Source organism: Gossypium raimondii, chromosome 9 (assembly GCF_025698545.1).
Source record: "Gossypium raimondii isolate GPD5lz chromosome 9, ASM2569854v1, whole genome shotgun sequence".
Lineage (NCBI taxonomy): Eukaryota > Viridiplantae > Streptophyta > Magnoliopsida > Malvales > Malvaceae > Gossypium > Gossypium raimondii.
In genome coordinates, this window is record NC_068573.1 from 28,588,261 (window position 1) to 28,660,349 (window position 72,089).

Below are 72,089 nucleotides of genomic sequence, written 5' to 3' on the forward strand. Positions count from 1 at the left end.
TAATAATCATAAAAGGATGATCATAATAATTTTCTCACCATTAGAAGTGGAAAATGAAGATAAATAAGAGAAGAATAAGAATTCCCAAGAGAACCATTTAAGGAGAGAAGATAACTTATGTTATCGATGTGGTATGAAAGGTCATTTGTTGCACTATGTTATAGTCGGTCTCAAATAAATTATTTTATTTTAAAAAGATATACGTTGTAACAAATATCATATTGAAACTGCAGATGAGGAGACGATTAATTAAATCTATTATATTGGGTAAGAATTTTGTATTGAAAAACTATCGTTTTTCCTCTAGTTGGTACTATATATATACTAATATGGTTAAATCATATGAGATGGTAAACCGAAGTTTACATTAGTATCGTTAAATCATATGCATAGTAAACCAAAAGTTTATTAGTCCAAATATACTAATTAGTTGGCATGTTACATTAGTATCATTGAATTATATGCATAGTAAACCAAATATACTAATTAATTGGCATGACCGATTAGACCATCCTGATCAATAATGATGTAACAAGATAAGAATTTATATGGATATTTATTAAAGAACCTAAAGATTCTTCATTTATCAAGTATTGCTTGTTCTCAAAGAAGATTTATTAAACCTCACTAGCAAATGTTGAGATTGAATCTCTTACATTTTTGAAAGAAATATGGGTCCATTTATCCAACAAGTGGATGTTTTGATATAATTTGGTAAATGCATCTACAAGTTAATCACATGTGAGTTATCAACTCGCAACCTATAGTTTGCAAGATCACTTGTTTAATGATTTGTTTAAGAATAAAACTTTCAGATCATGCAATTAAGACAATTCTTGCTAATGTGGGTAGGCTTATCTCAAGCTTTAAATAATTATTGCATGTTAGGTTGTCAATGTGAATAACTATCGCAAAGCCTGTTGTTTATACGTATAAAATGGTTTAGTAGAATTAATGATTACATGCCTTCGGCTAGTAGCCAAACCCTTACTTTTTAGAACAAAAATTTTTGTATATATGTATAAGGATATGATATTTTATAGATTCAACACTTGTATACATCATGCCATAAGTAATGATAAATACTCCTATTACAATTATAATATTATTTGTCGGTATTCAAAGAAAATTGAGAACATATATCAATCTCATTATATTAGTAAATGTCCTAAAGGAATTAGAGATTCAATTATAATATGATTTGGTGATTACAACTTTGATTTAATAAGTTTTCCCAACATCAGGGGGGAGAAATGATAATTATTGGATAAAATAAATTACTTGGTGAAAAAAAATTATCGGTAATGACAATTTATCGCAAAGAAAAAGAGAGAAAAAAATAAAGAACATAGATTTTTACGTGGAAACCCTTTTGGGACAAAACCACGGGCAAATGAGAAGAAAGTTCACTATGTCAAATTCAAATTATTACAAGAGGAGTAGACTATGTCTATTTATAGGCTTGTAAAACCATATTCTAATAGGAGCGTAGTAAGATTGAAACACCTTATCCTAATCAATATCAAATAGATGGAGTTTAATAAGGTTTAAAAAACATTATTGTAAAATAAAATAAAAGAAGCATAATTCTATAGGGATTTTACTTTTACTTTATTTTACCACTGTATATGATTTAAATAAGGATTAGGGTCACTTAATTCTAACAATCTCCACCTTGACACGAATTTTTAATGAACAAGTTCTTCATCGCGAACTTTCAACGAATAAGTTCTCCACCTCTTCCATAAAACCCCTTAAGGGTTTAACTTCAACAATGAACACCAACCAAGTCTAAGCAATGCTCAAACTTGGTTATAAGAAGTGACTTAGTCATCATATCTGTAGGATTTTCATGAGTACTAATTTTGCTCACAACAATATCACCACGAGCAATAATATCACGAACAAAATGATACCGAACATCAATGTGTTTTGTTCTCTCATGAAAAATTTGATCTTTTGTAAGGAAGATGGCACTCTGACTGTCACACAATATTGTATTGATTTGAAGGTCTTCAATGAGTTCACTAAAGAGTCCCTTCAACCAAATAGCTTCTTTACAAGCCTCAGTAATCGCCATGTACTCAGCTTCAGTGGTAAACAAAGCAATTGTAGTTTGCAAAGTGGCTTTCCAACTAATTACACAACCTCCGATTGTAAAGACATAACCTGTGAGAGATCTTCTTCTATCAAGGTCTCTAGCAAAATCAGCATCAACATACCCAATGACTCTATCTCTAGTTCTTCAAAACTGTAAGCAAACATAAGTAGTACCTCGTAAGTATCTTAAAATCCACTGAACTGCTTTCCAATGTTCTTTATTGTTATTCGCCATGTATCTGCTAACTGCACTGATTGTAGATGATAAATCTAGATGTGAACAAACCATAGCATACATGAGAGATCCCACTGCACTAGAGTATGGAACATGTGACATGTACTCAATCTCATCATCTGATTCTGATTGTGAAGATAAAGCCGATGAAAGTCTGAAATGGGCTGCTAAAGGAGTACTAACAGGCTTAGCATTCTGCATATTGAATATATAAAGAACTTTCTCAATGTACCCTTTCTGACTTAGGTACAATTTACTTGCTTTTCTATCTCTGAGAATCTCCATACCAAGTATCTTCTTTACAGATCCCAAATCTTTCATCTCAAATTCTTTACTTAGTTGGGCTTTAACCTTTCTTATCTCTCATTTATCTTTCGTTGCTATCAACATGTTATCAACATAAAGGAGTAAATACACAAAAGAACCATCGCTATTTTTCTTAAAGTAAACACAACTGTCAAAGCTAGTTCTTTTAAAATCATGAGAAGTCATAAAGGAATCAAACCTCTTGTACCACTGTCTTAGTGACTGTTTCAAACTGTAAAGGGACTTTTTCAGCAAGCAAACATAGTCCTCTTTTTTTGAGGCTATAAAACCCTCTGGTTGTTGCATGTAAATATCCTCCTCAAGTTCTCCATGCAAAAATGCAGTTTTTCAACACCTAGAAAAGCTCTAATCATGCATGGCCACAATACCAAGCAAAGTTCGAATCAAACTATGCTTCACAACTAGGGAGAACACATCTGTGAAGTCCACTCTTGGAATTTGGCTGTAACCCTTTGCAACAAGCCTTGCTTTATATCTGGGTTATTCAACACCTAGAGCCCTTCTTTTTTTTTTAACACCCACTTACAACGAACAACCTTTTTACCTTTAAGAAGTTTCACAAGATCTCATGTTTTGTTTTTGTGGAGTGATTCCATCTTCTCTTGCATAGCAAACATCCACTTTTCTGAGTCTCCACAGCTAACCGCATCAGAATAATTAGATGGCTCTTAGCTTGCATCTATATCTTCAGCCACATTTAAAGCATAACCAACTAGATCAGCCTCGGCATACTTCTTTGGAGGTTTAATTTCTTTTCTAGTTCTGTTTTTAGCGATAGAATATTGTGGTGAAGAAGCAACTCTGTTTTAAATTTTTGTACTGGCTTAAGGAGTCGAATCTGTTGTAGGTTCTGGATTAATCTAATGCTCCACCTACTTTTGATTTTCTTTATTGGAAGAGTCTTTAAGAGATAAGTTAGGTAGCATAGCAGTTTATCAAAAACAACATCTCTGCTAATCACAACTTTTCTATTTTCAGGACACCATAACTTATACCCTTTTACACTAGCTTTATAACCAAGAAAAACACATTTAATGGATCTCGGTCCCAATTTTCCATTATCAACATGAGCATACGCAGGACACCTAAAGATCTTTAAATTAGAATAGTCAGCAGGATTACCAGACCATACCTCTTGTGGAGTCTTTTTCTCAATGGTAACGGATGGAGATCGGTTGATCAAAAAACATGCAGTAGAGGCTGCTTCAACCCAAAATGACTTTGTAAGTTGGCATTTGACAACATACATCGAACCTTCTTCATGATCGTTCTGTTCATTCGTTCTGTAATGTCGTTTTACTGTGGAGTATGACAAACTGTCAAGTGTCTCACGATCCCTTCTGACTTACACAGTTTATTAAACTCATCATAACAGAACTCTAAGCCATTGTTTGTGTAGAGGTATTTTATTTATTTTTTCGTCTGTTTTTCAATCATAGTTTTCCAAGACTTAAATACGGAAAACACATCGCTTTTCTGCTTCAGGAAGAATGCCCAAACTTTTCTGAAAAAATCATCAATAAAAGTTAGCATATAATTAGCTCCACCTCTCAAAGGCACTCTGGATGGCCCCCACAGATCAGAGTGAATATACTTCAATGTTCCCTTCGTGTTATAGATTCCTCTGGTGAATCGAACTCTCTTTTGCTTCCCAAAAAATGTAGTGCTTACAGAACTTCAGTTTACAAATTCCTTACCCATCAAGAAGTCCTCTTTTGCTCAATTCTGCCATGCCATTCTCACTCATATGCCCTACATATGCCAAAGTTTAGTGATATCATCATCTGACAAGGAAGAGGAACAGCTGCATCACCAGTAATAGTAGAACCCTGCAAAACATATAACTTGGCAGTCTTTCTCTACCCTTTCATCACAACGAGTGAACCTTTGGAAATCTTCAAAACTCCACTTTCAGCTGTGTATTTATACCCTTTTAAATCAATAGTACTCAACAAAATTAAATTTCTCTTCAATTTTGGAACATGTCGTACGTCACTAAGTGTTCTGACAACTCCATCAAATATCTTAACTTTAATTGTTCTAACAACTGTAATTCTACATGAAGCATTATTTCCCATCAAAACAACACATTCAGACACTGTTTCGTAAGTTGTAAACCAATCTCGATTGGGACTCATGTGGAAGGTGCAACCCGAATCAAGGATCCACTCCTCGCTCACTTTAGAATTGTTGACAGAAGTAACTAGAAGTTCACTATCGCTGTAGTCTTCTACAACATCAGCTTTACCAGAATTTTTTGGTTGTTTTCTATTTTGATTCGCAGCCTCCTTTTTGATCTTGTTCTGTAGCTTATAGCATTCAGATTTAATATGTCATTTCTTCTTGCAGAAGTTACAATTTTTAGCTTTGTTTGATGACTTCGATCTACCCTTAGATTTACCGCGAGGATTTCATTCCTGTGTCCTTCCATGATCATCATCATCATTCCGATCTTGTCTCCTACAAACAATGAGACCCTCTCCCTGAAAGTCAATTTTAACCACAAGATGATTCATCTTATCATACGAGGTTAAAGAATCATAAACCTCATCAACTGTGAGAGACTCGCAGCTATATAAAATCGTATCTCTAAAAGTTGAATAAGACGAGGGCAACGAACAAAGTAGAATCAACCCTAGATCTTCCTTATCATACTAAACCTCCATGGCCTCCAAGTTTGAGAGAATTTCTTTGAATATTGTTAAGTGTTCGTGCACAGATACACCTTCCTCCAAACGATGAGCATAAAGACGCTGCTTCATATGCAGCTTACTAGTTAGAGTTTTTGACATACATATTTGTTCCAACCTCTTTCATAATCCAGCGACGGTCTTCTCCTTTATCACATCCTACAAAATTTCGTTAGACAAATACAGATGTAACTGTGTTAATGCCTTTCAATCTTTGCGCTTCTTCTCTTCCTCCGTTAATTTTGAAGGCATCTTATCTACCCCTAGTAGGGCTTCTTCTAAGTCCATTTGCGCAAGAACTACCTGCATCTTTATCTGCCACAATACGAATCTGATGTTGCGATCCAACAGCAAAATTTCATACTTCAAAGACGCTATTATTGTGATTGAGATGAAAACTCGAAAGCTCTGATACCAATTTGAAAAAAATAATTATCGATAATGATAATTTATCGCAAAGAAAAAGAGAGAGAACAATAAAAAAAACATAGGTTTTTATGTGAAAACCATTTCGAGAAAAAATCATGGGCAGGGGAGAAGAAAATTCACTATGTCGAATTCGAATTATTACAAGAGGAGTAGTCTATGTCTATTTATAGGCTTGTAAAATCATATTCTAATAGGAGTGTAGTAAAATTGAAACACCTTATTCTAATCAATATCAAATAGATGGATTTTAATAAGGTTTAAAAAACCTTATTCTAAATTAAAATAAAAGAAGTATAATTCTATAGGGATTTTACTTTTATTTTATTTTACCACCGTATTTGATTTAAATAAAGATTCGGGTCACTTAATTCTAACACTTGGAATAAATTAGCATTATTCAGATCCATGTAGAAAGTAATTTGAACCACAAGTTCAAAACGGATAATTCACTTTATTGCAAGTTAACTGCCATATGTATTTACTGGCTTGATGAGAATAATAAAGTGTTATATATCAACTGATGTTTTGAAGTCTTGGTATGACAACCAATTAAAATGAAAGTAATGAATGTGAAGCATGATAGATCGATTGGTTCCAAAAATAAAAATTATCATAAAAGAAAATAATCAATCTAGAGGTCATATAGTGGAGGTAGGTGCTCCTAAAGAGACCTAAGACATAACTAATTATTAAAACTCCAAAAGAGATTTCGAAAAGTTATGTCAATATGAGAAAATATGGAACCGTAAAAATAGAAAGTTGCCGACAACAGTTTTGCATACAATATTATATTTGAGATAATGAAAGAAAATAATGATATTGAATAAACTTGTTGAAAAATATAGGCATGAATAGATTGGCCAAAATAGAAAGACCCAATCCAAGTAAAACTAAATTGTAAAGTTTCTAAGCTAACATTCCAAGCATCTAAAGGTGTAAAGCTAGTGAGAGTACAAATGAAAACGAAATAAGAAAAATGGAACTTTTTGCTAAGTCCTAGTATTGATTATGAAATATAGTCTTTTGTAGTGGATGTAATAACCTTTAAATATCTTATTAGTTTGGTAGTTTATGAAAATTTTACATTCGCCTAATAGTTGTTATTACAGACTTTTATATAAATCACTAAATGACAAATTTTATATTAAAATCCTTGAAGGGTTTAGAATATGGAAGCATATAGAAATTCTCAAGAATTTGTTTGATACGCTTGAGTAAATATTTATGTGAATTGATTTGATTTGAAAATATCTATTTGCATGGATAAATCATTTTCAAAGTTTGTTATGATTATTATTGGAATTCCTGAAGAGATCAAAATATATTTCTCCCAAAGTCTTCGTCACTAATGACTTTCAAAAGAATGATGATATGAACTTTAGTAAATTTGCTCAAGTGATCATTTGAAAAGTTGGCATTCAAGATTGAATACGTAGAATTTGAGATATCATGTGATGTTATCATGAGGAAGAATAAATATATGATAATAATTAGTATTATTCAGCCCGACCCAAATATTTATTAATTAAAAGTCATTTTATATAAATATAAAAACATACAAATTTTAATTGCATAATGTGATTTATGCTTTTACTCAGCCCAAGCGGATAATTTCGCTCCAGCTAAAAGGTATAACTATTTAATAGTTAAAATGTTATTATTTGTTAAAATTTAATTATAAAATTGCATAAATATTTAAAAATAATTTTATTTTGTAATATTAAATGAGCCCTAACTCAAGCCCATGAATTAGGTAAAACCCGAACTTAGGAACTAACCCATGAACATGTCTCCAATAAAACTTGAAGCCTGACCATGAACAAATTTATACTGAACATTTTATATACAAGATATGAAAATCCCTAAACATGAAAAAACTGAGCAATTCATACACAAGATTTTAACAACAATGACAACATTTATGATGCAAAAAATGTGACAATCTTTCCAACATTTACTGTAATAATAAAAAGGTGAAGTCTAAATACATAGATTATAACATGTTTCATACACTAGTTTATGTTTGGCAATGGAGAATTTGCCTGTGAGAATACTCCCCGCAAAATCTGTCACTCTTTCATTCCTTCTTTTAACTGTGTTTTCTTCCTTCAACCACAAGGTTTGAAGCAACCGGGAACTACATGGATGATTATAGAAGTTGGACGGATTACTGATACATGGATGAACTCTGATTGCCGGGGTTTGAAACGGTGAAGGACGGTGTTCTTCAAAGCTACCTTTTGCGAGTGATTATCCTTAGAATGTTAAGACATGTCTTAGCTCGAAAGAGAGAAACGGCATGAATTAAAGATTTTGGAAGTATCAGCCATTTGTACTGTCAAAGCTACCAATGGCGTTTGCTCGTTTTTTCTCCCTCCAATTCTCACCCCATACTTTAGCCTCTGCGACAGCGCGTTCTCGATCAAAATCACGATTACGTGAAGTTTCTGTTGTTCTTGTAGTATTCAGAGGGCTGCCTCGATGAGATTCATGTCGTTCTGAATCCTCAAAGCCCCATTTCCTCCCTGATCCGCCACCGGTTTCATTCCTACCAAGCTCGGCTCCGGTGCTCAATTTCCTAGCATGGTTCCTCATCCGGTAATCAGGTGAATTTCTATGGGAGGAAGGGGAACCACGTTGTCCATGCTCATCTGGGCTGTCCAGCCCATCCAACATACCCCTTCGATCATTCTTCCGTCTCGGAGTTGATGGACCAACTCTGTTGCTTTGATTGCTGGCCGCATTAGGGTCGTAAGTTTGCGAAGCTAAATATGTAAGTGCCGTCACAACATCACCAATTAGAGGCCTTGTAGCAGCTTGTTCCTGCAAACACATTGCTGCCACGGCAAGAGCTTGGTATAATCCTCGCATCGGATAATGGCCTTGCAGTAGTGGATCCACCATTTGCGGAAACTTCCTACGATCTTTGAAAAGTGGTCGTGCCTACAAACCCTCATTTTCCCGAAGTTAGAAAAGAGGTACACTAAATCTCGATTTGAGTCAAAGTAGTAATAAATAAAATGTAACAATCATTTCACATGAGTATAAATTTTTGAAGAAATTTCTTGCATTTCTGAATCATGGCTGGGTAAAGAAAGACTACTCACCCATGCAACAAGATTATGTTCTCCATGAGACCGTGCATTATCGATGGCCTTGCGCCCCGTGATAAGCTCGAGAAAGACCACTCCAAAACTATAGACATCGGATTTTAGAGTGAGCTGGCCAGTCATTGCATATTCTGGAGCACAATAGCCGTAAGTGCCCATCACACGTGTGGACACGTGTGTTTTGTCACCCACAGGACCCAGTTTCGCAAGCCCAAAATCTGATAACTTAGGGTGATAGCCCTCACCGAGAAGGATGTTGGCCGATTTTAAGTCCCTGTAAATAACAGGAGGATTAGCTTTATCGTGCAAATATTCCAACCCCTTGGCCGCACCTGCAGCAATCTTCATTCGGGTATTCCAGTCCAGGGTTTCCTTGCCTGGCGGAAGATCTGAAAAACGAATTTAAAACACAGTTATCAATGTGGTCTGCTAAAGTGTGATTCCACATAATGAAACGAGTGCAGAATAAGCCAACAAACTAAATTCAGTTAATGTTACATGTGGCCATAAATATAAGAGTATCACTTAAATGCAATTTAAAAGTTAAACTTGTCATTAGATGTCAATTAAAAAACCGAAGCCAACGGAATAGTTTCAAGGACGAGATTATTGTCGGATACAGGCATCATCTGACAGGGTATGTTAGTTTTTATTCTACTAACCTTATTTGTTAGGTGAAATAAAGGCCATTCTCCCTATATTACAAGTCTACAAATCTAGATATCTTTTCTCAGAAATTAACTCTTCTTCGCCTGTTAAATGACCTATCTAGAAGGAAGCAATGTTATACTCAAGCCTGATGCGGCTTCATCAATAAATAACAGGGTAATTAAGGTAACAAATCTATCTATGTAATTAAGGTCAAAAGCTTGTAGTTCCTAAAGACAAGTAAAAGCTATGTTATTCAAACTCCAGTAATAGTAGCGATGGCAACAGGGCGGGGCAGAGTTTTGCTGACCCCGACCCAAACATTGATGAATCCGTCCCAACCCCAACCCAATCCCGACTCTTAAAGAAAAAATTCCATCCCAAACCCGAAATTTAATAGGAGACCCGACTTGACCCAAATTTAATTTAATTTTTTTATTTTTTATTTTGAAACAAATAAGATTAATTTTTGAGTTTAGACTTAAAACTTAATATATATATTATTTATTTATTTATTTATTGAAAGCAAAAACTTAACGTATATATGTGTGTGTGTGTGTGTGTGGCATTTTTGTACAAATCCCGGGCCCAGGCAGGGCGGATTTACCTCAAACTGATCCCGACCCAACCAACTATTTTTCTAAATTCACCTGATCCAACCGCCCTGAACCCGATTTTTCAAAAAAAAAAAATCTGACCCTAACAGATCGGGTCGAGTCGGAACCCGTTGAATTTGAGTTTTTTTTCCATCCCTAGGTACTAGTATGTACCCGACATGAATATGGTTAGATTTCCTAAGTTATTCCAAGCATTTGGAGGATCCTTGGAGATTATGTGTGATTTAAGGAAGAAAACAGTTAAGAGCAACATAGGGTAAAAGCAAATAGCCATGCATATTCACCAATATGGAAGTGTTACATTGCAGTCAAAACGAAAGTAGAGGACTCAATCTATGTTATTCTGACTCTTCATTTTTCCTGATATCTGATATTCGTACCGAGTACGAGTAACATAAATTGCATACACCATGAACACCAAAAGACTGGCTAACTTACCGTGTAAGTGATCCTCCAATGATCCTAAAGGCATAAACTCATACACAAGGAGGCGTTGGTCCCCATCGGCACAATAACCAATCAAGTTGACAAGGTTCGGGTGGTGTAAGAGGCTAAGCATGAGAACTTCAACAAGAAATTCTCGATTTCCCTGAAGACCATTTCGATCGAGCTGTTTTACAGCAACTACCTGTAAACATAAAACAATTACTAAAGCAAAAGATTTCACTTCTTCACACCCATAATTCAAATTAATCCATAAAAATTGAATTACATCATGTTTATAACACAGTCATCTACATCTAATTCAAGAGCCGTTACAGACCTGTCCCGTACTCTCCAAGCGGCCCTTGTAAACATGTCCGAACCCACCTTCTCCTAATAGACATTCTGGCCTAAAGTTCTTTGTGGCGGTGGCAAGCTCTCGGAAAGTAAATGTTTGTGCTGCAATATTTGCCATTGGTCCATCTTTAGGTACTGCAGGTTCCTTCTTAGAATCAGAACCACTCTGATATTTCGATTTGTCTGGTCAAAGAAGTGAATCAGATGCATTGAACAAGAGTAAAGAATGAAGATAGAGAACAACAGAATCACAATTAAAAGGCCAAAACAAGATAATGGGCCAGCTATGTTACTCAGACTTGGGTACGAGTGTCGGACAAGGGTATGTGTTTAACACAGGTATGTTCAATTTTTTAAAAAGTTTTTTCATATATTTAGAGGGCCCATGTAAAGTCACATCCCTATACCAATGTCTGAAATTATGTTGGACACAATTATTTTAAGAAAAGTGAAGAGTCGAAGCACTGCAACCTGTGAGCACAACTGTTAATTTGCAACACCAATAAAATTAAATTGTCACCTAGAAACGGAAATGGAGCCTTCTACAACTTTAGGATTCGGCAGCGTAATACACTTGCTCAATAAAAGACTTAAACCCGTCTCACTTGTGCACAAAATCAACTTATACTACTTGAACTCGGATGTGACTGTCAGTTTATTGGATATGGTATGTCTCCAAAGTCAGATTTCCTAAGTTTTTCCATATATTTGAAGGATTCTTGGAGGACATATCCTATATCTATGTGCTCGACACGAGTGATGGACACAATTACTTCAAGAAAAACAAAGAGTCAGAACAATATAAAAGTTATAATACATATTACATGTATATACATATATATACATACATTCTAGGAGGAAGAAGAAAACATCACAAGCAAAGCTTCTAACTGTAAATTTAACTCCATTCTTTATTATTTTTATGAACATCCAAATTCTCACTTGAAATGCATTTACTAGTATTTAGTCTATATCAGCTTAACAATTATGGATTAACAAGCTATTTAGGTCTGACTCTTCATTTTCTTGAAAACGGTTGGCCAATGCATACAGGCATGAGTATGAGAATATAACCTTCCAAGGATCCTTCAAATACACAGAAAAACATATCCCCGTCAAACACAAACCCATATCCAAAGTTTACACCCGAGTTTGAGTAACAATTACAGATAACAAGCTATGTTGCTTCAACTCTCCATTTTGCTTAGTGTACCCGAGTCCGACACATATTTAGACATTGGTAGGAGAATATGACCATCTAAAGGTCCTCCAAATACATGAAAAAAACTGATGAAAAACTTGAACATACCTGTATCTAACACATGCCTATAAATGAGACTGATACCCGAGTTCAAGTAACATCCTAAACAAGATTTTACTAGGAAAAGCAAAAATCATGCCTAAATCTAAGACCAGATAACCCAATCAACAAAAAGATCCACTAACAATTCATCAAAGAAAAACAAGCTATAGATGGATTAAAATTGTATGAACAATCTAAATCAATCAAACACCTCAAAGCAACCATTAATTATGTTACTACGACTCTTCATTTTTCTTAAAATACTCCGACATTCACATCGGACACATATATATAGGATTTTACTTCCGAGGATCCTTCGAATACGTGAAAGAACTTATAATAAAATTTATAACAATACCCAAATACATGGATATAGAGATACATCTCCAAGGATCATCTAAATACATGAAAACGCTTAGAAACAGCTGACCATGCCCGACATATACATGTACATATACATATACATATATATAACACTCGTACATAGACCATAAATGTATCAGGTCAAACTCGCAACATATTCTAACAGTTCATATATCATAAAAGAACTTTGGGGGGGGGGGGGGAAGAAAAGAAAATTGAACATGTTTCAGATGATCAGAAACCACCAATTTACAACAATTCAGAGGAAAAAAAATAGAGTAAAATTTTGGGTAGGAAATGAAGATTTTACCTGAATTAACTCTACTAGTAAAATTTTGGGTAGGAAATGAAGATTTTACCTGAATTAACTCTACTAACATGATGAAATTGTCCAACTGAGCCATCTTTAGTAGAATCTTTGTTTTGCAGTTCTTTCACAGTGGTTCCACCATTGTTGCTTTCCTTGTTTGATGATCCCAAACAAGGAAAACACCCACCCATAATCAAAATCCAAGCAAAGCAAACAAAACCAGAATTGAAAACCCTAATTTTCACATAATTCTTCTATAATTACTCCAATCTATCTCACTTTCACACCTTTAACCCCCACCCCCCAAAAAAAATCTTTTATCGCCTTGGAATCTTCTTTCTTTGAGCTCCTCTGGATAATCTTAAGCTCTCATTTAAGACAAAGCTCGAGTCCAAAGTGGCAGATCAACCAATTCGAAGAAAAAAAAGAAGAAGAAAAAAGCTTATGTTGTGTAAGAATAAGAGAAAATAAAGTAAAGAAAAAAAAGGGGGGAGGCTAAAATTATTTTACTTTAGTGGTAGGTAAATTCTATAATTATTTTTTAAAATAATTACTTTCTCATAATTACTCAGATTACTAGTATATGTAAGTGAAAGTAAGTTTATATAAGAGTTAGATTTCATTTAATTTTGTATATCGCATTATTCTTAAACTTTACCATTTTCTTGTAATTCATCAAAAAATACAAATTGACTATTTAATTTAATGTTCAAGGATTAATTTACTATAAGTAAAAAGAACAAATACAATCAAAGGTTGGCAGGGCTTCATAGGCCTTTTAAAATTTTTAAAATTTTAAATTAATAAAGATAAATTTTCATTTTGGCACCCTAAAATGATAAAATTTAATTTAATCCTTTAAAATTATAAACATATATATTATTAAAATGGTGAAATTATATTTTACTATTATAAAAAATACAATTTAATTTCGATCCCTAACAAGATTTTCTACTTCACCCTAAATACAATCTAACTCCTAATACATTGTATTTAGAGTACTTTTATTATATATAGAAATCTTACAATTACTTTTTTTTTTAATTTGTTAAAATGGTATTTACTAATGTTTAGTGTATTGTTCACTTCTCGTTTCGTTAAAAGCAAAATAAATAGTTTTAAGGTTAAATTACACCAACTGTCACTCAACTTTGGGGGAGCTAACAAGACAGTCACTTAGGTTTCAATTCAATTACTCAACTTTCAAAAAATAACAAAAACAGTCACTATTAACCATTTTCCCTTATAGACGTAACGGAGATATCATTTTTTTGTTACAGACTTAACTTGTCATTTTAAAAAAAATTCAATGTGATTCGGGAAAAGAAAGTTTGTGAATTCTCCAAATGTGTTTGGGTGTCGAGGTCAAAATTATTTTTTTTTAAAAACCCTCAAAAGTCAATTGTTTATTTATAGTTTTCATCTCTATTATGCAAAAAATTTTGCAATTTAACTTTCATATTTTACTTTAATATAATTTAATATTTTTAATTTTATAATATTTGTATAATATTATTAGTTACTTGATACCCTTAACTATTCTCGTTAAATTGTAAATATATATAGAATTTTTTTCTAAAATTAGATGCCAATGTGTTTTTGAAAAAATCCCATTCAAACAATTTAATATGATGTAGTTATGGTTTAGGGCTTTTTTTTAATAAAATTAGAGTATGAAAATTATGTATTGAGTTAAATTATTCAATTCTAAATGGATTTGTTGTTATAGTTAAGTGGGTTAAATTACTTTTTGAACTTGACATTTATTCTTATATTGAGGGTTCAACTTTTTTTTGTCTAAGTTAAACTCCTAAAATTGACAATCATTTTCACACTGAGGCTTGTATTTTTTTTGTCCAAGTTAGGCCCTAGACTTGACAATTGCTCCCACATTGGATCTTGGAATATTTTTTTTCCAAGTTAGTTCCTGATATTTCCTTGAAAGTAGGCATCAATATAGGAATAATTGTCAAGTTCAAGTCTCAATATGGGAACAAATGTCAAGTTCAGTGTCAAACTTGGATCAAGAAAAACTTCAAACCCCAATGTGAGAATAGTTACCAAGTTCAAGCCCCAAATAATAATTTAGCCCTAATTAATCAGTTGTAATTACAGTGTATATATAAAATTTGTGAAAGGAAATTATGAGAAATTAAAGTAAAAGATTTTATCATAAATTTATGCATCATAGAAGGACTAAAACTAAAATTAGACCATTCACCTTTCCACACAGGTATTTTGATTTCATCAAGCATGCGTGTCAAAGTCAAAAGAAAAACCCATTTAATTTGGGATTTTTCTATAAAGGGAGGAGGTAGGGGTCTTCAAACAACCCAGTTATTTTACTCAAATGACCCAAAAAAATAATCAATTGCAAAAATGATCAGGTTAAAAAAATAATTACCCAAATGATTTAAAATCAACAGTAAAAATGGATTAGGGAACTTAATGGCCAACACCACCATAAATTTTGACACAATCATTTGGCAATAATTGTGTCAGGGGTTAAAAAATTATTTCTTTGGGTGCTGGACATTAGATAGCCGGCACCCATGAATTTTTTTTAACCCATAGTATACGGATATACATTTATACCAGTATTTGAAAAAAATTTGGGTTGGGAGACTTAAGTGATCAAAACCACTTTTTGAAATAAATAATAATAATTTTTTTGGGTGACGACACATTGATGGCCGACATCCACTTTATCAGATAAAAAAATTTGGGTTGGGGAAAGTAGATGATCGATACTAGCTTTTTCAGGAATTGAAAAAAAAATTGGATGCTAGGTCACTGATGGCTGGCACCCTTGTACCAAATTTTAAAAAAAAAATTCTAAGGTGTTGAGACACTGATGGTTAGCACCCCTTTAGTTTATATATATGAAAGCTATTCGGTTGTAGTATTGTAATTAGATGGGAGAAAAATTGTTGAGATTATCATCAAATGAAAGTATTTGGGTGTGTACCATCAAATGGGGATACCATATTTGGGAGTGTATCATCAAATAGGTGTGATATAGTGGATTGGAGATGGAAGTGTTTGAGAGTGTACAACCGAATTCAGGGTTGAATTATATACTATCACGTGAACCGTAAAGATTATGCCATCAAAGGTTGGATGACTTCCTCCGTCATAAATGGCGAACTGTGTAGACCGATTACAGTTAAAGAATATGGCGGACGTACATGGTCAAAATTACTAAATGTAACGTAGACCTGATTCAAGCAGAAGACGACTAACTGTAGAGAAACTATTATTCAAAATGTTCATATTATTTTTGTATTTGTAAATCAATTTTAGTCAGTATTATTTTTTGGTCAAATTTTATATTTTCGTATATTAATTTTGTAAAATATTTGTATTATTTTTGGATATGTAAAAATATTTTTAGCCCGTATTATTTATCGGTCGAATTTTATATTTTCAGTATATCAATTTTCTAAAATGTTCGTATTATTTTTGTATCGTAAATAAAATTTAATTGGTATTATTTGTTGATTGAATTATATATTTTCATTTTGTAGAATGTTTGTATTTTCTTATATATGTAATTTTTATATCGTAAATAAAATCTAATGTCAATCAATAAGGTAAATAGGAACCAGTCCCGAGTGTCACGTTTAAGATTGCGACAAATAAACGCTCTATTTACTTGACACCTCATCAATTATAATTTAAAATCAATAACAACTTATTATAAATGAAATTATATCAAGTTTAAGCCAAATTTGAAAAAAAATGCTGATTTTAAAAAATCTTTTAGGTTTTAGATTCATTTTTAGAATATTTAGTAAAATAGGTCGATTTTGGAGAAAGAAACAGGAAACGTGTGACCGGTAGTGAAAAAAAGATGTGTTTTCTGACTTTGTAACACACCAGCTCTTTTGGTCATATGGTTAAATATTAATGATTTTTATTATATAATTGACAATAATTATTTGACTTTATAAATAAAAGAGTTAAAGTCACTATTAATTAACCATCTAACAAAAAGAAAAAGCTAATGTGTTAAGAATAATTAAAAATAAAAGTAAAGTTTGAAACAAATGAAAAAAAAACACAAATGTAAGTAAGAGAGGGAATTGAACCCGAGACTCAAAAACAAAATCACTAACATTTTACAATCTAATCAAAAGAGTTTATATATCAAAAAGTTAGAAAGCATGCTTTATAGGATGCGTTTTCACTACAGGTCCCGTAGGACACATTTTTTATTTCTCTCTTCAAAATCGATCTATTTTCCTAAATATCCCAAAAATCGACTCAAAACCCTAATATTGTTTAAAACTAGTTTTTTTTTTATAAAATTTAGTCATTCAATATATATGATAGTTTTGGAATGACTAATATTTTTTCACTTATTTTTGTAATGAATCATGTTTATGCTAGTCGGCATAATCATTTATTTAAAACGTTTAAAATTGAATAGTGTAAAAACATTTCCAACTTTTTTTTTTGCGACTTTTCAAAGTTATTTAAAATGAAATTAAAATCAATAAAATTGAAAAAAATTATTAATCAGTATAAATTTATTATAAAACAAATTTATGATTTTAAAATAAAAATATTTAATAATTGAGTTTATATAATAAAAATTAAAGTTTAACAAATTTGTGATCATATTTTTTATATATATATTTGTGTTTTTTAAACAAAATATATATATTCTTTTTATATATATTAGACCATATAAATCATGGTTCTCGATTCAATCGCTTCAACCAATGGTCAACAGTTTCTTCCATGGCTTCCTCTTCCACGTCAACAAATACCAACCCTTTACTCCTTCCTTTCTCTTTCATTTCTCTTTCCAACTCCTTCAACATTCTCAATACCTCGGTCCCTCTCTTGAACGAGATGTTTCCGGCGTAGAAAACGTAAGTCGAGTCCTTAATATCGATCCAACTGCAGCCGGGTTCCTTGCAGACTCCGGTTTGTTTCATTTTCTTCCGAAGATCGTTAGCATTCTCCCACTCACCGGCCAAAACATAAGCGTTCGACAATGTAACGTACGCGCCGTCTACTTGTTGATCGGATTCTATTAGCCTTTTGCTAGCTTCAACGGCAATATCTAGCCTCCCATGAAGTCTACTAGCCGATAGAAGCGTCCCCCACAACGAAGCGCCTTCATTAGGGTTCACCTTAATCGATTTTGCTAACCGATATGCCTCGTCAAAACGACCAATTCGACTGAGCATATCAACAACACAGGTATAATGCTTTGCTTCTGGGACTACCCCGTGTTTCCAGGACATCGAGTTGAAGTACTCGAGGCCTTGGTCTACTAGACCAGAATGGCTACAAGCATGCAAAACGGCAACAAAAGTAACATCATTAGGCTTTATTCTTTTATCAATCATTTCCTCAAAAAGTTCAATAGAAACTTTCCCGAGTCCATGTTTTCCAGCAGCTACAATCATGGAAGTATATGGGATCACACAAGGATTCCGAACTCTCCGAAAAACCCGAGCAGCATAAACGATACAACCACACTTGGCATACATATCTACCAATGTGCTAGCAACTACATCATTCGAATCGTGACCGTGTCGGATCACTGCACCGTGTGTAGTCTTCCCCGAAACCAACTTCCCCGAACTCGCGCAAGCATTTATAACACTAGCCAACATAAACTTATTTGGAATCTCCCAATCTAACAAATTGAATTCTCTAAAAACTTCAAGTGCTTCATTCCCTCTTCCATTTTGAGCATATGCAGTGATCATCGAAGTCCATGAAACAACATTCTTATCCGCCATCGAATCGAAAACCAGCTGAGCAAAATCGACTTCGTTGCATTTCCCATACATATCAACAAGCGAAGAGCAAACGACGAGGTTAAACCGAAACCCGAAAACCTCCACAAGACCATGAACTTGTTTCCCTTTTTGAAGGTCAGCAAGTATCGAACAAGCGTTTACCGCGGTGGCGAACGTAAAATCATTCGGCAAAACCGGACTATTATGCATTTCTCTAAACATCCAAAGACAAAGTTGAGGCGTACTCGCACTGATATAACCTGACATAAGAGAAGTGTAGGAGACAACATTTGGTTCGGGCATTTCATCAAACACCTGATGTGCTTGGGATATTTGTTGGGACTTAATGTAGCCATTAATGAGATGATTAGTGATGATGGTGTCATTAAGGAGACCGGATTTAAGGATTTTGGAGTGGGTTAAGGTTGGTAAAACGAGGTTGTTGCAAGTCTGAACGGTTTGGATGAATCGGGTTTTTTTATGGAAGCTTAACGGTTTACTTGAGCCGGAAAGATGTAGGGAGTTAACGGCTGAAACGAGATTATGGCTTAACCGCTTCTTCATGTCATCTTGTTCATTACTTCTATTTTGGTAAACAGAATATGAGTGAAGTTACTTGGACCGGTCCGGTTTGCTTGGGCCGGGTATTAAATAAGATTTTTGCATGAATCGAGTTACGGATAAAAGTTTTAAAATTAAGACTGGAATTTATCTCGAATTATTTTTTAAAAGCATTACTGAATTTTTTCAATTTTAATTACAGAAATATATGAATATTAATATTCATGGATAGATCTTATAAAAAAAAAGTCAAAATCCATTATTATAAAAAATATGTATCTTATTCATATTTCAAGTGTATTAAATATCTCCTCATACTTAAAAAGTGATTAAATCATTCAAATTCAAAAGTTATAAAATGGTTATTAAATTATTCAAAGTTTTATTTAAGTCATTGGGCTGTTAAAATCATTAAATCATTTAAGTTCTTCCCCTTTTTTGCAATTTAATTTTTTAATAAAATAACTTTGAATATCACGAATCAGAAATCAAAATATAAACAACTTTCTTCTTCAATCTTCTTCGACAATACTGTTAGATTGATTTGAATCTAAAATATATTCTTCTACTCATTAATAGGTACTAACTCCCCATATTGATTGTTGAATTATTACTTAGAATTAAAAAATTTTTAATAACCTAATGACTTAAGTAAAACTTTCAAATAGTAACTTTTGAAATTAAAAACCAAAACAAAAACTTAGTAATAGTTTAATGACTTGGGTGAAATTTACCCTAAATATAAATGCATAAATCAATTGGATGTAGTTAATTTTTATAAATATTTTGTAGGGTTATTGCAGAAAGCATTAGATAACTTGATTGTGGAATAATTTGTTTTACCTATGCTTTTTCTACCAAATAAATAATCGCCTTTTACTAATTAAGTAAACCCAAGTCACCTAATATTAGTAAGTTTATACTTTAATCACTCAATTTCAAAAACTTATAAATTTATCACTGAATAATTAAGTTTCTAACTGACGGAGGATGTAGGTATAGGTAAATTTGCAATTTAGTCATTCAACTAGTAATAAGTTTACAAGTTGAATACCCAATTTCAAAAATTTATAAATTGGTCACAAAACTATTAATAAGTTTACAAATTTACACTTTGATCACTCAATCTTTACACCATTACTCCCTAATCTAATAATCCAAACAATATTGATAATAACTCAACCCCAAACCTTAAAGTCAGTGTAAACCCCATGCCTCAATTTAAACTCAACCAACTCGATAATCCTTCATTCTTAACTCACTCACCATTTCTTCTTCGACCAAAACCATAATTCAAGAAAATCCACAATCAAGCTATTCTCAAACCACACCCACAATCAAAACAAATAAAAAGCGAATAAAGAAAAAAGAAAGTCTAATGTTTTTGAACAAGCCCCAAACCAACCTACAAAAGCAAAATGATAGAATAAAATCAAAGAGAAGAGGATCAAAATATCAAGAAACTCATTCCAAAAGGTCAAGGATTGAGCTTCTCCTTGAAGGTTTCAAGTTTAAATCAACAAAATTTCAAACCATTTCAAGGAAAATTAAATCAATGAAAGAGACCGGACGGCAGTAAAATTACTGGAATACAATTATGAAAGAGTTTCTCAAACCTTTAAAACTTTAGAACAATTAGGTTTATAACTTTTTTGGCCAAAATGTAAACTTATTAATCATCAAAGTAACCTTTAACCTTAACCTTAGATGGAATTTACCCTATAACAAATATTGAGTCAACATCCATTAACTTAACGGTCCACTAAATAACTTCAATAGTAACTTTTAAATAGTTCGATCAAAATGTAAAATATAAATTTACTAATAGTTGAAAAATCTGTGTATTTCACCTTAATAAAATCCCAAAATTAAATGTATAATGAGATATATTTATCAAAACTCAATCTTTTTTCTAATATTTTTTCCTAATGAAAGATGACATACAAATCTTGAGTTTTAATCTATAATTATTGTATGTTAATTCCTAAATATAAATAATTTAAATTTAAATCAACTCTTCATTTTCCTTATATAATCACATAAAAATTAAACCCAAAAAGGAAACCACATAAGAACTCAAGTACCATAACATAAAACAGCTGGCTGCATTCAACATAATTGGGGGAAAAAATCCAAACATATTTTAAACTTACATTCATGATGGAGCTTTGAGTTTACTAAAATACACTTTTTTTTTTCTTTTTTTTGGCTTGGTTGGTGGAACAGAGGAGGCAAAACAAATAAGCATAAACTAAGTCATAAAATGGGATTTTGGGGTAATAAGAAACCACGATGATATGAGATTGATTCCGATTTCGGTTTTGATTCAGATTCGAATTTCACAGTTTATAGAACTTGGCCATACCTGGCTCCTACTGTACAAGAATCTTAGCAGCATCTCATTATGTGTATGCAACTTTCGTCACGAACCAATCATATCCAGCCGCTTCGAGTTATTTGCAGCGGCAACAGTCGCCGCTTCATTACGGGATAATGACTAGGTTATCATGCCAAATACCGGAATGTATTGGGGTTATCATTGTCCCTCTCAAGATAGTCTCGAGTAATCAGGTCTTCTATTCGCTTTTTAATGGCCTTGAAATCCGGCTGCAGATTGCAAAATGTAATTAACAAAGCTATGTAAAGGAAGAACTTAACGGAAGACACTCATGAAGATGTCACGAAGATGTCATATAAGAGGAAAAGATTTGTATATGAACCTTGAACATGCGGCCCAATTGCTCAACACACTCCATAACCAACTGCTGGTGACCCAGAACTTTCCGACTCTTCATGATACGTACAATTGAGGCATCAATGGCATATCGTCGATCCTTGTCAACATCTTCAATTACTTTCTTCTTCTCATCCACAGGGGGGAGAGGAATCTGAATGTTAAACGAAAAAATCACATTAGTCAAAATCGTTGAGTGGAAAGGCGAGTAAAACCAGATATTGGTAGGTTTCTTCATTAAAATGTAACCTTGATCCTTCTCATTTTATCGGTAAACTTGGAGTTGAATTCAAAATGATCGGTGGGAGAGATGGTTTTCGTGCTTGGCTCCTTGTTAAGGATTTTATACTTCGCACAAGATAACGAATGCAAAAGTCTAATTACGTCGTCATCCGTTAAGTTCAATTGTGTCATGATCTCAGAATAGCTCAGGCGATCTGAGGAATTGAACAGCAATAAGGCAGAGGCCTATAACCATGAAGACTTGGTGTTAGCAAAAAGGATTCTTCAACACCATTTGGCTACTTTAGAGAGGAAAAAGAAAACAATATTACCTGATATGTTGTGACAATCAACTCCATCATCTTTGGTTCAAACTTCCCAATAAGATTACAAGTGCCCAAAGAATATATCCAAGTAAGTTTTCGGTGTTTGGTTTTTGTCTGGTAGAAGTCCCGGAAAACTTCAACACACTTGACCTGACAAGAGTTTCACGGACAAAAAAGGATATAAAATAAAGAAATTTATATTAGTAACTTCTGGCAAACTTAAACGGGCAAGTTGTGAGCTAGAAAACAACTCTTTTTGCAACATTTATGAACATACCATCTCAGCAGGAAGATTGAGATCGAAAGACTTGTAACTTGGCCAAAATCCAGTAGTCAAAACAGTTACTGTCAAGTCAATCCCTGGATTTGCATTTGGATTATTGCTCAAGTACTCCTCAAAACTTGCCTGGTTTTCCCTTGCCAATGTCAAATCCGTAACCTGAAGAACAGAGAAGTGTTTTGAGTAAGATTTGTTTGTGAAATTAAGATCATTTGGAGATAAGAATAAAAAGTTTTCAATTCACAAAAGATGATAAATGGCAACCAACCATTCCCTCCATCTTTGAGGTGAACTGACCACCACATTGCTGTTTCAGCTTTGTTAATATACTTCTCTCATGGTCATCATTAGCACTCTTGTCAAAAAGAAGCCTTCGAGCAAGCTTTTTCCTATGAACAATAATTCATAAAAACGAAATCAGTTTAGATTATACAAGCCAAATGAATTCCATCTTCTTAGAAGCACAATATTTACCGATAGAATTCAGCAAACAAGTCTTTGTCACTAATATAAGCAAGTAGCTTCACAACCTGAAAATTTACAACGAAAATATTACAATGTTAAATGTAACAAGTATTCAAGTAGTAGATGGAACACTGAAGTAGAGCCTGACAAACTTATGTTACTTGGACTCGGGTGCAACTGTGCAAGTTTAGACATGGGTATGTGGACACATACAAATGTTCAAAATTTTCAGAGATTTCCATGTAATTGGAGGGTCATTGGAGGATCATATCCCCATACCCATGTCTGAGTATGAGCTGGACACAAGTGCTTCAAAAAACATAAAAGGCCGAAGTACCATCACAACAAACCTTTTCAAGTGTTTCTTCTATTGCTTCATCACTCAATTTCTCACTGCCACCTTTCTTGAGAATATTATCACAAAAAGTGGCAAGTAGCTCCGCACTTGAGCTTCCAACAACACCCTTATTGCAAAAGACTTCAAAAGCCTCCTTGAGAGCCTAGAGAAAATACAACAAATCATGGGATGTATCTTGAAAACTGTCTTTGAAATACTATTTATTACGAACCTTGTGAAAGAGAGTATGATTTTGAAAACAATCATTCACATAGGCTAGGTACTTATCATGCAGCTCAATCACTTTCCTCACGAAAACCTGAAAACCACAAAAGATAGAAGTAAAAAATCAACTTCCATACTTTGATCCGATCCAGAGCTATGTAGAACAAGTGAAGATTTTACCTGCTCTTGCATGCCAACGACATCCTTTTTATCAGCCTATTTAAGGGAGAAAACATTTCGATATGATCAGAGATTTTTTTAAGAAAATGAAAGTGATATCTTCATTAAATTCTTAATCAGATTTTTATACCATAAGCTGAAAGACTGACAAGAAAAATGCATACCTTTTTGGTGCTTGCAGCATCCTCAGCCTGTTTGACCAAAGCTGTGCCTTCAGCAGTTACATGCTGGCATCGGAAATGAGATCATATATTTCAAATGGTGAAAGAATGGAAATATTACATAAAGGATGAATAAATGAAAAGGGATAATAACTTAATCCATGGAGAAGCTAAGAGATAGTTAACCTGTTTGAAAATGCTTGATATGGGATCTAAGCCTCGAGGAATTTTAGAAAAGAGTCTAAACATTCTTGACAAATCATCCACCTAAAAGTTGAAACAGAATGGTGATCAATGGTTAATTAATAATATATGAAGCATTAAAATCAATAACTAATAAATCCGGTAAGCACCTTGTCGTCTCTGAGCAATGCATGGCAGCCGGAGTGCTCTTTATCGAGAAGTCGGGTTTCCCATACAGATAACAACTCATGTTGAACTTTCTATAAAAGAAAAAGAGCATATAAGAAACATTTTTAGAAAAAAGTTTTCATCCAAGACCAAAGGGTGAAGGGTGAATTTGTTCGTATTATAAAAGAAAATACCAACCTCGAGCAGTTTTGGCTCACTACTAGAATGCAAGTAATGGGAGACCCTATCCTTCTCACATTTTAAACATTCCTCAGACTGAAATACGAAAGCAAAATGAACAATTAGATACTATTTGAGTGGGAAAAATTAAATAGTAATGACCGTATAATCATATATATACTTTCAACATGTAATCCGGACAAGAATCATCTACGATCCAATTTGCAGCTTTCCTCGAGTAGTAGGCAGCAGTATCTTTGAGCATAGTAGCCTCAAAGTCATTCTCATAGTAATCCATTTGCCCCATTCCAATTTCAACAAATATATATAAAACGTTCTTCAACAAAGCGCGATCAATCTGCTCGCCTTCACGTTCTTGATCAATCTGGTTTGAGATTAGGATGTTTGTTAATGTTATTTGGGCGAAAAATGGAAGGTGCACAACTAATGCGAAAAAGAAACTTGAACTTACCAGAGAAATTACAGCATCTCTCACTTTTGCATTTAGCTCTTGGTAAACCTAAACCAGAGAATGTTAGCATATAAGCAATGTTAAAAGAACAGACCGGAGATCGAACTAATCAGACCTCCAGTTCCCAATTCAGTAGGTTCAATCGGTTCAACCGCGGTTGGTTTGATATTTTCTTGAGTTTTTAATGTTTAAATACTTTAAACATTTATTCGATGTAAAGTAAATTATAAAACTAGATAAAATTTAACAGAAAAGCGCATTTAGCTTAATGTTAATATTTTTAATATAAAATTAAGATATTAATAGCTTAAATCTCAGTAATTACAAATAAAATTTTGAAACATATATAGAAAACAGTCTTTTACTGGTCCGATCCGGCTTTTTACCAATTTTTTTGTTGTTGAACCACTTATTGACAAGTTCAACGTCTATCTACCTTTTTATACCTATTGGATCAGACTGACCACCAGTTCCTGTTCAACCAGGTGAACCGGCTGATCTGGTCCGGCTTTTTATTCCTAGCATATAAGATGCCAATGTTACTCTACATAGAAAGGAAAAAAAAAAAAGACAAGATTATGGCAAATACATCCTATCCGCCCATACCAGTTCTCGGAAACACGTGAGTCCAACTTCATTAAGGGGAGGTAGTGACCTCCGAGCAATAAAGTACCGATCAAGGTAATGGAAGAACCGAGAAAGCCACCTAACCATTACTTTGTGATTACTCCACCTTTTGACCAGCTCTCTCAACATAAACTCATCATGCTTTTCTCGTAAAGAAGGAAGTACCTAAAGAGGATATATTTTATGAATTGTATTACTAAAGAATCAAAATGAAAGAGATATAGCACAATTAACACAATGTTCAACAAGGAACAGAATATATAAATGCCAATCTGTTCTTTTTTCAACAATATTACTTGCTTAACTAAAATGATTTCACTTCCCTCAATGGCTTAAAACCTACCTTCAAAGCAACTTATTTTTTCACTAAAATGAAGGTAGCGAATGGATTCTAGTTGGGGTTGCGGAGAGGACTATGTTGATCTGATTCTTCATTTTTTTTTTAAAGTATCCATGTCCATTGCACAAAATGAGGATATGACCGTCAAGATCCCCCAAATGCATGAAAAACTTTAAAAATCTGACCATACCCATGTTGGGCACACACGCATATCCAAAACTCACACTCAAATCCGAGTAACATAGGGTGAGGAGTTGGTAAGTAGACCTATCAATATTAGACATGATATGGAAAAAAAATATAAAACACAACATAGCACAAACACACAAAACTTTCAAAATCTATATCATACGAATTATTAACATATCAAAATTTATAAAAATATAGAATACCTCAAACAAGGTCACAATGCAATAAACATGAATATGACATGGATACACAAATTTCCATATATATAATGGCAAGGCACTTTCTACCTATATGATTCAGACTCATGTTTCTTGAAGTATCCATGTCTAACACTCGTGTCCAACACATGGTTATGGGAATATGATCTCCAAGGATTCTCTAATAACTGGAACAGCTTTTCAGTCTAACCATATCCGTGCTATGTACATACCGTATCCGGCACTCACACCCAAGTCCAAGAAACATAGCTTTCTAAACTACCAATAAACGCATAAAAAGTGATCACCCCTTCTAAAGAAATCATAACAAACAACAGAAATCCAAGGCATTTGATTCATCTAATGCACAAATTTCAACTAGCTTATGCTTATTGTTAAGAATTAACCCCTTGAAGTAGTTAACAATCCCCAAAGTAACAAGAAAAACATCACCATAAAGTACATATTTTTCAACTAGCTTATGCTTATTGTTAAGAATTAACCCCTTGAAGTAGTTAACAATCCCCAAAGAAACAAGAAAAACATCACCATAAAGTACATATTTTTAAGTTTAAACAAAATCTAAAAAACATAAGCAAAATAATTACAACAAAAACCAAAGGCACATTCTAATGACTCACTGTTGAAGTGATGTACTCTTCAAAGGATTCTCGATACTTATCATACAACTGCTGAGAATAGTCATGAGGAGGCTTTTGGGTACACATATTGTAAATTGTTCTGTAAATAAAGGTTAAGGGCTGCAACAAAAATATTCATAAACACTGTTGCTCTGACTCTTTATTTTGCTCCAAGTACCCTTTTCTGACACCCACATTTGATACATAATCAGACACTGATATGGAAAATGACCTTCATATACATGAAAAAATGGAACAAAAACACCCATAACCATTGTTGTTCCGACTCTTTATTTTGCTCAAAGTACCCTTGTCTGACTCATGTGTGACGCGTATTTGGACATGGATGTGAAGATAAGACCATCCAAAGCATGAAAAAAACGTGAAACAATAAAACTCAAAACCATTATTGTTCCGACTCTTGATTTTGCTCAAACTACCCTTGTCTAACCCACATCCGACACATATGGATGTGAAAATATGACCTTCTAAATACATGAAAAAACACTTGAAACAAAAACACTTACAACCATTGTTGTTCTGACTCTTCATTTTGCTCAAAATACTATAGTCCGAAATCTGTGTCTGATGTGTGGAGATATAACTTGAGGAATACATTAAACAAAACCACTCATAACCCTGGTTGTTTTGACTCTTCATTTTACTTGAAATACCCTCGTCTAACACCTTGTGTGACACGTATTCAAATACGAGTGTAGAAATATGACCTCTCAACCATGAAATAGCTTGGGAATTTTTTAATATACCCATGACGAACATACCCATACCGGAAGCTTAGTCCCAAGTCCGAGTACCATAGCACATAACAAATTAAAATTGTAATGTTTGTAATAAATAAACCACACACACACATATAATACTCAACGAAATGACTTCGAATGGATACGTATAAAGCATCATATAATCCTCGGAGCTAAATTGCGGCTCTGGCAAGCCTTCTAAAATGTTCTTCAACTTTGTAATTCCTTTTTGCATAAACTCCCATCCTTGTTCAAGATCAATCGTCTTTCTCTCATTCATCGTAAAACCCTAAAAGCCAGAATCTGCAAAACAAAATGTTCAAATTTGATAATTAGCTCAAGTTTCAGCTCAAAATCACCAACATTCTATAGCCCTTAGCTCAATCATCAAAACCCCACAAATTACAACAAGTTCCCAAAATATAATCTTTAAAAATAATAACTTCAAGCAACAAGTAGAAAATTTTCTCGGTAACCAAACAGAAAACTTAACATTTCTGAAAAGCCCTTTAAAAATCAAAGCCAATCTATTCAATCTAACCTAAAATTAAAAGACAAATTCATCAAATTGGAACCAAAAAAAAAAAACCCATTCCATCACAAGATAAGAGATAATCAAAAGAGAAACTGATCGATAAATTGAAAGAAGAAAAAATGTTCAGAAAAATAACAGAAAATTCAAGTTAATTAAAAGACCTGAAATTGTTGAAAAAAGCAAAATAGTTCCTAAAGAAGACGAGCAGTGAAAGCTTCAAAGCATTGAAAGAACCTTTCGGGTTTCGGGTTTTTTTAATTTCTATATTAATTTTTCCTTTCTAAATTACTTTTTATTATTTGGGAATATTATAATAGACAGCATGTTCTTAGTTTATTTGTTTTACAAGTAGACTCTTAAACCATTTCATATTAATGTTGCAGGCTCTCACCTTTTGTTTCTTTTTAAAATATTAGGGATTGATTTTAATTATTGATATCTGTGAATCAGAAAACTTTGACAATGATGTCAAATTTAGGGATGTAACTGAAGTTTTATATTTGAAGTTGAAAATTTAGTTGAGTTTCACTTTTAAAGCTTGAGTTCAATTTCAGATAAAAATTAATATGTTCTAACTCACTCCATTATACTTATTTACCTTTTAAAAGATAAATTTTATTCTCGTTTTTACTTTAAATTCAGCCATTTGTGCTCAAGCTTGAAATCGAATTCAATACTAATTAAAACCAAATATATATTAAAATTTCTTTATTAGTATCCCAAGCTAATTGAATTAAGTATTAAGATTCTTGAACACAATTCACTTGTTAGCTCAAATCACTTGAGCTCGAGCTCGAGCTCAATTAGACAAACACTAAATCAATTTTGCCGTTACTTATACTGGTACTTAAATTACATTTTCTTAGGGTGGATTTGGATGGGTGATTGGGTGCGGTGTGGTGTGGTGTGGTGCGTTTAATTTACTTTTTGTCTCACGCTACAATATCGCTACAGTATCTAATCTCACCGCCACCGCTGTTTTTACAATAACTGCACGTAAACGTACCGCCCATCTAAACTCACCATTAGTCAAATTATCCCAACAGTTAAAAGAATCTCTTAACTAATTATTTTGTGACACGTGTCATTTTTAATTAAAAAATCTAAAAATATTTAATATCATATATATATATATATAAACGTATTTCTCTTTCTTGTTTTTCTCTCAAGAATTCTAGTGACGTATTGAACCAAAAAAAAAAAAGAACTATAGTGACATGAAAATTTAAGAACTTGTCAAAACTCATCTAAACTCTATTTTTGGTGACAAAATCCAAATTAAAATGAGTTTTTTTCATTTTAAACATCAATTTCGATTATTTTCTCACCCCAAGTTTTTTAAATCAATTCATTTTTATTTATTGAATAAAAATTAAAAAATGTTTGAAAATGGTCTCCTGTTAAGTGCTAATAAGTTGATCTTAAATTAAATTTATAATAATAAACCAAACAAGTAATTTTCGATTAAATTGAAAAACAAACTTATAAAATAAATCAAAATTTTATTTTATAAATTGGATTGAGATTTGCTGTAAATCCATTTTTAAGGTAAATTTAATTTTTTTTAATTATATAATATTTACCTTTATTATGTAATATATAAAAATTTGCTTCAAAGTTTTACCAAATATTAGTTTGGTTGTTTAAATGTGGTTCTAGCTATATTTAAAATTTTGTGCTTACGGACAATTTCAATATATCTCTAACTATGCACTTATGTCATGGGTTGCGCATGGGAGTACACAATCATGACAAACTTGTGCGATCCATCGTATTTGAGAGAGGTCATTTGGCCCAATCAAGCTGGTCTGTTGCTTGGAGAGATTAAAAGCCCATCTCCAGAGCCCGATAAATATGGAAGATAATCTTCAAAGATATATGATTCGAGAAGATAAGATTATATAGTCTTAGAGTTTTGATTGTATACAACTTTTAATTGTAGCCATTGATGTACTTTAATTTACACTGTTGATTTTAGGGAGGCTCAACTATAAATAGAGACCTCTTTACTCATTGTAATTCATTCAGTTGTAAATAAGTATTTTGAGAGTATTCACTCAAACCTTCCTCTCAAGTGTTCTTACTTTTCTGTGGCTTTTGTTCATCTTTCAAAGTTCGTTCTTACTTCGTTCTTCTATTGTTCTTCATGGGTGCCTTGAGGGAATTTTGTTGAATCCTTTATCGTTGCGAGTTAGGCTGACTTAGGTGTTTTTGAGCAAAAAAACTGCCTAAGGCCGCATGGATCGCGTGGGAAAATTCTAAGTCCGTGACAGTTGGTATCCGAGCTAAGGTTCGAAGCTACCGTTGAAAGATATCGAAAGAAGTTGCTGGGAATGTTGAGGGAATAGAGACTCATGGGAGGGCTAGGAAAGCTAGCCGTTCGAGGGACATATTGTCAGCTTTAGAGGATCGTGTCGTCACTCTCGAGAATTCTGTGGGGGATATCAAGGAGAGGATTGATGATGTCGATGATAGGCTTCATGAGGGATTGCAGTCCATGCAGGAACAGCTCAAAGTGTATGTGTTGGATAATGTGGAACAGTTGACTGGTAGAGATGATGCCATTGAGGCTATGGTGGCGGCCTTGAAAGAGTAGATTGCAGAGCTCAAGGGTGAACTCACAATCTACAAGGCTGCTTTGGGCAATGGTGGGTTAGCTGCTGTCGCACCTAAGCCCAATATTGATATTCCCAAGCCCAAGGAGTTCAAGGGAACAAGGTCCGTAAGAGATGTGGACAACTTTCTGTGGGGAATCGAGCAATACTTCCGTGCCATAGGCATCACAGAGGATGTCACTAAGGTAACTACTACTGCGATGTATTTATCTGACATTGCTTTGTTGTAGTGGCGTCGTAGGTCCACTGATGTGAGACGTGGTGGGACCAAAATCGGAACTTGGAAGGAGTTTCGATGTGAGTTCAAAGCACAGTTTTACCCAGAGTATGCCGAGAATGAAGCTCGGGCAAAGTTGCGTCGGCTTACACAACAAGGCACTATGAGGGAGTATGTGAAGGAGTTTAGCGAACTTATGCTCTAAATCTCAGATATGGAGGAAAAATAGGCATTCTTTTCCTTCATAGACGGATTAAAACCGTGGGCGAAGCAAGAGTTGCAACGTCGAGGAGTTCAAGAACTTACCAAGGCTATGTCCGTAGCAGAATCACTTGCTAAATCTGGTGGGAATAAAGACAATGCCAATTCTTCTAAACCCAGATTTAATCAAAAGGGTAATAGTGGGGGAGATAAAGAAAGGCCCACTAGGAATGGCAATGGTAAGAAGCCTTGGGACAAGAGAAAGAGTGGGCCTATAAGTTGCTTTCACTGTGATGGTCCACATATGATTAAGGACTACCCAAAGAAGGCCGCTCTCACGGCTATGGAAGCAAAAAGGGAGTCCGATGTAGAGGATAACAATCTTGGTTCGATACTAGGGGGTGTCAAAGATAGAGTGAACCATAGTTTGATGTTTGTAGATATCATTGTGGCTGGCAAAAAATTGAATGTGCTTGTCGACACAGGCGTTTCTGATTTTTTTATGTCCGAGGAGGCTGCTTGTAAATTGGGCCTCAAGATAGATATGAAGTGGGTCAGATCAAAACAGTGAACTCAAAAAGTGTTCCAATCAAGGGGGTTACAAAGGGAGTGGATCTTCAGCTCGGCGAATGGTCCGGGAAGGTATCCATTAAGATAATACCACTTGATGATTATGATTTTGTGGTTGGACTAAGTTTCCTTGATCAAGTTAATTTTCTTATTGCCCCTTCGAGCAATTACATGGTGATTTCGGACGCGAAACATCAATGCATGGTGAAAGTGACAAGGAAAAGAAGCTTTGAGGGAAAAACACTATCAGCAATTCAGTTTGCTAAAGGAGTACGTAGAAATGAAGTCTCATATTTAGCCACCTTGAAGATTGAAGAGACCGCTGAGTCTGTTAGTGAGACTCCGAAAGAAGTGGGTCAATTGTTGCAATTATTTCGAGATGTAATGCCTGCTCAGTTGCTTAAAAGTTTGCCTCCCAAGAGGGAGGTGGACCACAAAATTGAGTTAGTGTCCAATGTGGTGCCGCCAGCAAGGGCTCCCTATCGTATGTCTTCACCAGAATTAGAAGAGTTGCGGAAACAATTGAAGGAACTTTTGGATGCGGGATTCATTAGACCATCTAAATCCCCATACGATGCACCAGTGTTATTTTAAAAGAAACATGATGGGTCCTTGAGAATGTACATCGATTATCGAGTTCTAAACAAGATCACTGTGAAGAATAGGTACCCTATTCCTCTTATTGCAGATTTGTTCGATCAGCTTGGTAGTGCAAAATGGTTTACCAAGTTAGATTTGAGATCGGGGTACCATCAAGTTCGGATAGCCGAAGTGGATGAGCCAAAGACAGCTTGTGTGACACGGTACGGTTCGTATGAGTTCCTTGTGATGCCTTTCGGACTCACGAATGCCCCAGCTACATTCTGTACCCTAATGAATAAGGTACTTCAACCTTTTCTTGATCGTTTTGTGGTTGTTTACCTTGACGATATTGTGGTGTATAGCAAGTCTCTTGAGGAGCACATGGGACACTTGAGGGAGGCGTTCCAAACTTTGAGGGAAAATGAGCTGTTCATCAAGGAGGAGAAGTGCTAATTTTCCCAACTAGAGGTGTCATTCCTAGGCCACATTGTGGGAGGTGGTAAGATCCGAATGGATAAGAGTAAGGTTCGAGCCATTTTCGAGTAGGAGCCTTCAACCAAGGTAACGGAGTTGAGATCTTTCCTTGGGTTGGCAAATTACTATCGACGCTTTGTCGAAGGCTACTCTAGAATTACCACACCCTTGACAGACATGTTGAAAAAGGAGAAAGTATGGGATTGGAATTCGGAATGTGAGAAGGCCTTTAATCAATTGAAATAAGAAATGATGAGGGAACCCGTACTTGCCTTACCGAATTTTTCGAAGCCTTACGAGGTAGGCACAAATGCATCAGATTATGCTATTGGGAGAGTACTGATACAAGATGGGAACCCAATTGCTTTCGAGAGTCGAAAGCTTAGTGAGACAGAGCGAAGATATACTGTCCAATAGAAGGAGATGACTGCGGTAGTACACTGCTTGCGCACTTGGAGACATTATCTATTGGGTTCCAGGTTCGTGGTCCTTACCGATAATGTTACCAATAGTTATTTTCTAACCTAGAAAAAGTTGTCTCCCAAGTAGGCTCGTTGGCAGGTTTTACTAGTAGAGTTTGATTTCACAATGGAGTATAAACCAAGAAGTGCCAACATTGTGGCTAATGCACTCAGTCAAAAGATGGAATTTGCAACAATTAGCCAACCTGATGGTTCTTTATTAAAACGCATTCGAGAGGGATTGTCCCATGATCCCACAGCCAAAAATTTGATTGAGCTTGCCAATGAGGGAAAAACAAGAAGATTTTGGCTTGATGGGGAGCTGTTATACACTCATGGACACCGCCTCTATATGCCCTATTATGGAAAACTACGTAAGGAATTCATGAAAGAGTGTCATGACTCGAAATGGGCGGGACATCCAGGGATGCATCGCACTTTGGCCCTTTTGAAGGATCGTTATTACTGGCCTCACGTGGGTGTTGATGTGGAAACCTATGTGAAAACTTGTCTAGTGTGCCAACAAGACAAGGTCGAGTTAAAGACTCCAGCCGGTTTGCTTCAACCCTTGCCAGTTTTGGAAAAGCCATGGGAGAGTTTATCCATGGATTTTATTATTGGTTTGCCTAAGTCTGACAGGTTTGTGAGTATTCTTGTTGTGGTGGATAGGTTTTCAAAGTATGTGACATTTATTCCGGCAACCAAGGAGTGCCCTGCTGAGGAAGCAGCTCAGTTGTTCCTTAGACACATGGTGAAATATTAGAAAGTGCCACTATCTATTATCAGTGATCGAGATGGGTGATTTACGGTCGGTTCTGGACGGAGTTGTTCAAGTCAATGGGTTCAGATTTGAACTTCTCCACGAGCATGCATCCACAAACCAATGGGCAAACTGAACGAGTAAATGTATTGTTGGAGACATATCTTCGACACTACGCGAGTGCCACACAAAGGGATTGGCCAAAGTTGTTGGATATGGCCCAGTTTTCATACAACTTGTAGCGAAGTGGGGCTACGAATCAAAGTCCATTTGAAATAGTGACGGGTCAACAGCCACTCAGACCCAACGCTGTTGTGACCCATTATACATGACCAAACCCGACAACCTATTGATTCGCAAAAGATTGGCAAGAGAAAAATGATCTGGCTAGAGGTTGTTTACACAAGGCAAGTAAGCGTAACAAGAAGTGGGCCGATCAGAACCGAAGGGATGTGTAATTTCAAGTGGGTGACTCAGTCCTTGCTAAACTACACCTGATTTTGCGATATACTGGCTTGAACAAGGGGCTTGTGCGAAGGTATGAGCAAAACTCAAAGTCCACCCGGTATTCCATGTAAGCGTGCTTAAGCCATTTCATGAGGATCAAGAGGATCCGAATCGAGGCAAGTCCAAACGAACACCGATGGGGGTAAAGGTGTCGTACAATCGTGAAGTCGAAAACATTGAGGCAGATCAGGTAATTCGACGAAAGTACCACCGTCCACGGCATGAATACTTAGTTCGATGGAAGGGACTTCCTTATAGCGAAACAAGTTGGGAACCTGCCGAGGCATTGTGGTAGTTCCAAGGGAAAATTGACCAGTTCCATAAGGAGGATACGACAAGGGCGTCGCTAGAACAAGTGGGAGAGAATGTCATGGGTTGCGCATGGGAGCACGCAACCATGACAAACTTGTGCGATCCATCTTATTTGAGAGAGGTCATTTGGCCCAATCAAACTGGTCCGTTACTTGGAGAGATTAAAAGCCCGTCTCCAGAGCCCGATAAATATGGAAGATAATCTTCAAAGATATATGATTCGAGAAGATAAGATTATGTAGTCTTAGAGTTTTGATTGTATACAACTTTTAATTGTAGCCATTGATGTACTTTAATTTACACTGTTGATTTTAGGGAGGCTCAACTATAAATAGAGACCTCTTTACTCATTGTAATTCATTCAGTTGTAAATAAGAATTTTGAGAGTATTCACTCAAACCTTTTTCTCAAGTGTTCTTGCTTTTCTGTGGCTTTTGTTCATCCTTCAAAGTTCGTTCTTACTTTGTTCTTCTATTGTTCTTCGTGGGTGCCTTGAGGGAATTCTGTTGAATCCTTTATCATTGCGAGTTAGGCTGACTTAGGTGTTTTTGAGCAAAGAAACTGCCTAAGGCCGCACGGATCACGTGGGAAAACTCTAAGTCCTTGACACTTAGACATTGTTGCTTGATTATATTTCTATGAGCCACGTGATTATGGTATTTTGTTCAATTTATGCATTTGGTTATTTTTCTAATTATATTACAAATTTTATACATATTACTTAAATTTTAGCTTTTTTATGTTATTATAGAAAATATCATTTCAAATCAATGTTATTTATTAATTTAATTAATTAATAATCAGACTTTGTTCTTTAGATCAATTATGGAAAAGATTATCATTAATATTATATTTGATTCATCCAAACATTGAAAAATATCGTTTTTTTCAAAAAATCAATACATTTTTCGAAATATTTTTCGTAAAAATTTATACCAAAAAACCCTTAAAAGTGTCGCATGTTACAAAATTATTGGCTAAGAGAATTTTCTTTTAATAACTGAAGTAATTTAAGTGAAAGTGTAGCCTATGTACCATTTTAGATAACAAATTATACTTTAAGTACCACTTGTGACCAAAAAAAAAACAATTCTAATACCAACTTAAGAAAGGGGTATTATTTAGGCAAATCTGAAGCTAGAAAATTTTTTTAGTGGGGCAGAATTAAGTTGTATATTTTTACGTTAGTAAAAATACAATTTCACCATTTTAATAATCTAGATCTTTATAATTTTTAAATGATTAAATCAAAATTCTATCCTTTTTGGGTGACCAGAGTGTAATTTTACTATTACTAAATTAAAACTTTATAAATTAAAAAGAAATTTCCTATTTTTGGGAGTCGGGCCCTACAAGCCCTCTTGGCACTATCCAAAATTTAAATACCACTTTAGGTAACGGAATATAATTTAAGCATCACTCTGTGACAAAAAAAAATTAGATACTAATTTTGGGAAATTGATACAATTTAACTACCAATTTTTTATTTAAGCCTTTTTAAAATAAATTAAATAATTTATCAGGAAAAATATGAATTTGGCTAGTTAAAAAGTAAAACAATTAAAATTAAGTTATTGTAATATATAAACCATTAAGTTCTATAAACTTACAACTCAGTCCTAGCAATATATGAATCAAACTTTTTATTGGAAAAACTAAGGGTGGGTTTGGATGGGCAATTGGGTGCGGTGCGGTGTGTTTAGTTTATTTTTTGTCTCGCGCTACAGTATCGCTATAGTATCTAATCTCACCGCCACCGCTATTTTTACACTAACCGCAGGTAAACGTACCGTCCATCCAAACTCACCCTAAAATACTAGTTGTTAAAGTGTGATTTTTACATATTGTAAATTTAATTTTAATTATAGCAACAACCAAAATATCTATGAAGCAAATATTAGGCATTTAATGTGAATGGTTATTATAATAGGGTGTCTCAATGTGGAATATAATATTTATACTTTGAATATGTTAAATGCGGCACTTGAACTATCAATATATGTTTTGTTATGGTATTTGTATTTTCATAAAATGTAGAATGTGATACATGTATTTTGAAAATATTCAATGTGGTACTGAACTATCAATATATATTTTATTATAGTAGTCATTGCTAACATTGTTAGTGAATTGCTAAACTAACAAATGAAAATTTGACACATAAATTATTTTTCCAAATCATCAAGTCCACATTACTAATATAACATTATGTGAAAGGGTAAATAAAATAAAATAAAAAGATTGAAAAATAAAAAAACTAAACACTTGGTTAATAAAAAAGAAGAAGTAAATTCTAAACTTAAATAAAATGGCATATTCTCCATTTAAGTAAAAATCAATTTTCTTCAACAAAAACAAAATCCATTCGAAATAATATTTTAATTGATTTTAAATAATAATTTTATTATAAATTTTTATCAACAACATTCTTATATATTTGTTTTAAATTTTTTTACTTTTCACATAATATTATATTATCTATGGGGACTTGATGATTAGAAAAGAAAATTCTACATATCGGATTTTCAGATGGTGATTTAGCGATTCACTAAATCATGTAACCATAATAACACATATTGATTGTTCAGTACCATATTGAACATTTTATAAGTACAAATACCATAATAAAACATATATGAATAGTTCAAGTATGTTGGATATTTTCAAAATATAAGTACAATATTAGACATTTTATAAAGTATAGATACCAAATATAACATTACCTTTTATAATTAAATCATGTAAATTACAAGTAAAATTAATAAAATAAAGTTCATAAATTGTTAATTTCAAGGTGAACAATTTTACTTAAAAAAAGGAAATATTTTCATTGAAAAATAGTACAAGGCTTAACATGTGAGACATGAGGAACATAGATGAAAAAGTTCTGAACTTTACAAAGAACCAACTAGCGTGAGAATAGTGTGAGTGAAGTGAACTTTAATGGCAAAATACGTATTTTATGTATATATTACAATCATATTTTAAGTATTTTATATTTATGTAGATTTTAATATATTAGTAATTTATTTTATATAAATTTTGAGCAATTCAGTTATTTATATAATGTTTTGATGTTATTGTATTTTAATTTCTTTCATCAAAAATTTAATTAATAGTATGCAAATGTTGGTAATATATTAAATTTTGAAACAATTTTATCAAAATTTATCACAAATTTTATATCTTTTATATTTTGGGCACACAATATACACTGTAATTTTTAATCTATTTATATTTTATATCATAGTAATTTAAGAACATATATATATACTTATATATAAAAAGGTTTTTGACACGTGTCCAGTTTTTTATATACATAATGTTAATGCAATTCCTATCCATCTATTTTTAGGTTATATAGAAAATGTCGAATTCTAATTTGTTGTCTATGCTAAAATTTGAGATTTAACTTTTATGCATTAATTTTAAACTTTATTATTAATTAATTAATATATTTAATATTGTTAATTATTTTAATAAAAATATTTATTTTATCGAATAAAATTTTTTAAATCTACAAATATTTTCAACACTATTTTATTCTTACATAACTATTAAGTGCTTTTTTTATTAATTTGAAACGTCGCGCCTTTGAATTTAATAAAAGAAGTTTAATAGTGGTAACAATTGATTTAATATTTTAAATTCAAAATATAAAAAGTTAATTTTTAAAAATAAAAATAGGAGATTATATTTCAAATGTACAAAGTTTATAGTGATTTAGAGTATATCTTAACCTTACAATTTTTACTCTATAATTTTATACAAACAAATAATCAACTCAAGCTGAAGCGTGAAAATCCTATATGTTAAATGTTTAACCTAAACTCATTTTGAGCCTACCGTTTTAAAATATATATTTTATATATTTTTAATTTATTTTAATAATTTTCTATATTTCTTATTTATTAAAATTTTATATATACTCATCTTAACAATTTTAAAGTTTACATTATAATAGTATTATATATTACTATAAATTAACATATAAAAATAATAAAATATAAAACATTACAAACTTAAAAATGGGTTAGGCCGGGCCTTTAATGTTCAAGCTCGAGTCTAATCCATAGTTTAAATAGACCTATATTTTTTGTCCAAACCCTTTCAAATTTTAAATAAGTAGTTTAACCATGAACAAGTTACTGTCTTTCAATACACTCAATGTTGTTTTTTTTTAAACATAATTTTAATTATATTATTAGTGAAAAATATGTTGTATTGATTAATTTTTAAGCACAAATTGAGCTTAATTATAATAATAATAAAATCAACAATTTTTTTGGCAGGTTATAACAATTGACCCTCATAAAGAAGCATACGACGTAGGGGCACCATCTATTAAGATAGCTGGAATGCAGCATAAGATTGAGTTCTTCCCCTCATATGCCTTTTCAGTTTTAGATGATTTTATAAAAGATGTAAGTATTTATTTTATACATTTTAAATAAATAAAATATTATTTAATTTAAACTTAATTATAAATATAAAATTATTTCTTAGAAAAATGAGTTTTTAGGGACATTTGATTTAGGATTTACTTAGGTTGAATCCTATAGATCTTAACTCAACCTGACTCATTTACAAATTTAATTATATCTAAACTTGTCAATTGGGTGGGTCAAATTACTTTTGTGTCAAGTTAATATGGATTTGATAATTTTGGATTTAGGTTGGTTTGAGCTCGTATTATTCAAGTTTAAAGACGGGGTTTTTAGGTCAGGTTGTTACGGGTTCAGGTCATGTTGGGTTTTGCTAACTTTAGGTTTGTGTCATTTCAAGTTACTCGTTTGGATCATTTCTAGTATGAGTCATTTCAAATTCAAGTTATTTCTAGGATTAGTTTCAACTTTCAAGTAGGATGTGTCAAAATTGTTGATTTTTTATAATCAAATCAGCTTGAGTTTAGTTTTAATTTAGATTAGATTCTCAAGTTTGGGTAAAAATGTCTACATCTATATCCCTATTAAATATATATTGTATCGAACACTTTCAAATTGAGATAGCATAACTCTTTTCAAACTTTGTAGGGTGAAGAATGGAGCTTCGATTTCGTATTTGTAGATGCATACAAAAGTGATTACCTAAAATTCCACGAGCTGACGCTGAAACTAGTAAGATCAGAGGAATTATAGCTTACGACAACATGTTATGGTACAAATTGGTTGCGCAATCAGAGAAAGAAGTGGTGGAGGATTTCATTAAGAGGTATCAAAATTTTGTGATTGAATTCAATAGCTTTATCGCAGCTAATCCTCGAGTCGACTCATCGCTACTTTCCATCGGCGATGGACTCACCCTCTGTAGGCGTAATGATGCAAGTCTCAAGGCTCAAAATCAGGCTCATGAACATGATGGGCTCAAATTTCCTCAAGGCCCAATAATAACATCAAAGTCCAAGCAAATCCGAGCAAGATTGGATGAGACCATCCAAGACTTCGTTACCAAGGCCCTAGATGCGCACACGACCGAAAAAGAAAATCAAGATTCACTTTCTTGTTTTCAAGAAAATCAAGAAACCAAATTTTGGTCCAAATTTGTTGTTTCAGACAATTTCAAGAATCAAGAAAATCGAGATTTCAAATCTTGGAAATCTTGGTCCAAGAAACCAAATCTTGCAGCCAAGGCGCATTGGATTCATGTACGAGCTTGAACGAGCCAATTTCGAAAGTAAACGGATCACAAGATCAAGTTCTTGAAAAAATGGCCCATTAAGATGTCTACAAGTCCATCCTGAAGTTTGGAAAGTAATTTAATTGAATATCAGGCCAAATTATCAAAGTTGCCCAAATTGTAAAATATTTAAACTATAGGTGAAATTTCATTTTAATAGGTGGATCATCATGTAAGAATTCAACCTAATGAGCCCATTCAATTCATTTGATTGAATTCCCATTAAAAGTCCTTACTTATAATTATTTTATTTTATTTGATGAATTGTCATGTTAATTATTCCATTAGGGTTAGGAAAAATTATTTTGGGGGTCTATAAGTCGCATGGGTGTCCACCTTTATAGACACAATTTATTTATGTTTTTTTGAGTTAATAATAATTCTCTTTGAGTTTTTCTTTAAGAATTGCTCTTGAATTTCTTTTAGAAGTTATTTTAACAATCTTTCAGGTTGTGGGAATCATCTTCAAGCTTTTTCTTGCCAAGATCTTTTTCTTGGAGGGGGAATTAGAGCCATTGAAAGGAGTTGTGGCTTCTTAATGTTTCCAAGGCTTCTTAGGATGCCATCTTCTCTTTTCTATCATTAATTTATCGTTTCTTGCTTATTCAAGTTAGTTCTTGATGTTTTGGCTTGCTGATTTTATTGATTTTCGTTCTAGGTTAAAGTTACTTCAAGAAAGACGTTCTGCTATCTTGTTCCATTAAGAAACACATCAAAATTAGGAGTTTTAATCTTTTCTTGTTGTTTCAAGCATTCTTGCACAAAACAGTTTGCTTTTGTCTTTAAAATCACTTCTAACAAATTTGTTTGTGTTTTGTTTTTCCAAATCTGGTTGGGGTTTTTTTCTTAAGGTCCAAGGATGGTTTCTTTCCATCCAAGAAACCCTAATTCTTTCTATTTACCAACTAGTTCATCTTTCTTTTGTTTTAATTTTGTTTGACTCTCGTTTGTGACAATTAATTTATTTCTGTTGTTTCTCGTTTTAGTTTACGTTCGTCTAGAGATCTAGGATAAATCTGCGACTTTGACAAACTTTAGGATCTGCTTCCACAGTCATCCGCCTCATTTTTCATCACGTCTCTATTAGAATATAAAAGGAAAAAAAAAACCCTAATTCTTCTTGATTCTTGATGTTTAATAACGAGGTGTTATCATGAGATTCACTGATAATATTTAGATTTATATATCAACCGTTTAATAGATACAAACTCTATATTTAAATAGCTTTAGTATTTGGTACACTAACATTATACTTTTTTATTCCACAAATAGTCTTAAAAAATTGTCACATATCTCTTTTTTTAAAATATATATATTTTTTAATAATTTACTACACCTTATAAGACGTCAACCCCTTGGCCCTGCTTGTGGAGTCTAAAAAATTCCATTGAGAGTGTAGTAAATATTTTCCCATTTAAGTATTTTATATTTAACGTGCTTTTCGTTTATAAATATAAACACGAAAAAAAATTATGTGATGCCATAGAACCATAGGTTAAAATAGATTTACTTTTAGGTCAAATTATAGTTTTGATCTCTCTATTGTACTTAAAATTGAGGGTTATTCTTTTACTTTTTTGACATAATTTGGTCCCTTTACTATCATTAGTTGGTTCTAATGAGTAATAATGTTCAAAGGCGAAGACAATTTTTTGAAGAGGCCAAGATAGAATTTTAAAATTTTAGGAAGGGTTGAAGCCAAAATAATTAATTTTTGGAGGGACTAAAATATAAATTTTGTTGGAACATTTTAAATATTTATGGTGTTCCAATAACTATAAATGAATAGGTGTAAATAATCAAAAGATAAATCTTTTGGTCATTGGTCAAGATTTATATCACTTAATTTTTGAAAAGAATTATAACTATTCAAACAATATTACTTGAATAGTTATAATATTAGATGAATAATTATATGTCTTTTTAATATATTATTATTCGGAAAAGACACCTATTGAAAGATGTCTCTATGAAAAGAGATGAAAATTCCTATAAATAGGAATGAGATTTCATTTGGAAATCACACCAACAAATTTTAAAATTCTTTCTTTCTTTCATCCATTTTCTAAAATTATTAGATTATTCTATAAAGTATTACTACAAAAATTCTTTGTAGAAATTGAGTTTATTGTTATACATTACTTAGTGTTTAGTGGACTATTCTCGTCAGTGCAAAACGCAAATAGTCATTGGCTTCATTGTATCCTCGAGGTTAATTTGTTTGAAACTCTTTTGCACACCAAATTAGGTGGGGTGAATATAACCTTAAAGATAGTGGCTTGATACACGCCTTCAAGCCTTATCCTATTTCTTCATTTTTTGTCTGAGTTTCGTTCGTGTGTTCAAGATTTTCCTCACCGGATATTTGTACTAACAAATTTGTTATTAATCAAGTGGTTAAATAGAGACTAAAATTGAAACTATTTCATTTAACCAAAGAGGCCCAAGGACTTTGCTTTGCCCCTTAGCACCACTAACTATTCTGGTTAAAAGTATCAACATGGAATTTTTTTTAAAGAAAAAGCTGGTTAAAAGTATGGTAGCTTATACATTAGCAACTGAGAGTTTAAAAAGATGGGAGGATGTAACAACCCATTTTTAGTGGTGTTGGAAACAGTGATTTCGAGACCACGACTCCGACAAGTGAGTTATTATTTTAAATATTTATTTAATGTTTATAGGGTTAATTTAAGGTAGTATTAAGTTTTTGTTAAGAAATTTTGAAGTTTAATTGGTTAATTAGGTAAAAAGGACTAAATAGTAAAATTATGCAAAAGATGGTTTCTATTAATTAAATAGATTAAATGGCTTTAGAAGTATAAATTGAAGGATATAGTTGGTAAATATACCACATTTAAAGTTTGTGGATGTGCATGGATATGTTTTATTGTAATTATGTGATTTTAAAAGGGATAAAATAGTAAGTTAAAAATTAAAACTAAAATAAACTAAGCAAATGTGGTCATCTTCTTCATTTGAACACTCAAAAACTGATTAGTCATAAGAAAGGGGGAGAAGCTTTTGGTCATGATGTTTTTGTAACAACTCGTTTTCAGTAAAATCGGAACAGTGGTTTTGAGACCACAAATTCGAGGTTAAAAAAATTATTTTGATATTATTTTATGATTTACATCATGATAGTATTACCGTATAAAAGTTTCGTTAATAAAATTTACCATTTACATGTTCAATTTGATAAAAAGGAGTAAATCGCGTAAAGTGTAAAAGTTGAGTTCTAATAGCTAAAGGTATTAAATAGATATAGAACTTTAAAGTGGATGTGCATGGCTTGACATTAGTGTAATTTTTAAAGTTATGTAAGGGTAATTTTGTAATTAAGTAATTAATGATAATTTAAATAAAACAAACAAGCTGTCATCTTTTTCATTCCTTCTCCAACCAAAAATTAGGAGCTTGGAAGCCATTGTAGAAGCTTCAACATTCGGCTAGTGCATGGTAGGCATTTTTATCCCGTTTTTAATGATTTTTATGTTTTCAAGATCGTTGTAGCTTAATCTAGCTAGCCCGGGGACTAATTTGTAAAAATTTTAAAGTAATTGAGTTTTTCTATTGATGAATATGTTAGGGTTTTGAAGTTTAATGGTAGAAAAATAAAGGTTGTTATTAGATAAACAACTTTTGTAAAGGAATTTTTGATGAAATTATCAATTAGGGATTAAATTGAGAAATGTGATAATTTGTGTGGTAAATGTGTGAAATTGTGAAATATATGGGCTGCTATAAGTATGTTAATAGTTCAGCTAGGCTTGGGTAGGGATAAAATTGAAAGAATTTCATTTTCCGAGCCTAGGGGCTAAATTGCAAAGAATTAAAAGTGTAGGGGCAAAATTGTAATTTTTCCAAAATATGGTTGGATTAAATTGAATGTTATTTGTATTGAATTAGTTAAATTTGATTATGTAGATTAAGAAAAGCAACGTACGAATTTAGATCGGGAAAAAGTAAAAGTATTGGATTAATTAATCATTTTTCTCTGTACGTGTTTGAGGTAAGTTTGTATATTTAATTAACATTAAATTATATTTGATTTAAATGCTTTTATGTTATATTCTTGGTATTACAACTCTACGAAAATATCCAATGAAGTTTCAACGACTTTCGGATCCCGTTTGAACCTTAGGAATAAATAGGATGCAAATGACATGTCATTAGGGGTTACAGTGTTTTAGGTACTGGTCTCATACGTCCTACCAGTAGCTGAGTTTTCGACATTTGTTGCGGTTACTTGACAGCTTGTGTGAGCAGCACTATGTAGCTACGTCTTGACTGACAGCTTGTGTGAGCAGACCCATTTATGGCTCGAGAGAGAGCACTGATATGAGATATAAGATAGTAGTGGTTTCGACCACATGTTGGCACATAGTGTGCAAGATTCTCGTGTATCCGGTATTATTCTAAGTTGTTCAAAGGGCACAATTTTGTTACGAGTTTATATGAGTTCGATACGAACTAGTACAGGTATTTACATAAATTACATGGAAATGGTTTATATATGATATATGGATACATGGCATAGATGTTACATGTAAATGGAATTTATATGGTTGTTGAACTTATACATGATTTCTCGGTGTTTATGTGAATACATGGCTAACTTGGTTGATGAATATGTGTTAGGCTTTTGACGAAATTTGTGATATGCTTTGGTTTACTTACCTAAATTGTGGTTAAATGGTAAGTTAAATTCTGTGTTATACGAACTTACTAAGCTTAAATGCTTACTCTGTGTTATTTTTGTGTTTTATAGTGGTTCAGAAGCTCGTTCGGGTTGGAAGTCGGCGGAGCTATATCACACTATCTATTGGCTATTTTGGTACTTTTGGTTATCTAATTTTGGTTATAATGTCATGTATATGTTATTTTGGCTAATGATAGCCTACATGTTTTGTTATGTTTTTAGCCATTTGATTTGGCTTGTATTTTGGTATATTTTGTTATGTATATATGTAAATGGCCTTATCATATTTGGTGTATGGTTATCATGTAAATGGTCTGATTTGTGAATTGGTATTTATGGGTACCAAATAGTTTTGCTTGATAAGTGACATACATGTTAAGTTTTGGCACAATTATGCATATAAGTGTTTTGCCATTTAGGTAAGTTTGGATACATAGTTGGCATGTTTTTAAATGGTTATTTGAGGTGCCTATGGGCATAATGTTTGTATGTGATGATATTACATGTTTTAAGCTTGATTTTGGTCGGTTTTGAATGTCTATTTATGACTTGGTCATATGCAAATTGTTATGTTTAGGTTGGTACCAATTTGGGTGAGAAATATGGCTTGGAAAATGGCCTATTTTTGTCCACACGGGCAAAGACACGGGCGTGTGTCTCAGCAGTGTGTGACACACGGCCAGGTGACACGGTTGTGTCTCCCTTATATCTTTTAAAGCGTACAATTCAGTAGGCTCACACGGCTTAACACACGGGCGTGTGGCTTGGCCGTGTGACCCAAGTCAGTATACTCACACGGCTTAGCACATGGGCGTGTGGCTCAGCCATGTGTCACAAGTCAGTATATTCAAATTATTCACACGAACTAACACACGTGCATGTGGCTTGGCCGTGTGACCCAAGTCAGAGAGCTCCGAAGTTTGGACATGGTCTGGGACACGGCCGCGTGTCCCTATTTTGAATGCCAACACGGCCTGAGACACGGGTGTGTCTCTTGACCGTGTGAGACACACGGCCTGGCCACACGAGCGTGTGTCTCATGCACCTTTGAAAATTTTCAATATTTTTTGAAAAATTCTTTGAGTACCCGATTTAGTCCCAACTTGTTTTTAATGTTTATTTTGAGGCCTCAAGGGCTCGGTTTAGGGACAATATGTATAAATTTGAGTGGTTTGTGACATGAAAGGTAAAACTGTTATAAAATGTTTGAAATTTCTGTTTGTCTGTTCTGTAAGCCCAGTAATGCTCCATAACCCTGTTTCAGAATTGGATACGGGTTAGGGGTGTTACAGTTTTACCTTGCATGGTATGTATTCAAGTATCATTTTTATTAATTTTTATGTTTTTGAGCTCGTTTTAACTTAATCTACTTAGCCCGAGGTTAATTTACAAAACTGTTAAAGGTTGAGGGACTTGCCATAGTTGCTCGTGTTTTGATTATTTGTTATATTATATTGGTTACAAATTGACTTGAATATATAAATAGATCGACGTATTGTGTAATTTATGGATGAATAATCTCGTTAATAATTATCTCATTTGATGAGTTAATTGGTAAGGGACTAAATTGCAAAAATTATAAAAGTTAGGGTAATTGTGTAATTTTGAAATATGAGAGGTATAAATTGTGAAGTTGACTGAAATTGAAATATATGCTAATGAATGAAAAATTTTTCATTCTAGATCAAGAGCTTGTAGATCAATGAGAAAAAGGGAAATTAGTCGAGTAGTCTCTGAACTATTACCAATTTTACAATCCAACCCAGGCAAGTTCAAATGGTTAAACTTTCATGATTATTTGTTAATTTAGGAATGGTATAATATATTTATTCATATTTTGTTGTTGAAATTAAGATTATTGCAAAAGTATGAAAATTGAATTGAAGGTTTAAAACGAGTAGAACGCAAGATTGAGTACGATCGTTCCGTGGCAAGGAATAAATTTGACGGATAAGACCATGGTTGGACCATGGCAATGTTCAAATGTAAGACCATAGCTGGGCTATGGCATTTTAATGAAAAGACCATAACTAGGTTATGACACCTTGAACGTAAGACCATGGTTGGACCATGGCAGTATAAATACATGTGTAAGACCATAGCTGGGCTATGGCATTCTGATGATAAGACCATAACTGGGTTATGGCACTAAAAATGTAAGACCATGGCAGGGCCATGGCAATGCATGTGTAAGACCATAATTGAACTATGGCACAAAAAGAATGATGTACTCATATCCGTATGTCGTTCTTCGATTCAATAAGAAATGGTAAGAGACTTATGTAATTGAATTGAAAGATTTATAAATTATTATTGATATTGATCCGAAGGAAGTGTGTTTATTGATTATATTGTATTTGACAGGGAAAAATGTATGATTTATTTACAATTTAATTTATTATATTATATTAAGTTCGGTAAGATCAATGTTTAACCTATTGAACTTACTAAGCTTAATTAAGCTTACTCGTGTTGTTTAATGTTCTTGTAAATTAACGTGTAGTCAGAAAATCAGATCAACACATCAAGCTATACTATCCAATTTATTCCGGTAGTTTTTGTAATGTAAATTTTGGTTCATATGGCATGTATAGGGTTGGTTTGACAATGAAATAGTTTGAATTGTGGTTGTGAATATTAAATGTTTGTATGCATGTAATTAGTAGTAGAATTTTGACAAATCAATGAAATGAGTTAAATAGGTAGATATAAGTAAATGAAATATTTGTGATGTTATGTCATGTTAAGAATATGTTGTAACTTGTATTGATTGCTTGGTTGGGATACATTGGTGTATGTGAATGTTGAGTACAGATTAATGTCAAAATGGGTGAGAAAAGTGGCTTTAAAATGACCTATTTTCATTCACACGGGCAGAGACACGAGCATATGTCCCCTGCTTCTAAGAAAACTTTTGAAATTTTGGGAAAAATTCCCTAAGTACTTGGTTTAGTCCCGATTCACTTCTAAAGTGAATATTGGGCCCCGAAGGTCCATCTAAGGGACAATATGAGTGTTATATAATTGATTCTTAATATGTGTAACAAAAGTTGGGAAATGTCCGTATTTATTTTGTGAAGTTCGATAATGCTCCGTAGCATTGTTCTAGTAATGGATGAGGGTTAGAGGTGTTACAGTTGTTCGTGTTAGGAACATTCTGAAAACGTAGTAACGCATTTTAACAAAAATGAGAGGGAGTGGAAACGTAAATCTTCACACAAGAGTGAATCTAGGTGGTTTACTTATATTAGAAGAGATTTTTTCTAGATATTTCAAAATGCTACTTGTATTTGGGATACAAAAAGTGATGAAAGTAGGTGTAAAAGCATCTACACTAAATACCTGAGTAATTGTTTGTTCATTTCGAATTTTGATGGTTAGGTAAAAATTTTACCCAATTTAGATACACCGAATTCCAAAATGCAATATGCTTTTAGATTGTTACTTCTATCGTTCAAAAGTGCAAATAGATGATGTTGGTTTTCCGTTTATAATTGCACATATGTTGCACAAGTTTTGAACTTCAATTATTATATTTTTAAAATATTATAATTGATATTTGCACATATGTTGTACAAGTTTTGCATATATGCTGAATTTTATAATATGCTTTCACATCAAGCACATTTCTCTTTATTAGATAATCCAATTAATAAGGAAGCGGCACTTATCAGTGTCTCTCAAATGAAATGAGCATCAAGTAAAAACTTGGGATTCACGTTGTTCATATCAATGTGGAAATTAAAAGAAATATACGAAAGATGCAATCAACTTAAAAAAATTTAGAATCGAGATAGCCAAGAAAGATCTATTAGTTTAGTAGGAAATCTAAAATGATTATTATCTCGGATAGCAGATCCGAATGGATAATTTATTACGAAGTCCATCAAAACTTTTAGCTCAGCAATATCATATTTCATTTTGATAATCGATGTATTTAAATTGGGTAAAATTTTTACTCGACCATCGGAATCCGTAATGAACATACACTTACTCGTGTATTCTGCTTAGATGCTTTTGCACCTCATTTCATCACTTCTTCTATAAAAAACACAAGCAACATTTTGAGACATCTTTAAAAAATTTCATCTAATATAAGTAAACCATCTTGCCTCACTACTGTGTGAAAACCTACATTTCTACTCCCTACCATCTTGCCTCACTACTGTGTGAAAACCTACATTTCTACTCCCTATCCTTTTTGTTAAAATACATAACCACGTTTTTTGAATGTTCTAACATGAGCAACCATTCGTTTTCATAGAATACAAGTTGATGACACCTCAATATGTCATCGTCATTATGACGATCAACCAGAAATTTGTACATCTGTAAAGTTGCCCTTTTTGTCTGTATCAAGGGGTTTTAAAGTTTTCAAGCAAAGAAATTCGCTCAAGTTTTCTACCTTATACAGACAAAAAGGTAGCTTTGCAGATATACAAATTACTGGTTAAGCATTACAATGACAATGTCGTATAGAGGTGTAATTGACTTGTATACTACAAAAACAAATGGTTGATTGCGTTAGAACATTCTGAAAGCGTAGTAACGTATTTTAAGAAAATGAAGAGGAAGGGGAAACATAGGTCTTCACACAGGAGGGAGGCTAGGTGGTTTATGTATATTAAAAGAGATTTTTTAAATATATTTCAAAATGTTGCTCGTATTTGGGCAAGAAAATGTGATGAAAGGAGGTGCAAAAGCAACTATGCATAATACCTGAGTAAGTATTTGTTCATTACAGATTTCGATGGTCAGGTAAAAATTTTACACAATTTAGATACATTGAATCGCAAAATGCAATATGGTTATAAATTGTTACTTTTACCGTTCAAAAATGCAAATAGATGGTGTTGATTTTTTGTTTATAAATTCGTATTGGTTTTACCCATATATATACTAATATAATTGCACATATGTCGCACAAGTTTCGAACTTCAGTTATTATATTTTTAAAATATGAATTAAAATATAATAATTGATAATTGCACATATGTTGCACAAGTTTTGCATATATGCTCAATTTTATAATATACTTTCACATCAAGCACATTTCTCATTATTAGATAATCCAAATTTATAAGGAAACGACACTTATCGACGTCTCCCCAAACAAAAAGAAGTATCAAGTAAAAACTTGTGATTCATTTTGTTCCTATTAATGTGGAAATTAAAATTGAGATAGTCAAGAAAAGCTATCAGGTTAGCTGAAATGATTATAATCTTGGATAGTTAATGATGAAGTCCATCAAAACTTATAACCCGTCAATATCATCTTTCAATTTGTTATTCGCCGTATTTAAATTGGGTAAAAATTTTACCCGACCGTCGAAATTTGTAATGAAAAACACATACTCGGGTATTCTGTGTAGATGCTTTTGCACCTCCTCTCATCACTTTTTCTAGCCCAAATACGAGCAACATTTTGAAATATCTTTACATACTTTCTTCTAATATAATTATACCACCGAGCCTCACTCCTTTGTGAAGACCTAAACTTCCACTCCCTCTCTTTTTTGTTAAAATGCGTTACTACATTTTCAAAATGTTCTAACACGAGTAGCCATTTGTTTTTCATAGTATACAAGTTGATGACAGCTCAATCTGTCATTGTTATTGTAATGCTCAGCTAGAAATTTGTATATCCATAAAGCTACCTTTTTCTCGGTATAAGGAAGAAAAGTTGAGCGAATTTTCTTTGCTAGAAAACTTAAAAACCCCTTGTTAAGACAAAATGTAACACCCCAGAATTTTTATTTTTGTTCTTGCGAAGATGTGACACAACTGTGTATCTACTTCAGTGATTAAGTGTTATGAGTGTGTGAGAGGTCCTAAGTTCAAGCTAGGACTTGAGAAAATTTTGGTATTTTTATGAATAAGCCCCTATCTTTAGTCAGTAGACTTTTAAGTAAAAGTTGGCAAATAATTAACAGAATGGGCCTGTTGGTTTGGTGGATAAGTGGAGTGTTGGTGTGAAGGAGGTCCTGTGTTCAATTCTCTGTGATGGCGTGGAGATAGTATTTTTTGCCTTCAATTTCGGCTAAGAGTTGTGTTGGGGAAAAATTCTTAGTAGTTGTGTTTTAGTGGGTTAATGGGGAGTGATTTTAGGAGATAATGGGGGAGAGGTTATCAGAAAATGATCTGATTATCTTTTTGTTGCAAAAAAGAGTAACGTTTCGGTTTTCTCTCCAATTATCCAAACTTTTTCTGACGTTTTGATCTTCTCCTTTTCCCTTCTCTGTGGATTCATTCCCCTAATTGCTGCCGAAATTTTCATTATTTTTTCCCCTTCCATTTCTTCCTTTATTTTCTAATTGATTTGGTTGTTCATCGTTGGTTGTGTGTGTTCGGTAAGTAACGGTTTTGTCTATTGTTAATCGTTCTTGGTTAATCTCTGAAAAGGGGTTTCCTTTTTGGTGTTTAGGAGTTAATCAAGGGGCTGGTGGTTTTGAATCAACGTTGTGATTGTGCGAAATCATGGTTACTCAAGCGAGGTAAGGGTTTTTTTAGGTTTTTAGTCGAGTTCCTTCCAAAATTAGTTGATTAAAAATGAATTAAGTGATTAATCTGGAAATTTATTGGTCGATTTTTAGGTTCCAGAGGCTTAGGAGTGCTTACGCATCAGAAATGATTCCAGGTGTGTACCCAAAACTCAGAAAATGGGATTTGGCGAAAAGTCAAAATTGCTTGCAGTCGAGAAATAAGAGAAAATGATGCGAAAAATTGTAGAGAAAGGAAATAAGGTTGTTATAAACTTGGAAATCAACATTCTTCACTAAAATAGTTTTGGACAACAGCAATAGTCTAAATTTGAAAAATCATCAAAAATAGTGGAAATTGAGGTAGACGTTGAATAAAATACAAAATTAAAGTTTATTGAATTTAGTTTTTCATGGAAGAAATAGTGTAAGCAATGAAGTTGTAAGTTATGGGATATAATGAATTTTGTGAGACAAGGTCAGAATGGGTTCGGGTTCCCCTGTTATAAATTTGGAAAAATCATCAAAAATTGTAAAAAAATAATTAGGGGATTTAATTTATATGTTTAAATCCTTAATGAGTCTATTTTCAAGAGAAACAAATGGAAACATCATCCAAATTCCATAATAAGAGATAAATAATTTTTAGTAAGAAAAGGTTGAAGCTGTCAAACAGCAGAATCAGGATAGATTTGAAGATTTTACTTTACTTATTTGATAAACTATAAAATCTAAAAATTTTAAGGTAGAAAGGTATTTGAGTCTAGTTTCGAAAACATCAAGCAGATCTTAATTTGGAATTCTGTAGCTCAAGATATAAATAATTTAGGGACAATGACTCAAGTAGACAGCTTTGAATGAACATATTAGTAAATAGTGAAAACATATATGAATATTTAGCTAGCATGAGTTACATTAAAAATGGATCACACAGCCAAGCCCAATTTGGGCTGAGTGGGCCACACGAGCACACACGGGCGTGTGGGCCTATTTTTACCGGAATGTTTCTAAGGTTGCACGGGTCACCCAAGTCGACTGTGAACCTACTGTAAGGTCGGTAAGCTCTACTTAAACCCCTAAATGTGTGAAATTGACTGAATAATATATGTACTGAGATTTTAATATCTAAACCGAATATATGTACTGAAATTGCATAATAGCATATCATCTATTGTATGTTACATTGCATTGGGTTGGGGGCATTTATTCGGAGGAAGTGCACTGAAAGACTTTAAGCCTAATTTACTGGCACCTCAGCTGCAAACTACTATTTTGTGCCGCATTCGGTACTACTTGGAGTGTAGGGATGGGTGGGTTGATTATATCCACACATGGAGTGTAGGGTTGGACGAAAATGGTTTGTAGAGGCTGGATGGGTAGGATTTTGCTACTGCATAACTGTTACTGCTACTGATACCGTGATGGGCTAAGACCCTACTGCATTTTTGACACTGTATTGAGATGGGCTAAGGCCCAAACTGTCACTGATACTGAAAAGGGCTTAGGCCCAAGATTGTTCAACTATGCACTGTGAATACTGATTGTTTGTTTGTTTCTGTGGGATTACACATTGATTTTACGTAAACTCGCCCTTTTTGTTTAATGTGCACAGGTAATCCTTAGACTTAGACGGATCGGTGCGATGGAGGACTCAGCGGTGACCACAGAAATTTTTGAACTTCATGGTTTTCAATTTACGTTTTATGATTTAATTATTATTGATTATTTGGGTTGTAATTTAAGGACCTTCTGGGACTTTGGTTTTAAATTTTAGGTTTTTATTTATTTATTTTACTTTATGGATTTATACCTACTGGTCCTAGGAAATTCGGTTTTCAAAAATTTAAAGTAGCTTCTAAACGCATGATCACTTAGACTGTTTTATTAAAGCTTCCGCAATGAGGGATGTTTTAAAACAAATGTTTTAAATGAATAAAGACGACTTCCTAAGTTCTAACAAAGGTTTACTAAAGATAATAACATGGAATGTTTTCAACGTAACAACAAGGTTTCAAAAACACTATCGTGTGACATTGCCAAATATAGCCATAACATCTAGGTTGGGTTTGGGGTGTTACACAAAAAAATAGCTATATGAATGTACAAATTTATAGCTAAGCTTCACAATAAGGATGACATACTGAGGTGTCGTCGACTTGTATGCTATGAAAATGAATGGTTTTTCATGTTAGAAACATTCTGAAAACTTAATAACGTATTTTAACAAAAATGAGAGGGAGTGGAAATATAGGTTGTAACGCCCTGAATAATTTATTTCTATTCCTGTAAATATCTGGCACAAATGTGTAACACCCTTAACCCGTATCCGTTGCCAAAATAGGGTTATGGAGCATTACTAGAGTTTACATTTCAAAACTATGAAAATTTTAAAACATTTAATTCATATCATCAATCACAAAAAATCAATCAATAGCATATGTATTGTCTCTTATACAAGCCCTCGAGGCTCTAAAAACACATTAGAAACAAATCGAGACTAAATCAGAAACATATAGAAATTTTATGGAAAAGATAAAAAATTTACAAGTTGCAATGTCACCGGCCGTGTGGCTTGGCCGTGCGACTCATACGGCCAAGAGACACGCCTATGTCTTAGGCCGTGTAGGCATTCGAAATAGGGACACACGATTGTGTCCCAGCCCGTGTCCGTGCCTGTGTAACTCACTAACTGGGGTCACACGGCCAAACCACACGCCCGTGTGCCTGGACGTGTGCTATGTCATGTAAAACTTGACTTGTAACTATTTGAAAACTATAGGGGACACACGGCTATGCTACCTGGCCCTATGTCACACACGGTTGAGACACACACCCGTGTCTCTGCCCTTGTGGACGAAAATAGGTTATTTTACAAGCCATTTTTCTCACCCTTTTCAACATATACCTATAATCCTTTTTTCACATATACATAAGCCCTCAAAAGGCACCAAAATCATGCATTATCAAGCCAAACACATATGGTATAATAAAATCCAACCAATATGCCCAAAGGCACCTTAAATGACAACATTAAAACATGTATAACCATGTACTCAATTTGGCCAAAATAATAGATTAACTTCTAACTAAGTTTGCATCATTACACAACATGTAAATCATTGACCAAAACATATCACTTGGTACCAACTGTACCACATAATCATTAGCATCAAAATACATATGCTTACTATGGCAAAACACCAATTCACAACAAGTTATATGTCATATCTAATATGCACATTCAACTACTTTTCTATCTACCATCATTCAATAATAACAAGTCATATATAAACCATTACAAGGCTACTTATATACACCTTATAATATATATCATTTTACCAACACAAGGCTAAAATGCAAACTAACCAAATGGTCATTTCCACAACCAAAACACATAGGCTAACATTAGCCAAAATACCTATACATGCCATTATAACCATAACCAAGACATCAAAATCTACCGATAATTGCTAGATAGTGAGATAAATCTCTGACGAGCTTCTAACCCGATCGAGCTTCTGATAGTCTGAAAAGTAAAAAAAATAACTACGTAAGCAATGAATGCTTAGTAAGCTCGTATAAACTTTAATCAGATCAACCGATTTCCAGCATGAAATTTAAACATATCAAGAATAATCATATACCGATACCACACGATTCATGAAACCAAATTCAACAACTCATAAATTTAATAATTCCACAACATCACTTATACTTATCATCCCTAACAAAGTAGGATTTTAAAAAACTTTAAAATCTTCCAAATTTCTTTATTTTCATTTGTATTTCATTAATTTCCACACCCGTTCCATATGCATAACACACAAGACATAAGTATATCATCAACCATAGCCACAAGCTAGTGCATTTAACATAGCTCTTTTGGAATTAATCACATGATAAACCATTTCATAAGAAATTATATAATTTAAACCTTACCACTCTTTCATAAACACAAGTATATTTCAATTTGGACACTCACCATTACAACACATAACCTATAAATTAACATGACATGATCCAACTAAAGCTTGGCAAAAGCCTAAGCATTCACACCAAACATGTTAGCATACATGACACAAATCATAAGCACATTAACATGAATAGCCATTTAATCTCAACATGTATCACTTGAATCTATTACTCATCTTAACTTACATAATTCCCATGTATCACCATATCAAGGATATCCATATAGTTTCATGTCTTAATTCATACTGTTCTCTTTACCATTTCATTTGCATAACACATAAGGCATAAACATAGCATCACTTAAATCATACTTTGGATAATCATGAATGGTCTTACTTTAATCATCGATACATCATAAATTTCTATATTTCCATAGTGAAATCACTCGGAACCCTTACTGGTTCATCCCTTTTAATGCCTATTGAACCATTTAGAATAATATCGGATACATCATACTGTTTAAAGCATTCAGCCACCCCACTATCTTTAGGATGGCTAATTTACACAATAAGGCAACCTAATTAATATTCTTTACTCAATTATCACTTTTAAACTAATAGCAATTGACTTTTTTAACTTTTACGATTTAGTCCTTTTTGCTTAATTAACTATCGAAACAATAAAATTTTCCAACAAAACTTTAATACCTCCTTAATTACACTCAGTAAATATTTATAAAAATATTTACGGCTCATTTTATAAAAAATGAGGTCCCGATACCTCAATTTATGAAACCACTTGACCTTAGGGTCATACCACTTGAACTTAATAAATCGCTTATAAAATAAAAATCACAATATCAAAAAAAATTTTAAAATCAAAATTAACTCGTAAATATTAAATGTAATATTTACAAACTAACTCGTCGGATTTGGTGGCCCCGAAACCACTATTTTTAACACAACTAAAAAACGGGCTGTTACAAAATGTGTATCTGTTTTAGTGGTTAAGTGTTCTGGGTGTGTGTATGAGGTCTTAGGTTCAGGTCCCATATTTGATAATTTTTTTTATTTTTGATCCAAGTCTTACCCTTGTTGAATGGGATTTAATAAAATTGTTTGTTAATCCATATCAGAATGAGTCTTCTGGTTTGAGTGCTAAGGGGGTTAGTATGTTGGAGGTCCTATGTTTGAATCCTTGCTCGAGCGTGGGTATTAATTTTTGCTCAGTTAACTGATAGAGTTTCGGTTGAATTGAAAGTCTGAGAAGGTTGTGAGATAGTGGGTTAGTGGGAGAAAATCAAGGGATATGTGTCATATTCGTTAGTTTCCCTGTCTCCCTGTCATTTTCGTTTTCCTCTTCTTTCCTACGGTTCTATTTCTTTTTTTTCTGCTGTTGTATATTTGTTCTCGTTATTTCAGTATTCGTCACATGGTTCTGGTAAGTGAGACTTTGATATTCTGTAACTTGTGATTTCCAAAACGCTGGTTGGGATTATACTTTTTTTTGGCAAAATGGTGAGTAATTAAGGGATTGATTTTTGTATTTTTGTGGTTTAGAAGAAGGTGGTGAGCGGGGAAGTTGCGTTCGAATAGCCTAAATTGCGTTAGGGTCTGTGCGTGTCATCGATAAGTCTAGTGCGTTATTTCGAGTTACGTGTTGGTTCATACTTTTCTGCTAATTGGGCAATTGGATGTTATTTCTTAGGTTTTGAAGGCCTCGGGAGTGGTTTACCATAAAAAATCGTACCAGGTGTATACCCGAAACACAAAAAATTAAGCTTCAATGAAAGCCAAAAAACCTTACTATAGACGCAACACGGGCATGTGCCTGGCCATGTGGTTGGCCGTGTGCGAGACACGGCTGTGTGATTGACTAAGGCATGGTTGTGCGCAAGACACGGCCGTGTGGTGGTGTGAGTATGGCCGTGTGGGCCACACGGGCAAGGCCAATCTGGGCATGTGGGCCCATATTTCTGAAATTTTACCTAGGGTCTCACGGGTCGCTCCGATTGACTGTGGGCCTACTATAGGGTCGGTAAAGGCTAACCAAACTCTAAAACTATGTGATCTGATAGTCTGGTATTGGGTTACGATTAGACATCCATGGTAGGCGGCGGCTAAACTTGACAGCCCTTAGAAATATGAGAGGTTCGGGTAAAAATATAGGCAGAAATATGGGCTTGGGCAAAAATGAGGCCCGTTTAAAAATAGGCCGAGCCTCGGGCACCACTTTTTGGCCGAACTGCCTGCCCTTTAGAATATAATAAATATATATATATATTTTTTTTTTAATTTTTAATTTTTCATTTTTAATTTTAAAATATATTTTTTAAAAATAATTTTTTAATGTTTATTTTAAAAATGGGCCGGGCTGGGCTCGGGCTTATGATATTTTTCCCGGGCCGAGCCTGGGCAAAATTTCAAGCCCATATTTTGGGCCGGGCCTAGGAGGCGGGCCAAAAAAATTTTCTGGGCCCGGCCCAAACCCTGTCCGGCCCGGGCCATGGACAGGTCTAGCTCTGATTATGACACTGTGAAGCATGTCTGGTTATTCTACTATATTTGTATATCTGATTTCTGTATATGAGCATGTTAAGCGTGATATCTTTGTATTTGTAATCTGTAATTATGTTTGGGGTGGGATTTGTATATGTGGAGGAAGTGTGCTGTATGGCGATCATCGCCTATGTTCTGGCAGCTAGGTTGCACATTATCTGAGTTGTATCATAACGGCACGATATGGTGTGTAGGGATAGGTGGGTGTTTTTAACCTCACATGGTGTGATAGGATGGTCGGAGTTAGTGTGTCGAGGATAGGGGTAGTACTCTGTATATCTGATCTGCATATTTGTTTCTGTTATCTAAATCTGTATAGGACTTAAGTCTGAATCTGAATCTGACTGTGTATACATTTTTTGTATGTATTGCATGTCTATTTTTGTTAGGTTACACACTGAGTTTATGAAAACTCATATCTGTTTGTCTGCTCTATTCAGGTAATCCACAGACTTAGGCGGATCGGTGTGACAAAGCCTCTCGGTGACCACGAGTTCGTAACAATTTATGATTATTATTTTAGTTTAAATTAAGGATTATTTTGAGAGTTCTGTAATAATAGGACTCTCCGAACTATTGGTTTATTCTGGATTTTGGTTTTCGATTTAAATATTTTATCTGAGACGAATAGCTAAAAATATGGTTTTAATCAAAACAAAGGTTTTTGAAAACACGAACGGGATTTCCAAACTAAACATTTTATGACTTCCGCTGCAACTTACGTTTTAGCAAATAAATAAATTAAATGAACTCTTTGGAAAATAGATATAAACAAATATAGTTTTTGAAATTGAATGATTTGACGAAACGACTCTGTTTTCAAAACTTTACCTTGTGACATCAACGGATTCCGCCATAACGTCTAGGCCGGGTTTGGGGTGTTACATAGGTCTTCACAGGAGTGAAGCTAAGTGGTTTACTTATATTAGAAGAGATTTTTTAAAGATATTTCAAAATGTTGCTCGTATTTGGGCTAAAAAAAGTGATGAAAAGAGGTGTAAAAGTATCTACACTGAATAACCAAGTAATTGTTTATTCATTTCGAATTTCGATGGTCAGGTAAAAAATTTACCCAATTTCAATACACTAAATTCAAAAATGCAATATGCTTATAAATTGTTACTTTTACCGCTCAAAAGTGCAAATAGATGGTGTTGGTTTTCCGTTTATAAATTTGTATTGGTTTTCCCATATATATATATACTAATATAATTGCACATATGCTGCACAAGTTTTGAACTTCAATTATTATACTTTTAAAATATGATAATTGATAATTGCACATATGTTGTACAAGTTTTGCATATATGCTGAATTTTATAATATGCTTTTTCATCAAGCACATTTCTTTTTATTAGACATTCCAAATTAATAAGGAAGCGGCACTTATCGGCGTCTCCCAAACAAAATGAACATTAAGTAAAAACTTAGGATTCACGTTGTTCATATCAATGTGGAAATTAAAATAAAGATATGAAAGGTGCAATCAACTTACAAAATTTAGAATCGAGATAGGCATGAAAGATGTATCAGTTTAGCAGGCAATTTGGAATGATTATAATCCTGGATAGTATATTCGAATGGATAATTTATGATAAAATACATCAAAACTTTTAGCTCGTCAATATCATCTTTCATTGGGTTAGAAAAAATTATGAAAAGATGTGCAAAAGCATCTACACGGAATACCCGAGTAAATATTTTTTCATTACGGATTTCGATTATCGGGTAGAAAGTTTACCCAATTTAGATACGTTGAATAGTAAAAGGCAATATACTTATTGTTAAATATGACTCCTATTCCAGTCAAATTTGAGAATAATCTTCCAGTTAAACTCTGTTTATTTGTTTCAATCAAACTATGATTATTCTATATTATTTTATTATTATTTGACCTATGAATTTAGCCTATAAATAGGCTCTTTTACAACCTTAGAAAATACACCCATTAGATATTAGAACTCATAACACTTTTAGAGAATTTTGTGTTTACGTTTTGAGGGTTCTTTGTTTTTGGGTTTTCGAGATTTAGTTTTTTATCTCTATTTTTGTACTCTTCATACTTTTTTCCATTATAGTAAAATTATCCTTACCCGTGGTTTTTTATCCTCATTGGAGGGATTTTTCCACGTTAAACTTGTGTGTTCAATTTCTCAATCTCTTCTGTTATTTTTACTTATCCGTTGCTTAATCGGGTCGATCCTCAACAAGTGGTATCAGAGCTAGTTCAATTTTTGTAGATAAGCCCCTTTAGATATGGCAACAACAAGGTTTGAAATTGAGAAGTTCGATGGTATCACAAATTTCAATCTGTGGCAAGTTCGGATGATGACAATTCTAGTTCAAACCGACATGAAAAAGGTTGTTAGTAGAAAAAAAGCACGAGAATCTAAATCAAATAGAATGGGAAAAGCTCGATGAGAAGGCCTTGTTTGCAATCCAGTTATGCCTGGCGAATACGATATTGCAGGAGGTATTGATGGTTAAGACCTCATCCGCCTTGTGGAAAATGTTAGAAACTCTTTATGCGACTAAGTCTCTAACTAACCGTTTAGTGTTAAAACGTCTATTTAAGTTTCACATGGATGAATATGAGCTTCTTAGAGATTACATCAGTCAATTCATTACTCTTTTAAATGATTTAAAGAACGTTGGGGTTTAGATTGACGATGAAGATCAGGTTATGCTTTTATTATGCTTTTTACCTCATTTAAACAAGTCTTTCAAGGAGGCCCTGGTTTATGGTAGAGACAAACTCTCATTTGAAGATTTGAAAGGTCATTTGTTGAGTAGAACAACCTAAAAAATGAGTTTGGTTTAGATAGCAAGCCATATAGGCAAGCTTCTGTTTTAGTAGCATTAAAAAAGCGAGACAAAATGTGTCGCTATTGTAAAAAGTTAGGTCACGTCAAAGTAGATTATTATAAACTATGAAATAAAAGAACTGATGAAAGTAACGAGGAAGATGTAGATAGTGCTAATTTGGTTCATGAAAGCGATGATGATTTCTTGTTAGTGTCAACGAGCAATAACTCCAAGCTTACTTCCGAGTGGATCCTAGATTCGGGATTGTCATTCCACATGTGTCCCAATAGAGAATGGTTCTCCATATACAGTTCGGTTAAAGGTGGAGTGGTACGCGTGGGAAATGATTCATCCAGTAAGGTAATTGGTATTAGTACTGTCAAAATTAGGATGCAAGATGAGACGGTTAGGACAATACCAGATGTCAGGTATGTACCTAATTTACGAAAGAATCTCATCTTCTTGAGTATTTTAGACTCGAAAGGATACAGAATCAACATCGAGTCAAGCGGCATTAAGGTATCTCGTGGAGCTCTCATTTTGTTAAAAGGTAAAATGACCGATAGTCTTTATATTCTGGAAGGTTCTACAATGACCAGTGAAACCAGACGTCCCTCGTCCGTTACGGAGTTGAAGTCAACTCGTTTGGAGCGGAGGCAACCTGGCCATAGGAGGGAAAAAGGTATGATCGTTTCTTTGAAGAGAGGTTCTATTTTGAATGCAAGTTTTGAAAAGTTAGGATACTGTGTTCATGAAAATTAGACCCGGGTTAGTTTTGATTTGACAGTGTACAAGTCAAAAACTAGAAGTTTTCTAGTTTCTAAGCACAAATTCGACTTAGTTAATTCCTTGTATAGTTCAAGATAGGATCTGTGGCGGGATTTGGCAAAGATGGTGTTGTAGAAATATGAGTCAAGGTGTAGATTTGTTAAGTATGACTCCTATTTTAGTCAAATTTGAGAAATGATCTTCCAGTTAATCATTGCTTATGTGTTTCAATCAAAATTTGATTAGTCTAGATTATTTTATTATTATTTAACCTATGAATTTAGCCTATAAATAGACTCTTTTACAATCTTAGAAAATACACTAATTAGATATTAGAACTCATAACACTTTTAGAGAATTTTGTGTTTACGTTTTGAGGGTTCTTTGTTTTCGGGTTTTCGGGGTTTAGTTTTTTATCTTCATCTTTTGTACTCTTCATTCTTTTGCCATTATAGTAAAATTATCTTTGCCCGTAATTTTTTATCCTCTTTGGAGGGATTTTTCTATGTTAAATTTGTGTGTTCAATTTCTTAATTTCTTCCGTTATTTTTACTTGTTCGTTGCTTAATCGAGTCAATCCCCAACACTTATAAATAGTTACTTTTACCATTCAAAAGTGCAAATAGATGGTGTTGGTTTTTCATTTATAAATTTGTATTAGTTTTCCCTACATATATACTAATATAATTAAACATATGTTTCGTAAATGTTAAACTTCGATTATTATATTTTTAAAATATGAATTAAAATATGATAATTGATAACTGTTAATTGCACATATGTTGCACAAGTTTTACACATATGCTGAATTTTATAATATGCTTTCACATCAAACACGTTTCTCTTTATGGGATAATCTAAATTTATAAGGAAGCGGCACCTATTGGCGTCTCCCCAAACAAAAGGAGCATCAAGTAAAAACATGTAATTCACGTTGTTCTTATTAATGTGAAAATAAAAATGTGAAAAATGCAATCAACTTACAAAAATTCAGAATTGAGATAGCCAAGAAAAGTTAGCAGTTTAGTAGGTTATCTGAAATGATTATAATCTCGGATAGCAGATCCGAACGAGTATTTGATGATGAAGTCCATCAAAACTTTTAACTCATAAACATCATCTTTTGTTTTGTTTTTTGCCGTATCTAAATTGGGTAAAATTTTTACTTGACCATAGGAATCTGTAATGAAAAAACACATACTCGGGTATTCTGTGTAGATGCCTTTACACCTCATTTATTACTTTTTCTAGCACAAATACTAACAGGATTTTGAAATATCTTTAAAAACTTTCTTCTAATATAATAACACCACCTAGCCTCACTCTTTTGTGAAGACCTAACTTCGACTCCCTCTCTTTTTTGTTAAAATACGTTACTACATTTTTAGAATGTCCTAACACGAGTAACCATTTGTTTTTCATAGTATACAAGTTGATGATAGCTCAATATGTCATTTTCATTGTAATGCTCAGAGAGAAATGTATATATCTGCAAAGCTACCTTTTTGTCAGTATAAGGAAGAAAAGTTGAGTGAATTTCTTCGCTTGAAAACTTTAAAACCCCCTGATACAGACAAAAGAACAGGTTTGTGGATATACAAATTTCTAGCTAAGCATAACAATGATAATAACATACTGAGGTGTCATCGACTTGTATGCTATGAAACGAATGGTTGCTCATGTTAAAAACATTCTAAAAACGTAGTAACATATTTTAACAAAAAGGAAAGGGAGTGGAAACATAGGTCTTCACACAGGAGTGAAGCTAGGTGGTTCACTTATATTAGAATAGATTTTTTAAAATTATTTCAAAATGCCTCGCATATTTGTGCTAAAAAAGTGATTAAAAGAGGTATAAAAGCATCTACACTAAATACCTGAATAAGTGTTTGTTCATTACAAATTTCGATGGTCAGGTAAAAATTTTACCCAATTTAAATACACTGAATAGAAAATTGTAATATGCTTATAAATTGTTACTTTTACCATTCAAAAGTGCAAAGAGATGGTGTCGGTTTTCTGTTTATAAATTCGTATTGGTTTTACCACATATATATATTTGTATTAATATAATTGCACATATTTTGTACAAGTTTTGAACTTCAATTATCACATTTATAAAATATTAATAAAAATATGATAATTGCACATATGTTGCACAAGTTTTGCAAATATGTTGAATTTTATAATATGATCTCAAATCAAGCATATTTCTCTTTATAAGATAATTTAAATTTATAAGGAAGTGACATGAATCAGACTCTACCAAACAAAAGGAGAATCAAGTAGAAATTTTGGATTCACGTTGTTCCTATCTATGTGGACATTAAAATAAAGATATGAAAAATGCAATCAACTTATAAAACTTTAGAATCAAGATAGCCAAGAAAGATGCTACCAGTTTAGCAGGCAATATGAAATAATTACAATCTCGGATAGCAGATTCGAATAGATAGTTAATGATTAAGTTAATCAAAACTTTTAGCTCATCAATATCATCTTTCATTTTGTTATTCAGTGTATCTAAATTGGGTAAAAATTTTAACTGACTATCAAAAATCATAATTAACAAACACTTACTCGGGTATTCAATGTAGATGTTTTTGCACCTCCCTTTATAAATTTTTATAACACAAATACGAGCAATATTCTGAAATATCTTTTAAAAATTTCTTCTAATATAAGCAAACCACCTAGCCTAACTCCTGTGTCAAGACTTACATTTCCACTCCTTCTTTCTATTAAAATACGTTACGACATTTTCAGAACGTTCTAACACGAGCAACCATTTGTTTTCATAGTATACAAGTTAATGACACCTCAATATGTCATCGTCATTGTGATGCTCAACCAGAAATTTTTATATTCGAAAAGCTACCTTTTTGTCTATATAAGGATGAAAAGTCGAGCGAATTTCTTCGCTTGAAAACTTTAAAACCCCCTAATACAGACAAAATGGCAACTTTTCGGATGTATAAATTTCTAGCTAAGTAGCACAATGACGATGACATACTCAAGTGTCATCGACTTGTATTCTATGAAAACGAATGATTGCTCGTGTTAGAACGTTCTGAAAATGTCGTAACGTATTCTAACAGAAAGGAGAGGGAGTGGAAATGTAAGTCTTGACACAAAAGTCAGGCTAGGTGGTTTGCTTATATTAGAACAAATTTTTAAAAGATATTTCAAAATGCTGCTCGTATTTGGGCTAGAAAAAGTTAGGAAAAAAGGTGCAAAAGCATCCATACGGAATACTCGAGTAAGTATTTTTTTCATTATGGATTTCGATGGTCGGGTAAATATTTTACCCAATTTAGATACGTACCGACTAGCAAAATGCAATATGCTTATACATTATTACTTTTACCGTTCAAAAGTACAAATAGATGGCGTTAGTTCTCCGTTTATAAATTCATATTGGTTTACCCATATATATATATATAGTAATATAATTGCACATATGCTGCACAAGTTTTGAATTTTAATTATATTATTTTTAAAAAATGAATTAAAATATGAGAATTGATAATTGATATTTGCACATATGTTGCACAAGTTTTGCACATATGCTGAATTTTATAATATGTTTTCATATCAAGCACGTTTCTCTTTATGAGATAATCTAAATTTATAAGGAAGCGGCACTTTTCGACGTCTCCCCAAATAAAAGAAGCATCAAGTAAAAACTTGGGATTCACGTTATTCCTATCAATGTTGAAATTAAAATAAAGATATGAAAGATGCAATCGACTTAAAAAAATTAAGAATCGATATAACCAAGAAAAGCTATCAATTTAGCAGGCAATCTAAAATTGTTATAATCTCGGATAGCAGATCCGAACAGATAGTTGATGATGAAGTCCATCCAAACTTTTAGCTCGTCAATATCATCTTTCGTTTTCTTATTTACAGCATCTAAATTGGGTAAAATTTTACTCGACCATCAGAATCTATAATGAAAAAACACTTACTCGAGTATTCCATGTAGATGCTTTTGCACCTCCTTTCATCACTTTTTCTAGTCCAAATATGAGCAGCATTTTGAAATATCTTTAAAAATTTTCTTCTCATATAATTAAACCACCTAGCCTCACTCATTTATGAAGACCTATGTTTCCACTCCCTCTCCTTTTTGTTAAAACGTGTTACTACATTTTTAGAATTTTCTAATACGAGTAACTATTTGTTTTCATAGTATGGAAGCTTATGACACCTCAATATGTCATCATCATTGTGATGCCCAGCCATAAATTTGTATATCCGCAAAGCTACCTTTTTGTCAGTTTAAGGAAGAAAAGTCGAGCGAATTTCTTCGCTTGAAAACTTTAAAACCCCCTAATACAGACAAAAGGGCGGCTTTGCAGATGTACAAATTTTTGGCCAAGCATCACAATGACGATGGCATACTGAGGTGTCATCGACTTGTATGCTATGAAAACGAATGGTTGCTTGTGTTAGAACATTCTGAAAACATAGTATCATATTGTAACAAAAAGTAGAGGGAGTGGAAAAGTAGGTCTTCACACAGGAGTGAGGCTAGGTTGTTTACTTATATTAGAAGAGATTTTTTAAAGATTTTTCAAAATGCTGCTCATAGTTGGGCAAGAAAAGTGATGAAATGAGGTGCAAAAACATCTACACGGAATACCCGAGTAATTGTTTGTTAATTACGAATTCTAATGGTCGGGTAAAAATTTTACCTAATTTAGATACATCGAATTCCAAAATGCAATATGCTTATAAGTTGTTACTTTTACCATTCAAAACTGCAAATAGATGGTGTTGGTTTTCCGTTTATAAATTCGTATTGGTTTTCCCATATATATGTACTAATATAATTGCACATATGCTGCACAAGTTTTGAACTTCAATTATTATATTTTTAAAATATGAATTAAAATATGATAATTAATAATTGCATATATGTTGCACAAGTTTTGCATATATGCTGAATTTTATAATATGCTTTCAAATCAAGCACATTTCTCTTTATGAGATAATCCAAATTAGTAAGGAAGTGGTCATCGGAACCTGTAATAAACAAACACTTACTCGAGTATTCCATGTGGATGTTTTTGTACCTCATTTCATCATTTTGTCTAGCCCAATTATGAGCAGCATTTTCAAATATCTTTAAAATATTTATTCTAATATAAGTAAACCACCTAGCCTCACTCCTGTGTGAAGACCTACGGTTCCACTCACTCTCCTTTTTGTTGAAATATGTTACCACGTTTTTAGAATGTTCTAAAACGACCAACCATTCGTTTGGCCTTTTTTATGTAAATGGCCATAAAATTTTGATTAATTACTTAAATAACCTCATATTTTGATTATATACGTAAATGACCTAAAATGAATAGTAAAAGTTGGTGGAGCCAAAGAGACTGGCACCAACAACATGCCACATCAGCCACCTAAATAAAAAAAATCATTTTTTTGCTGGTGCCAAGGAGAATAGGGCCCGCTGTATAAATATCGAGGAAATTATTCAATTGAAAAGCATTTGTGGGGATTTAAAAAAATAATCCATTTTTTTTGTAGAGACATTAAGAATGGCACTACCACTTTTTTACATGTGAGGTGCTTTTTTTTGTTTTTAAAATTTTAAAAATTGTATATTATTTTCTTAGGTGGCTCCATTTAGAATGGCGCCACTAGTGCACTGTACCATTTTTTAAAATATTTATTATTAAATTTAAATTTAAATTTAAATTTAAATTTAAATTTAAAAATAATATTTTATTTGGTGGAACCATTCTTTTTAGTGTGACCAAATAACTATATATATCCCTAGTGGCAGATCAATCAGAGTTGAAGGAATTTTTTTTTTTTACTTATATTTTGTTAGAGGATGATTGGGCGAGAGATGTGGAACGTTTTTTTTTATGTATTTGTGTTTTTGCTTATTTAGTAAATTTTTTAATTTGAAGGTATGTTTTGTTTAACAATAATCCGGAGGAGCTCCGACACCAGTAAATTTAATGGTTATTTTTGGATGCCAGTTATTTATTCAATAACGGGTTCAAATTGGTTATATAAGTGTTTCCGTTGGCTGTGGTAGGACGATAACAGGTTCAAATTGGTTATGCAGCCAACGAGTGGATTATTTGGGATTCACTGCGTCAATGAGATGTTTGAAAGTTTCAAGGAATCCCAAATCGAATCACATGGGTGAGATCATCAATATCGTCAGCATCCAAGCTACAATTTAATAACATTGAGAAACTTGCTCGGTTGACTTACTCGTGTTTGCGGTTAAACATTGCATTTTTCAAATTATTTTCTAAAATATTTTGGACCCAAAATACACAGCCTGAGTTTTGCAATTTGACTTTAATACCACCAAATGTATAACACTCCAAACATGGCCTAGACGTTACAGTCGGATTGTGGAGGTTACATCGTACGTGAAAACATTAATGCTTAATTTTGGTGAAAATCCACTTTCAACTTAGAGAAAACCAATTTGAATAACTCATTGAAAAACAAACATATCAATTCCGAAACTCTTGAGTACTTTGATGAAAACAGCGTTTAATCAGCTTTACTAAACAAATCTGACTTACTTAAACAGTTTGTGAGTAAAACATCGTAACAATTTTAGTCAAAAACTTTACAACGAAAAAACAATGTTATAGCGATTTAATTTTATAAAACCTTAATTATTTGTTAGTCATGTTGTTTTGTCTTAAATACCAATTAAAATTAAGTCCTTTGAAAAATTGTAACACCCCTAACCCATATCCATCGCCAGAATAGGGTTATATGGCATTACCAGAGTTTACAAATTAATTTACAAACATTTCATTATTTCATCAAGCATTCATATTTATAACCAATCAAAATCAAAACATTAATGAGCTAATGTTGGTCAATTTAACTTATTCATGCCATTATAACCAAAATCAAATCATCCAAAATTACTGATAAAACCAATGGATAGTGTGATATATCTCCGACAAGCTTCCAATCCAATCGAGCTTCCGATAATCATTACAATGCATCTAATAATTATACATATTACCAATAATAATTCAATTCCAATAATAAAATACATATTTATATAATATTCATCACCAAATAACATTCACTTTAATTAAAATTATACAAAATATAGTTCATACGAACTTACCAAGGCTAAATTGTAGAAATACCAAAATTTAGGGATATTTTGGTAATTTTATATTTTCCTCAAATTTTCACCCAATCTTGATCTAAATTAATATTTCATTCAATTTATTAATTTAAATAATAAAACAATTCATTTCATGCAATTTGGTCACTTTTTGACATTTTTACAAATTTACCCTTAAAGTTTCACATTTGTTCAATTTAGTCCCTAAACTTAAAACATGTAAATTAGCTATTTTAAAATAATCTCATATTAGCTTAATATTCACATATATTTTCCTCCTCCTCCTCTCCATTCCACATCCTTGGTATATACATAATACCACTATTTACTTATTTACTCATAACAAGTTGTTCACTTGAGTCATGGTCACTAAATTAATTATATCTTAAGCTACAGAACTTTGAATTGAGATCCATTAAATTTATCTGAAACTAGACTCACATATATAATTACCAAAAATTTTCATAATTTTTGTTTAGCCAATAAGTAAATTTTATTTTTTAAAGTCATCCCTATTCTGCTGTCTTACAGTTTCGACCCTTCTTCACTAAAAATTAATTATCTCCTCGTATGGAATTCAGATGATGTTACCATTTGTTTCTATTGAAAATATACTCATTAAGGATTTAAAAATATAAATTTAAGCCCATAATTATTTTTATACAATTTTTTATGATTTTCCAAAGTCAGAACAGGGGAACCCGAAATCATTCTGACATTGTCTCACAAAATTTATTATGTCTCATGATTTACAACTCCATTACTTACACCATTTCTTCTATGAGAAACTAGAATCAATAATATTTAATTTCATATTTTTTTCATCCTCTAATTTGATTTCCACAATTTATGGTGATTTTTCAAAGTTAACCTACTGCTGCTGTCCAAAACTGTTTTAGTGCAAGATGTTGATTACTAAGTTTATAACTCTCTTATTCCCTTTCTCTATAATATTTCTCATCACTTTCACTTATTTTACTTCACTAATATATCAAGAACATAAGACCTTATATAAGAAAACCCTACTATAACATCATTTCCATGCTTTTTCAATAATATCAAAATTAAAATGTATTGAAATCTTGATGTTCTTACCTTGTTCTATTAGTTTCAAACTTTAACTTGATTTTCTCTCTCCTCCAGCTTTTATTTCTTGAATCTAACTTGATATTTTAGCTCCCCATAGTCTCCTTTTTATCTTTCTCTCTTGATGGATATGGAAATTCTTTTGATTTCTAAGTGAAAATGGTGAGTATTTGGTGAAAGGACCAAATTGTAAAGAAAGCAAAACTTTCTTTCTTTCTCTCTTCTTCTCACGTTGGTGCATGGGAAAAATGGTGGGATGCTGGTTTTTTCTTTCTTTCTTTTCACATATATATACTAAATAAAATAATAAAATATCATTAAAAAAATCAAATAAAATATTATAAACTAATATTTATTTATTTATTTATCTAAAATATCTCCAACATCATCATTGCCTTCTAGATTTCTCTCTCCTTCTAATTGACCATTTTGCCCTTCGTGATCTTTTAAAATTCCATCCTTGAGTCATCACTCAACTTGGTAAAATTACAATTTAGTCCCTCATAATTCTTCACTTATTCAATTTGGTCCTAATTCATCCATTTTCCTTAGTTTCTAGATCATTCCACCCTTAAAATATTTGCATAATTAATCCTTCAAATTTTTCATATTTACACTTTAACCCCTCAAATTTTAAATATTTACTCCTGGGCAACAAAACTTTTCTCACTTTTGTGAATTAGTCATTTCTTGCATTAATATGTCATAATATACTTCCCAATGTTGACATAAATCAAAATTTTGCTTTTTGTCATTTTATTTTCTTATTTTACTATATCAAGTAATACCTACTTTCTTACTATAGTAATTTTTGGGATATTACAAAAACGAATACCAAAACAATTTAAAAGTCCCCAAACAAAAGTTAAAGTATCCAAAAGTCCGAAAAGTCCAAATAAAGTCCAACACATACTTAAATTCAATGTGCAACCCAATAATATGAAAACCGGGCTTCAGATTCGTCATCCAATCCTAAGCCTAAAGATCACCTGAAACAAAACAATCAAACGTGTGAGCTTTACGCTCAGTGTGTGATTTGGCTCACATATCGTGTAACATATCATAACACATCTCATAACATATCTTAGCAAGTCTCAAATCATATCATAGCATATCGCATGTCATATTGTAGCATAACACATATCATATATTAACATATATCATATCATATCCTACCCTCGTTCGCTACACACCATCTCCGTCCAACCAATCACACCAATTAGGACTTCAAGAGTTCGTCCATCCAATCACACCAATATGTGGCGGTATGCCACTCATAAAAACACAGTTAAGCTGCCAAACAAAAACTTGCGGTCTTGTCGCCATAATTGCAGTAACAACTGTCATATCACACTTCCTCCATCAAATCATAACTCACCTCAATGCATGTACATAAACATAATAACATACATGTGTAACTTAAAAATTATATAGCATGCATAGCTAACGTATATATTTATAGAGCATATCATATCGCAATATTATACTTATCGAAACTTACTTAACATACTTCCTACACTTACCCATGTTTGTATATTGAAACTTACATTTTTTTTCTGAGCTTACATAATGCCCACGGACCTAATTTATGAGTCCATTAATCGGCCCCTAATCAGGCCTCAAAATTGGCCCAAAAATGCCCACACGCCTGTGTGGTCCACAAGGCCTACCTGTCTAGGCCATGTAATTGCACACAGCCGTGTGGTGCACACGATCTACCACAAGGTCGTGTGGCACTAACAGCCCCTGTTTTACAATTTTCTCGAGTTTCAAATGAGGTTTTGGGTTAGTTTCACACACCTAATAGCAGA

General features: G+C 33.0%; 3 protein-coding genes and 1 pseudogene across 3 annotated transcripts; 1 reads left to right on the forward strand and 3 right to left on the reverse strand.

The window, feature by feature from the left end:
* Window positions 1–7,679: 7,679 nt before the first annotated feature.
* LOC105798847 (serine/threonine-protein kinase PBL27) lies at window positions 7,680–13,369 on the reverse strand. The gene is made up of 5 exons (XM_012629058.2): window positions 12,962–13,369; window positions 10,920–11,119; window positions 10,595–10,784; window positions 8,889–9,280; window positions 7,680–8,724 (listed from the first exon to the last, which is right to left on the reverse strand). Exons 1-5 carry the CDS (start codon window positions 13,101–13,103, stop codon window positions 8,104–8,106), a joined length of 1,545 nt encoding a protein of 514 aa, XP_012484512.1. The 5' UTR covers window positions 13,104–13,369; the 3' UTR covers window positions 7,680–8,103.
* A 4,142-nt stretch (window positions 13,370–17,511) lies between these two features.
* On the reverse strand, window positions 17,512–19,302 carry LOC105798848 (pentatricopeptide repeat-containing protein At4g15720). The gene has a single exon (XM_012629059.2). It carries the CDS (start codon window positions 19,236–19,238, stop codon window positions 17,610–17,612), a length of 1,629 nt encoding a protein of 542 aa, XP_012484513.1. The 5' UTR covers window positions 19,239–19,302; the 3' UTR covers window positions 17,512–17,609.
* Window positions 19,303–21,321: 2,019 nt separating this feature from the next.
* On the reverse strand, window positions 21,322–28,786 carry LOC105798849 (cullin-1). The gene is made up of 20 exons (XM_012629060.2): window positions 28,620–28,786; window positions 28,070–28,226; window positions 27,163–27,262; window positions 25,775–25,960; window positions 25,169–25,216; window positions 24,878–25,081; window positions 24,715–24,792; window positions 24,519–24,608; window positions 24,352–24,432; window positions 24,169–24,231; window positions 24,005–24,040; window positions 23,832–23,918; window positions 23,613–23,762; window positions 23,272–23,327; window positions 23,066–23,186; window positions 22,795–22,956; window positions 22,524–22,667; window positions 22,219–22,437; window positions 21,956–22,123; window positions 21,322–21,842 (listed from the first exon to the last, which is right to left on the reverse strand). Exons 2-20 carry the CDS (start codon window positions 28,201–28,203, stop codon window positions 21,741–21,743), a joined length of 2,229 nt encoding a protein of 742 aa, XP_012484514.1. The 5' UTR covers window positions 28,204–28,226; window positions 28,620–28,786; the 3' UTR covers window positions 21,322–21,740.
* A 6,195-nt stretch (window positions 28,787–34,981) lies between these two features.
* On the forward strand, window positions 34,982–41,372 carry LOC105797886 (flavonoid 3',5'-methyltransferase-like; annotated as a pseudogene).
* The last annotated feature ends 30,717 nt before the right edge of the window (window positions 41,373–72,089 follow it).

Excerpts from the sequence above, each read along its gene's own strand:
- LOC105798847 (XM_012629058.2), bottom strand. The coding sequence starts at position 13,103 with ATGGGTGGGTGTTTTCCTTGTTTGGGATCATCAAACAAGGAAAGCAAC. Across the intron at positions 11,120-12,961 it reads TGTTAGTAGAGTTAATTCAG|ACAAATCGAAATATCAGAGT; the intron begins GTAAAATCTTCA and ends TTCTTTGACCAG. Across the intron at positions 9,281-10,594 it reads ATTGGAGGATCACTTACACG|ATCTTCCGCCAGGCAAGGAA; the intron begins GTAAGTTAGCCA and ends TTCGTTTTTCAG.
- LOC105798848 (XM_012629059.2), bottom strand. The coding sequence starts at position 19,238 with ATGAAGAAGCGGTTAAGCCATAATCTCGTTTCAGCCGTTAACTCCCTA.
- LOC105798849 (XM_012629060.2), bottom strand. The coding sequence starts at position 28,203 with ATGAATGAGAGAAAGACGATTGATCTTGAACAAGGATGGGAGTTTATG. Across the intron at positions 23,328-23,612 it reads TAGAAGAAACACTTGAAAAG|GTTGTGAAGCTACTTGCTTA; the intron begins GTTTGTTGTGAT and ends GTAAATTTTCAG. Across the intron at positions 21,843-21,955 it reads AATTGGGCCGCATGTTCAAG|CCGGATTTCAAGGCCATTAA; the intron begins GTTCATATACAA and ends TGCAATCTGCAG.